We start from the raw sequence: 72,089 nt of genomic DNA, 5'->3' as shown, positions 1-72,089 counted from the left end.
ATCGCACTGTCACATAGCAAATGAGCACATCCCGTGTAGTGTAAGAGTTAGATAAGGGGGAGTAACAGAGTAGGAGATAGGTGACATCACAGGGGGGAATGTTAGAAAGAAATTAAGCTCATTGGAGCAAAGTGGTATGTGAAAGATGTCAGTCACACAGCATAGAAAGAGGAGTGTCAACAGATAAGCATGGGAAAGTCAAGAAATGGAAGGTGTACACTGTGGCCAACACCAAAGTTTCTTGCTGTGCGTGCATGCATGCGTGTGCATGCTGGGAGGCGCGAGTAAGACAGAGTGCTCGCGTGTAAGGCAGAGTAAGCATGTAGGAGCCTGTGTAAAGATCTGTAAACCTGTTTGCACTGGTGTGCACGCGTTTTAACCCAAAGAAGCAGATTCTATTCCATGTAAGCATGTGTGCGCACGTGGTAGCCACTGTGAGCGTGTTTTCGCTGGTATGCTCGCTGCTCCCCCCTGAGGAAACAGAGAGGGAAAAGGAAGCAGAAGAAATAGTAGGAAGCTAACAGGGAATACTGTTAGAGTTAGCAGGTGAAAAAAATTAGAAGCAGGCAATTACACAGGCAGAATACTAGCCAAGCCCAGCACTGAAAACACTACAAACAGCATTGTAGTATGTTTCTCTCAAGAGACACTGCAAGACAGGAGTAAGCTATTAGAAGTGAAAACTGAAAAAGCTGCACTCAGACCAAACATGCTAGGGGCTGCCATAGCTGTTATAAGGAGACATAGGAGTCTTGCTGAGGGTGGTGACAATGCAAATGCTGCCAGACAACCCACAGTGAGGAGACGGAGAAGAGTGTACAGGCCCAGGGTCACCTACCAGGGGTTACATGAGCTGGAGATAGTGGAGCACTGTAGAGTGGACAGAGACCTCCTGCAGCAAATTGTTGAGCTGTGCAGGCCACGCCTCACACACAGAACCAATAGAGGGGAATCCATCCCAGTGGAAACCAAGGTGTGTGTTGGCCTAAGAATACTAGGAACAGGTACTTTCCAGAGACCAACTGGTGATATGATGGGGATATCACAGGCATCAGCTTCCTGGGTACTGCATCAGTTCCTGGATGCCATGTCGGCACATGTCGGTGAGCATGTATATTTCCCCAATACCCATGAGGTATTGGCCAGCAATATGCGTCTCTTCCAGCAAATAGCGGAATACCCTGAGGTAGTGGGTACAATAGACTGCATGCACATATGCATCAAAGCACCAGCCAGTGAGCAGGGTAGAGCCTACATTAACCGCAAGGGCTTCCCCTCCATCAACTGCCAGGTCGTGTGTGATGCCCGGGGCATAATAATGAATGTGTGTGCTGGCTGCCCTGGAAGCTACCATGATTCCCATATCTGGCATCTGACGCAGCTGTACCAGACATTTGCCAATGGGGACATCCCACATGGTCACTTAGTGGGGATGCTGGATATGCACTGGAGCCGTGGCTGATGACACCCATCAGAAACTCACACACACCTGAACAAGAATGCCATAATGAGGCACACGCACAAACACGAAATGTAATAGAGCATGTGTTTGGGCTGCTCAAGTCATGGTTCTGGTGCCAGGCCACATCTGGTGGAGCCTTGCAGTACACACCAACTACATGTACCCAAATTGTCATGGTATGTGCTATGCTACATAATATGATTCTGCGAAAACAGCTGCAGCAGGACCAGCATAGGGCCGGGACAAACAGCTCCCCACCATTGCCAAGGCCATCACAGGCAGAGCATGACTCAGAGGAGGAACAACCTGAGCCTGCCCCAGTAGGCAGAAGGAGGCATGCCCAGTATGCCCTGGCCTTGGCAAAGAGGCAACACATAGCACATACACTGGCTCAGTAGGAACCCTGGGAATGATACCCCTCTCTGACTCACTGATATAGTAACAGGGACGCCTAACATGACACAACCTGCTTTCAAACATGTACAGGGAGTGTAGTATGTGCATCCAACATAGGCAGCCCTGCAGCACCACCTGAGGTATGATTGCCATGTGTTAAGCAATGTAACACCATCTAGTATATGCAAACATGAAGACCCTGCCTAACATCTCACCCTCACCAAGCATGATGCCACACTATGAAGACAACAAGATCAAGTACAATAATTGGCTGAAGTATTGCTGATAGCAAAGGGGAACAAATGGCTGACAGCCTGGGATGACATGCCGAGCAAGATATGATGCTCCACCTGCTAGGGATGGCACCCACCCAGCACACCTGGCTGTGTGGATACTGGCAAAGGCTGTTGTCACCCCCACTGTGCCTTGAATAGGTAAGGCTGGAAACACAAACCCACCACCATAGGTAGCACAAGGGATAACAACCTGGATGTAATGCTACCCAATGCCAGAAGTCTAAACTGCAAGGTGCATGCAGACCAAACCCACCACAGCATGGAGAATGGTAATATCTGTTCTGTAACAGAAACCTGGGTCAAGGCCCAGAAGCGCACCCTAATACTACCAGGTTATGCCTTATACCATGCTCTACAGCTCCAAAACATGGAACACACTACAATAGGAGTGTGGCGATCAGTAATTGTCAAGGATAACCACACCCCCAGATTGGTACCACAGCAAGAAGCAGCATGGACTATCCACGGGCAAGTAACAGTGGCTCAAACTGCGTCCCTGTTTGCAGCCTGCTACAGACCACCCTCACAAACCCAGGAACCCCAGCCAGCCTTCCTGAAGACACTGCAGAGTATGAATGTCTCAACAAATACCAAACAAGGCACACACAAAGTATGACATAGGTGGCAATCCATTATGTACGGAAGAAGTAATCAGGGACCTAGGGACACAAGTGGACGGTAACCTGTCATGTGACACTCACATTGCCAAGGTGGCCAGGAAGACCTGCTATATTGCCCACCTTAATATGAAAGGATGCACATGTAGATCAAGAGAGGTCACTGTGCCCCCACACACTTCCCTTATCAGGCCCATACTTGAGAACAATGCCCCAGTTCGGATGTACCTCACCTGACACCTGCAGCAATTAGAAAGACCCCAAATGTACCTCACCAAGAGGATAAAGGGTCCAAACATTTGTCATCTGCTGCCTGGCTGAAGAAACCACAGCCCAATTCACATGCATACTGCCCAGTCAGAGGTGATGTATGCCTGATGTACAAGGCCATGTCCAATCCAGAATGAATGGACATGCTCCACTGCAGAAACTCCAAATCCAGCAGAGACACCACAGTGAGATATCTGAACCCCCACACATAGATAAATAGGATGTGCTGGAGGGACAGATCCATAACCCAGAGGCTCCTTACACTCTGGAACAGAATCCCAGTCCATGATAGGCTGAGCTCCACACTCATACTCAACAAGAGAAGTCCGGTCAAGTGCATGGGAGATAGTAGGTGTACACTGGGGGCCATCCCTGTGTCACATCTAGTAAAGTAAACCCTAAATGGGCATAATATGCACATTGCAAGGGGTGTCGAAAGCCACACACAGTCTGCCTATGCTCAAACATGGCCAGGGCAGATAGCCTAGTATGAACCTATGAACCTATGACAATACAAATTGTGCAGGACACAAAGGATAATCACACAGCTGTCCTAACAAATGGTAGGAACCATGGTGATAATCCACAGATATGCTCTGCAGTACTCAAATATCACAAACAATACACCAAACCCACACACATTGCCAACATCTAACCTAACAGATTCCTAGCAAAATCCCCACCAGCACCAAACTGCTAAATATCTATCCCAGCAGAGTGCTGGCCACCTGACATTGCAGATGCTGAGGTAACAACCAGCATCTACAAAGCAAACCACACAGCATCAATGGTACCAGATGGTGTCCTGGGTTGTGTCCAACAAGTACTGTAAGAAGAATGGAACACCAAATAGCACTACTGCACACTCACAGTCTTACCATGGGATATGTACCCAAAGAGCAGTGTACAGCAACAGTGGTTCCTCACCACAAAGGTGGTGCCTGAATGGGTACTGCAAACTGTCACCCCTCAACCCCGACTATCTTGGTTGGCAAAGTAATGGAGAGGATGATCATGGATCCCAGGAATAACGAGAGTGGGTACCTACAGACATTGGACACTACCTAGTGTGGCTGTCATAGGGCAGATCCTGCCCCTTACACATGTCTGACTCATGTGAAACATGCACCATGGCCAGTAATGAGGGGAATGTGGTTCACACAGCCTATCTGGACCTTGCTAAACCCTTCCATACAATATCCCAGTTGTTCAGTACAGATAAGCTCACCAGCCTAACTATAAACCCCTATCCAATTAGATGGGTTGCAAACCAGCTCAAGGACAGAAATGACCTGGTCAGACATGCTGCAGCCATGTCAGACTACAAACCAGGTACAACTGGCATCCCACAAGGCATGGTCCTGGGACCTCACTTGTATGCTATATATGTCACATAGGTACAGGCCAACATGGAAGAACTCTGTCTGAACAGGTTCGCAGATGACTACTAACTGCCCACCATATCGGACCCTCCAGCTGACACAAGCATCCTACAAAAGGCACACATAGAAACAGACAAGTGATGCCACATCCATGTCAACAAGCTACATGCAGAATAGTGTATAGTCATCCCCTGTGGAAACACAGTAAGTGGCCACAAATTACCACATAGGTGTTAATCCATGAAGTACATCAGGAGCAATAAGAGACCTGGGGACACAAGGTGATAGATATCCTGCATGTGACAATCATGTGTCTGTAGTGGTTACAGAAACATACCATATACCCACATAATCATGAAGGTAAGCACAGCTAGGTCAGGGTAGGTCATTGTGCCTCTTCAGTCATCCATCAGCAGCCTCACAATTGCGTACAATGGTCCTTGTGGGATGTACCTTAGTAGACACCTGCAGCAACTGGAAAGACCCCTCAAATACCCCACCAGGAGGATCTCAGAGCAGTAACAGATGCCATGTGTTGCCTGATTAAACAAACTGCAGCTCCACACAGTGCCATACCGCCTGGCTGGAGGTGATCTGTGCCTGATGTATAAAGCCATGACCAAGCTGGAATCAATGGACATCTGGCACCATGTAAAATCTGAATGCTGGTGACCTATGCAGATGACAGGCCTGAACCCCAGCACAGACATAAACAGGACATGCTGTACCGATTGGTCCATAACCCAGAAGCTCACTCCACTCATGACTAAACTCCCAGTACAGGTTATCCAAGGAGTCCCTCATTGACTGTCATCCAGAGGAATCATGATGACTGAATGAGAGATGGTAGGTGTACCCTGGATATCACCTGTATGTCATGGGTAGACAGAGGCACAGCACACTAACCTTGACATATGTCATGGCAAACACCAGTAAATATGTGTGTTGAAGGACAAACACTCTCTGACTAGCATTACAAATGGCCTAGGGCACATGGCCATTGTTTGTCACTGTCCACACAAGTTGTGGAATACATTAACAATGTCGGACAATCTTGTTCTATGTTGTCCATATCTGAACAAAATGCAACATGGTCATATCTGCACAACTGGCCCTTAACCAGTCAGGTGTGCTCACTATAAATATTACAAACAGTGATAGGACTGAAACCGATGATACTGTCCACCACAGTGAAAGTACTGAACCAGTACACTATACGACAATACACTGTTTGGTCAGTATGAAAGGATGTTGACAACTGTATGTAAACTATCCCATGGCAACCCTGCAGGCACAGCATAATGCCTGTTAGGTTCAGACACAAAGCAGTTGGGCAGTAAGAACACAACCTGATGGCCAACACTCAACTGTACATGTGAAATATAGATGAAGTCCACACACAAACACAAATGTGGTGGACCACAGATCCCAACATATGGAAAGTTCACACTGGGCATGCTCACACACTTAGATAAATTAGATGTGTCAGTCAAGAAGCCATAGAAACTGTGAACTGGGCATGCTCACACACTTAGGCCATGTCACAGTTCAGCAGCTGCACACACATATCTGGCATTTGTATGTGTTAACACAGGAACCTCCCACAATACAGAAATCTGCCCAGTGCACTCAGTGAAATTTCAACAGAGACATAAGTAAAGTACTGGATCCCACTCATATGCAAACATCCGCCACAGTACACAAGTTGTTCATAGAGACAGGGATAGCTATGGCAATAAAGACCCACAAACAGTATATGAGCAACAGATACTTGCATCTGACAGGTAAACATATGGCCGTAGAGTGCAATACTAGGCTGTTGTCCCTAGGGAATACAGAAGGCTATCCACAGTGTATTTGGCGTCTGCCTCTGCAGTACAGTAGGCCACTGTGCCTCTGCAAAGTTAATGCATATATATGCTCTCCCCCTTACTGATGGATAGTAACAGATGTACATACCTCTTCATAAATAATGATGTCAGCACACTATACATATGTCAGGAGCACAAATGATACCCAGTAAGTTGAATAGCATGCTGAGCTACTGTGTCTCTCACAAGTGTCATAACATAGTTAGGTAGGGGGGTGAGTAGTGTGTGTGCGATTCTATGTATAAGAGATATGTCCCTTTTGACAATTAGTACAACACAACGCATGCTGCATATTCCACTGTCTAAACACTGATGATGTCAGCACCCTATAAGTACAGCAGGAGAAAGCAAGCCTCCCAGTAATGCAAATAGCGCGCTCTGCTACTGCGTCTTTCTGCTTCTCTCACAAGTGTCATAACACAGTTAGGTAGGGAGGGGAGTAGTGTGTGTGCGATTCTATGTATAAGAGATATGTCCCTTTTGGCAATTAGTACAACACAACACATGCTGCATATTCCACTGTCTAAACACTGATGATGTCAGCACCCTATAAGTACAGCAGGAGAAAGCAAGCCTCCCAGTAATGCAAATAGCGTGCTCTGCTACTATGTCTTTCTGCTTCTATCACAAGTGTCATAACACAGTTAGGTAGTGGGGGGGGAGTAGTGTGTGTGCGATTCTATGTATGAGATATGTCCCTTTTGGCAATTAGTACAACACAACACATGCTGCATATTCCACTGTCTAAACACTGATGATGTCAGCACCCTATAAGTACATCAGGAGAAAGCAAGCCTCCCAGTAATGCAAATCGCGTGCTCTGCTACTGTGTCTTTCACAAGTGTCATAGCATAGTTAGGTAGGGGCTTGAATCCTGTAAGTGCTCAGTGTGTGTGAATGTGGAGGGAGGAGTAGTGTGTGTGCAATTCTATGTTTAAGAGATATGTCCCTTTTGGCAATTAGTACAACACAACACATGCTGCATATTCCACTGTCTAAACACTGATGATGTCAGCACCCTATAAGTACAGCAGGAGAAAGCAAGCCTCCCAGTAATGCAAATAGCGCGCTCTGCTACTGCGTCTTTCTGCTTCTCTCACAAGTGTCATAACACAGTTAGGTGGGGGGGGAGTAGTGTGTGTGCGATTCTATGTATAAGAGATATGTCCCTTTTGGCAATTAGTACAACACAACACATGCTGCATATTCCACTGTCTAAACACTGATGATGTCAGCACCCTGTAAGTACAGCAGGAGAAAGCAAGCCTCCCAAAAATGCAAATAGCGTGCTCTGCTACTGCGTCTTTCACAAGTGTCATAACATAGCTAGGTAGGGGTTTGAATCCTGTAAGTGCTTAGTGTGTGTTAATGTGGGGGGAGAAGTAGTGTGTGTGCAATTCTATATGTAAGAGATATATCCCTTTTGGCAACTAGTACAACACAACACATGCTGCATATTCCACTGTCTAAACACTGATGATGTCAGCACCCTATAAGTACAGCAGGAGAAAGTACACCTCCCAGTAATGCAAATAGCATGTTCTGCTAGTGCGTCTCTCACAAGTGTCATAGCACAGTTAGGTAGGGGTTTGTATGCTACAAATACCATGTGTGCTTTTGTCACACAGTTTGTCCATGTGTGGGGGGGGGTGTTCCCAATATTGTACGACATAGATTATATCTGTAATGTCAATGCACACATGATGTTTTTGTGTGCCACATACACATATGTACCTGTGACCTTAAATATTTCCCATGTCTGAAGCCTGCCTCATGTGAATACATGGAATTTGCATTAGACAACTGTATGACTGTGGTGTTCTGTGCAGGGGCTGCATGTGGTATGTGAATATACAGTGTGAGTTGTATATGGTGTCATCCTACCAGCGAGGGATACACGACTGGACTGGAGCATATAGTCCACATGTTGTTGATGAACAGGTGCAGCATGTTTTCACCTCTTGTGGGAGTGGTAACAAGTTGTTCCACAGCAATGCAGTGAATGAATGCTAGGAACCTTTCAGCTAGGGTCTTGGAGCTAGAGTAATGCTCACACTCTATGTTTGGGTAGTTGCAGTCCACCCATATAATGGTGTTTGTAGAGACTGTCATATTCCCAGTGTTGTCAGGAAGGCCAAGTGGGTTTCCTGGGTATGGGAGGGTGGTGTGTGCCAGGTTATGAACCTGAAGGCAGTCTAACCCACTGTTAGTTGCACATGGATAGGCTCTGATGCTTTGTGCTGTGACACCAACCTGGAGGTGTGTGTATCTGTGGTGCCTTTGGATACATCCCCCCCTGTTCTGGTTTGGTGCATGTTTAGGGGACGACAAGCATGGTATGAGGTATGACCTGGCAGTGATGGGGTGCACCTGGGAGCCTTGTACCAGGAGTCTGTTACTGCAGGGATATTGCTGTTCCCCATGCTAAGGACAGTTTCTACTGCATGCATCTTGAGGTTTACACTGCTGGCGTTGAGTAGCATTACTATTAGTGTCCTATCCCGTGTGATACCTGTGTAGGTGGCTATGTAATTTGAGCCTTGCATAAAAAGGCACTATGTGTGTAGCAAGGGCCTCTGCCAATATACAATGGCCCATGGGTGACAGGTGCAAGCTGTCCCTAGCAAAGCAACGTGGCTTGTCTAGCATGTAATCCCACGCTGACAGGCATTGGATCCCCTTTGAATGTCACCGAAACATAAGGTAATTGTAGAAATTGATCATCCTGCCTACATATTGTGGCAGCATTCTTGGTGAGGGTAAGATGCTACTCAAGGTCAGGGTCATACCAGCCTGTGCCACATGCTCAGAGAGCCTCTCTATGTCCCCTATCATGTAGTCCAGGGAGATATGTCATAGGTCATTCACACTGGCACGGACAATGACTGAGTCATATTTGTACATGCCTTGGAGTGACCTGTATGCTTGTGTTATGTGATGGATCACAGTGCCCGACGGGCATCTCACCGTGACCTTCACCTTATTCAGCCTGGAGAGCAGGACCTCAGTGTACCTGACGATAGAGGTACCTATTACAACTGTATCAGGTGTGTTGTTAAGCCGTATGGGCTGTGACTGTTTGGCACACAGGCTTTGTGAGCTATGTGTTGCACGTGCTCTGTTCTGGCGTAACGTTTGCTTGTGTGTCTGCTTCGCAGGTGTCTGCTGCTCAGGCAGGATGCTATTCTGAGACTCCAAGAATGTTCCTGTGTGTTTCTGTGTTTGGATTGCTGTCATGGCAGGTCTATGTGAGACTTGTATTGTATACACTGTAGTATCCCACTCCACTTGACAGGGTATGCCAGTACTGAGTTAAGAGAGCTTAGCCCCCAGTTTGGCTATGTGGTTGCATCTCTCACATGTGTTGTAAGTTTATGGGAAGGGGAGAGGGTTGTCTGTGTACATGAGGCAGCTGTAACATTGCCACATGACTCACAGATTCACCAACTGGACCAGAGAGGAGATTGACAAGTAACCTTTGCACATGCTACCATAGCATTGTGAATCCCATAATAATTAACAACACATAGGGCCAATGGGAAACAAGGTACTCAAGGTGAGTATGTGAGGGTGTAGTGCTCCTGATTTGTTAGTGCTGGCATATATAAATGCTTTCGTGAGCAAATGCGAGGTAAGTCATATGCAATGTGTTACAGGCAACTTACATGCAAACAGGACAAACAGTGACTTTCTGATAAGTGAGACATAGACATCAGTACAGTAAGCAATACAGATGTCACTAGGGATCCACAGAGGCGCTGTAAATCTGCATTACAGATGGAATCAGTGTTTCAGGGACATAACAAGCAAACATGCATACAAACAAAGCTACAGTCAGCAGGTCTGGATCTAGACTATGCTACAACAAACAAGGTGTGCGACTTCCAGTAGGTAACAGTGCATATATGCCGGCACTATAAGCCTGTACCCAGACATTCACAGGTCAGACAGGCTGGGTCCAGCCCTAACCCCCACAAGTGTGCAAACCATGTACCTTCTTAATGTAGAATAACTGGCCTGAAACCCAAGTTCTCATACCTGAACTAATACACATTTCGAATAACAGACACTGAGCCCTCACTCAGCAGTTCCAAACTTAGTAGGATGTATGCTACCTGTCCTGGCACCACACTATCCTTGACATGTATGGAGACTCTCCCTCCTGTCATAGTTAGTTCTGTGTTTCGGGGCTGTCATGCATGGTATGAGGCATGACCTTCTAGTGCTAGGGTGCTCTTGTGAGTCTTGAACCTGTTGTGTATTATTGCACAGATATCAACATCCTCAAACATCCTAATTGCAGAGTCGAGTGTGGACAGCATGCAACTTGCAGTTGACATGTCCATCATTGAGTATCAATACTTACATTTTCTTATCCCCTGTGCTACCTATGTAGGTGGCCATCTGTTGACAGCCACACCACCAGTATGCAAAGAAGTGCAGACATTACACTATGGTAATTACTATGGGTGTACAAAACAATACAATGACATTCATACTGTAACTGCATCAGGCATGCTGGGATATACCCACAATGATATAATTACACTGTACTGTTGACAACATGATACTATTACTACACTTCTATGTAGTCACCCTCTGCATCAGCACCATGTTAACCTGTTCCTGCACCGATATTACAGATTGCAGGAGGTGGCACAGTTTCATCATATGCACAGGGTGTGTACTTGGTATGCCTGAGTCTTCCACTGATACAACCAATTGACATGTCTGTGTGTGTGTGTGTTGGTGAGGGACAGCAGTACAACATGGGGCAATGTTGATCCAGTGTGTGCGTGTATGCAGTAGCCCTAGGTGTTATCAATTTGCATGTGTGTATGCATGCACACAGTTCCACCTCATGGCTGCCATATACAGGTGCTTGTGGACAGCCACAGACTGTACCTGCCAAGTCATACAGATCACTGTCTCTGGCCACGGACATGGTACCTGTGCCTGGCAGGGGTGCTACGGACCGTATTAGGTACTAAGCCAGACTGGGTACTGTCATCAGAAGCAGGTGGTTGGTGACTGGAGACAGTTCCCTGTTGGGACTGTCCAGAGCCACGTGCACGTGGTCTCCTGGGGCGGTCAGATGACAGCACAGACCCAGCATTGCTGGGGCTGCTGCTGGCACTATGGGAGCGGCCATGGGCCTGTTGTCATCCGTGATGGCTGACAGCTGCTGCTGTTGCTGGCATACGGCCACGTCGATGCCTCAACCGTCCACCATTGCCCTGGCTCATGGACATGTAGTTGTGGAACAGATCTAATGTGTCCCCCCAACATCTGTCAATGACCTTGGTGAAGTTACGGATGGCAGCCGCAACATCACACATACTGTCATTCATAGCTGTGCGACATGCTCTCAGCTCCCTCAGACCCTATCTGGTGTACCGTTCCATATGTGACTGTGCCTGCATTACAGCCCGAAACATAGCTGAGGTTGACAGACCTCTGTGGGCACATCTGACAGGGGCAGTACACCCACGGATGCTCCCACGAGAACCCCTGGACATCTGCCTGTGTGGTACCATGTCAGGACCCTGGCCCTGGCTGCTGTGTGGGGAAGCATGCGCCACCGATACCACATTACCCTGGTCAATGCCCACTGTGTCATGTCCATCACCTAGGGACATTGGTGACAAAGGATGTATTGGCAGGATGACTGTGCGCATTGATGGGGTCAACAGCTGTGTACTGTCAAGTGGCTGACCAACGACGGACCCTGGCACACCTCCCTGGGCCATTACACAGGTATCATCATTATCACTATCCACGGCAGCTGATTCAGGTTCCCTGCTGCACAACACCAGAGCAGCACCAGAACCTATGGGAGTAAGACAGGAAACACAGTTTACAATGTGTACACAATGTCACCACTGATACACACATGCACACATGCACACAGGGCACATGCACACATGCACACATGCACACAGGTCACATGCACACATGCACACATGCACACAGGGCACATGCACACATGCTCACATGCACACAGGGCACACGCACACATGCACACATGCACACAGGGCACATGAATACATGCCCACATGCACACATGCACACAGGGCACATGCACACATGCCCACATGCACACATGCACACAGGGCACATGCACACATGCACACAGGGCACATGCACACATGCACACATGCACACAGGGCAGATGCACACAGGGCACATGCACACATGCGCACATGCACACAGGGCACATGCACACATGCACACTCCTCAGTATATGAGATATCAACACACAGACACAAACACACCTGCAATCAAACACACAGCACTACTGCTTCAGCCTATTATTACTATTAGTATCAAGAGTATTGAAGGTATTGTTATTACACACTCACCACCATGGATAGGCTGCCTTGCTGTTACACCAGAAGGACCTGCAGAAATGAGACATTTATTGTCAGTGGGCTCAACTGTGCCATTGATACTGTGAGTATGATACAGTTAAGTAGTGCAACAGTTGGCTTCCACAGGTCTACTGCTGATATTGAGAATATCACTCTTGCACAATAATTACCAAGATAACAGCTACAAACTGAGGACACACCTCACACATGCATAAACGAACAGTGTACAGAACAGTCAACTATACACATGGCATGTTACCTGCATGCTCCATGTCCTGCTGCTGGGTGGCTCCAGCCTCCATCATTACGCATGTATGCTGCTGCTGTTGTTGCTGTTGGGCTGGAGCCACAACACTTAGGAGTAGTCCCTCCAGTCTGGTGAGGGGGGGGGATGTCTAGCCACCCCACCACCTGCGGCAAGCTGTTGCCTGTGGATATCCAACGCACGCTGATGGACATTTCTAATTAAATCACTGCAGTGATGGTGTACCTGCTCATATGTCCAGTTATGTGTGCCTATGTCATTTACCCAAAGGACCAGGTCTTGCCACAGTGCAGCCCTCTCCTGCTGGTTCTGGCTGGTGCTGGAAAAGAGTATTGTGAAATCCCACACCAGGCTCTGGTGTATCTCTTCCTCCTCCGCAGTGGAGTACACAGGGTTTTGCTGGTGAACCATAGCCCTGAAAAGGAGAAGAAAAATATGTCAGCAATATATGTCAGCAAAATATGGCACACATAATACACATAATACTCGACTGTAGTGATATAACCTAACCCCTATATATAGCATCTGTCTGTCTATTGGGGGATACACATGTAAATGACCAGATATCAGTGCTCAGCCGACAACTGTGCAACAGTACCTGGCACACTCCATATGACAGACTAGTATACTCCAGCAGTCAGCACACTGGTTCAGGTCCAATGCACAACCTCACACTGGGGGTTTGTATCAAGGTACTGTATGGGGAACATTATCAACCCATGCACTGCATGCAATGCATGTTACATATTTCACTGGTAATGCACACTACTCTTACTTGCCATAACCCTACCTACACCACAGTCACATACAGGGTAATACAGCACAACATATGGCAATGTAGTATGTTTTGATCACAATACCTCACACATCAGTCTCTGGCCTCACACCAAGGACACACACTACCATGACAGACAGACAGTTATGGTGAGCAATCACACCAGCACATAACATGTACCCAGTCACTGGCACACTCATTCCACCTCACATATTTGGTTTGCAATGGGTTCGTGAGTGTGCATTGTGTCTTAGGTAGGTAGTATGCTATTGGCCCTGGGCCTACAGCAGCATACTGTTATGCTACCCTGCCCCTTGTGACACATGTGATGTGATCATACCTGCTCCTGTCACACAGTTACACAGGGTGACTCATATGGCATATTACCTATCTGCATAACATTCAGCAGGGGTATGTCTGACATCTACTCATGAGGAGCCTTGCTTCTTAATGCTGTGTGGTTTACTCCAGGGTATGTCTTATCTGTGGGTAGGGACCTGTACCTCCACCATGTGCTCTTTACTGCAGTGACAAGGACAACAGACATAGGTAATTTGGGTTGTGGATTTTGGAGGTGTTACCATGGTTGTTGGACAACTGTCATGGGTGTGACTTAACTATGTATATCTGGCAGTGGTAACCTCTATGTAGATAGTCTGGGTGTGCTCTGTGGTCTTGTCATTCACTCTGCATAGGTAATGTGTTTGAGTGCATTGACACAGTTACTTACGTATGTCTCTGTCCTTCTCCATATCTGTAGCTGTCATGGGAGGTACATACTGTGTAGGACATTGTGGGGTGTAGAGGGGTACAGTGACCTACATGTCCATAGCTGACACGCCATGTCTGCTGACACATTCCATGTACAGGTATTACAGGACTAGTGTGCCACTGTGTATATCAATGGGGAGCCTATTGTACACTTGTTGCCCCTGTTCCCCCCTGACACATGCAGTGGTGGGCAGGCATGCACATATGTTGTGGTTACTGGTGTCAGTGTTTTGGAATGGGGTATGGTACTTCAGTATCCACACTGGTGTTTACTCCATGCCTTTGTCACCCGGCACCTGTTGCAATACATCTGCGCACATGTGCCTCACTCAGTATATAAATATATATATATATATATATATATATATATATATATATATATATATATATATATATATATATATATATATATATATATATATCTTCTGAATGTCAAAAAATGTGAACACAAGACCAAGAATCACCAAAATCCATGGCCACAGTACCCAAATCTCCAAAAAATGTGGTTAGAAGCAGTAAGTTAAGAACAGCACATTTATTGGTACGTAATCTGAATCACACCAAACAGCAGCAAACAATAAACCAAGTGCTTTCGCTCGGTTATTACCGAGCTTCTTCAAGGTTAAAAAATCAGTTGTGTAGTCAGCCATGTTAAATACTAAATGCAACATCACATGACATACCCCCCCATGTGAATCATCCCTAATCAGTTTCTTAAAAATACAGTGTGTATAAACTTTCCTTAAATATTAAATATATATTCCAATCCAAGAATCAAACTCAACTTTAAATTCAGTAATGCCAAAAATGAAAATATATAATATATTACAACACATGTAAAAACACATAAAAATAATAAAATAAATGGTAATGAACATGACAATAATAAATATTAAACTAAACCATGAAAGTAAATAAATGTAACATCTTCATTACCAATACAGCACATGGTAACCAAACTAAGGCATTAGGCTGAACTGCAAGTACATCCAATACCAGTGTGTTTAATGGGGAAATTTAAGCAGTCTACAAGTACCCCTGTTATAATCGTGCCCTTCTTAATTTGAGCACACTGTTTATATTCAAGGCGTCATTCATGCCCGGTGGTCTAATTGCGTCCAGTCTAAGCTGCCAAAACAGTTCCCGATACTCCAACCTAGCTTCCCAGTTCCCTCTCCATGGGTCGGGTGTCACTTGTTCTAGAATTGTAAACTTAATTTGCATATTTTCACATAGTTGTGAATGCTTAAAAAAGGCATTGGTCATTTTACCCTTACTAATATCATATTGATGTTCATAGACTCTTTTTCTAAAAAGCCTTTCTGTCTTGCCTACATAAAAACTGTGACAATGTAGGCAGATTCCCAGGTATACCACTCCTTTGGTGGCACAATTAAAGTATTGTTTAAACTTATATCTAAAATTTCTGGAAGGGATGGAAATAGCATCTTTATTCAACATGAAGGCACATTGGTTACATGAACCACATCTATGGGTACCCTTCTTCATTCTAGTGGACTCATTCTTAACAGCCTTATTTTTCTCAAAAAATTCTTTCAAATTCATTCCTCTTTTTCTAACGAAACCTGACACTGAAGGGATGAGATGTTTTATATCTTCATTCACTGAAATAATGGGCCAATACTTTAAGATGACCTGTTCTATTACCTGAGAGTCTGAAGAATATGTATATGCAAAACTGTTCTTAAATTTGGAGGTGTTGTTGTCTATCACCAACTCTGTACAGGCTATCCCGGTACCTAATAAAGGGTAATACCTAGATTCCCTGTTATCAGTAACTTCCTGGACCAATCCATCAATGAAGTTGACTGGATATCCTTTTTCTATAAATAAGCCACGGAGTGTGCTGGCTTCCTCCAAAAAATATTAAAAAGTGCTACACATTCTCGAGGCTCTAATCATTTGGCACTTAACTATAATTTTTTTCTGGTAAAAAGGGTGTCTGCTACAAAAATGAAGGTACGCATTAGAAAAGGTAGTCTTCCTAAAAAGTTTGGAATGAAAACAGCTGTTTGCATAGTCCTTAATTAATGTTACATCCAAATAATGTAAAACATCCTGGTCGATGTTGTGAGTGAATCTAAGAAAATCAGTACATCCATTGATGTGTTCCAAAAACCCATTCAGGCCATTAATAGAACCATTCCATAGTAAGCAAATATCGTCTAAATATCTGGTATAATGTGTATTGAACTTTTTCCATGGTGTATTGAACACAAATTCCTGCTCCCAATGGTAGAGTACACAATTGGCGTATAGCGAAGCACAGCATGCTCCCATCGCCACGCCTTTCTTTTGGCAAAAAAACTCTCCATTAAAGTAAATAAAATTGTTTGTCAAAACTGTGTCCATTAAGTCCACCACTAAATTGATGACATTGCTAGCCAACGTGCCGTCAAGCGTAAGGGTTTGCCTAAACCATTCAAGTCCTACTATGTGAGGGATACTTGGAAATAGGTCTATAATATCAGTGGTTACCATGTATAGCTATGGACTAAACATCTGTCGGTTAATAACTTTTAAGAAATGCCAGAAGTCTTTGCAAATATGTGTAATTGGTGTTAAGACTCTTTTGGCTATATGATCTATAAATTTTGCTAAGGGCTCCATAATACTGCCTGCCCCAGAAACAATGGGCCTAAATCTTAGAGGGGCTAGGCCTTTATGTGTTTTCGGAATACCAAATATTGTTGGTAACCTTGGCTTCATAACATGAAAATAGTTGTATAGCTGCTCATTAATAGTGCCTTGCAAGAGGTGGTCGTATAAATAATAACTAATTTTGGCATAAGCTAAATTAATTTCATTAAGGGACACCAGTTCATATTGTTCAACATCCTGCAACATTCCCTGTAGAATGAAATCGTAATCTAACTGATACATTAGCACCACACCCCCTCCTTTGTCAGGTTTCATAACCCGGCATTTTTCCTGCTTTAAATTCTCAATCAACTGGAATTCTTCGTTACTGAGGTTCAATGGACACTTGTTTTTCTTGTTTTTACCAGCTGTTCTAATTTCTCTCTCTAAATATCTTAAGAGATGGGTGTGTGTGTGTGTGTGGGGGGGGGGTTAAAGGTGCTAGTTCTGGTGAGATCTGAATGAGTACTGGGTTGACCCTTAAAAAATATTGAAAGGTTTAGCTGCCTAATGAAAAATTTAAAATCTATCAATGTGTTAGTGGTGTCAAAGGGACTAGATGGGACAAAGGTAAAACCTTTTGAAAATAAAGTAAAATGCTCATCTGTGAGCAAGCAATCAGTAAAGTTATAAATTGCAAAATTATCTTTTCTGAAAATAATTTTCTTGGTAGGGGCCTCATCCATTGTTAATGATAAAACATTAACCAGTGGTTCTATTTCTGTATACAATTCCACCCTTGTTTCTGATGTCCCATCCCCCTCACTCCCCTGTTGGGAGGGTGCTGAAAATCCTGGTAGGACTGTTTCCTGCCCCTCTCAGCAATTCTTTCACTCCTCCTGGGTGGCTCATTGTCAACCCTAACACCCTTATTGTTACATTCCACCATGTTATCCCCTTTCACAAACACAGTGTCATAGTTATTTCTCCAACCACCATTTCTGTAAATAGGGTAGGCTGAGCCTTCCTGGTATTCGTGCATATCCCTGTCAAGTTTCTTAATTTTCCTATTTAAAACTTTTAAACAGTGTTGGTCAACCTCATAAAAAACATTGTCATAGCTTCTTTTAACACTTCCAAAATTCACATCATTAGTAACATTTTGGTTAAGAGCGTCAGCTCCTTCAATAAGAGTTCAGCCTTGATTGGTACTCCACAATCATTAGTTTCATCATTTCTATACCAGCGTTGTTAAAATGTCACATAACTTGTCATACAATTCAGTCCCTGGTGCACACAGTTAGGAAATTTAAATAAACGAAGACCTTTGGGAACCCTGTTAACCTGTATGCATTCATTTAAGTAGTCTATCTCCAACTGGTTGTTTTTAAGCGCATATAACTTGTCTCTAAACAAGTTAAAGTTATTCTCAATGTTTCTGTTAAAATTGGAGTCTACAGTACCTTGCTGAAAATGGAACTGCTTTTCAGTCCATGCTCCAAAGTTAAAATCCTTGTTTGTGTCCCTTGTATTGTCGTCTCTTCTCGGTTTACCACTAGCAACATTTTTAGTGGAAGACGTACCACGTTGTGAATTGTCTCGCAAATGGTTACCGGAACTGATGTCATCCGCCCTGCCGTTCGTAGCAGTTGGTGAAGAGGAAGTGACCCTATTGCGCTTGTCAGAAAACTGCAACTGGTTGTCAGGCAACCCAAAACTCTGTTCAGCATTTTTTTTCTTTCAGTTGTTTAGTAAGTTCAGTTAACAGGTTCAAAACCTGTGTAAATTCAGCGCGGGTCACCGGAGCATTGTCAGTGTCTTCTCTCAGTATCGCTGGGGTCTCCATAAAGTTGGTAGAATTGGTTCCTTCAGCCATGGAAAAAAATAAACTCTGAATGTCAAAAAATGTGAACACAAGACCAAGAATCACCAAAATCCACGGCCACAGTACCCAAATCTCCAAAAAATGTGGTTAGAAGCAGTAATATATATATAGATATAGATATATAGATATAGATATGGGGAGAGAGGGGGAGAGAGAGAGAGAGAGACAGAGGGAGAGAGAGAGTGAGAGAGGGTGGGACAGAGAGAGAGAGATAGTCATATACAGACATATCTGTAGACAGTCTGATCTGTCTGTATATGTATATGTATCTACATATATCTATATATATATATGTGTGTATTACATATATCTGTATGTACATATTCATCAATCTCCATGTCTGTGCAGTAACTGAAACCTGGTTCAAGGCTCCTGAGAGAACCCCAGCATTACCAGGCTATACCTCGTATCATGCTTCTTGGCCCCAAAACTCGGGCCAAAACAAAAAGGGAGGGGGAGTGTCCATATTCATCAAGGACACCCACACCTCCAGGTTAGTGGCAACACATGAAGCATCAGAGACCATCCAGGTGCAACTAACCATAGGCAAAACTGCTATACAACTGGTAGCGTGTTACAGACCACCCTCCCAATCTCAGGAACCCCATTCAGCCTTCCTGAAGACATTGGAGGATATGAATGTTTCACCAAACACCATCATATTGGGAGACTTCAACTACCCTAACATAGACTGGGTGCATTATTCTAGCCCAAACACCCTAGCCTAAAGGTTCCTGGAATTCATAAATTCAAATGCAATGGAACAGCTAGTCACCTCTCCCACAAGGGGAGATAATATACTAGACCTGATCATCACAAACATCAACAAACAAGCTACACACAGGAAGTATACCCCTCACTAGTGACATCTGACCACAAACTAATCACCCTGGATATACATATCCCACCTCCACCCCCAACACAAAAGACTACAGTGAAAAACTTCTCAAAGGCCGACTTTACACTTCTTAAAACTGAGATGGTATCCTTTAAGCCCACTGGGCCAGTGGAAACCACATCCCACAATACAGAATCCTTCACAAATGCTTTCTACGGACATCTCCAAGAATGCATGGATCATGCAATCCCAAATAAAACCAAGACCCTCTCCACCAACGGCAGGCGTCCTGTCTGGTGGACCCCAGCCATGAACAAATTGTATAACAAAAGAAGGAAGCTACTGCACGACAAAGCAAAATCCCATAAAGAGAAGGCATCTCTGATCAGCACTAGTAGAAAGCTACATTCTCTCATAAAAATATCCAAGGCCAACTTTAAGAGAAAAATCGCTATGGACACTAAAGATAACCACAAGACCTTCTTCTGCTATGTTAGAAACCTGGGCGAAAACCCTCAGATATGTTCAGAGTTAGTTCACAATGACAAAAAATACACTGAACACACAGATATTGCCAACATTCTGGCAGACAGGTTCAGTGCAAATTTCTCACCTCCCTCACCCCCAACAGAAGAAATACTTATCCCAGCAGAATGTGACCTCCCTGTCATCTCAGATGTCCAGGTGAGAACCGCCCTCAGCAAAGCTAAAAACACAGTATCAATGGGACCTGACGGTATCCTGGGTTGTGTGCTACGTGAACTCTGAGAGGAGCTAAACCCACACATAAAATGCTATTTAACCGAAGCCTTACTACAGGATATGTACCTGAACACTGGCATACAGCAACAGTAGTCCCACTCCACAAAGGAGGCACCTCTACAGACCCTGGAAACTACTGCCCCATAAGCTTAACCAGCCTGGTCTGCAAAGCTATGGAAAGACTCATTATGGAACTCATAAACAGAGACATTGGGGACTTACAGACACTTGATCCCACCCAGTTCGGCTTTGTAAAGGGCAGATCCTGCTTTTTGAACCTGGTTGACTTTTTCAAAACAGTCGCTAGAGCCATTGATGAGGGCAAAGCAGTCCATACAGCCTACCTGCACTTGGCTAAAGCTTTCGACACAATACCCCACTCTGGCATCATAGACAAGCTCAACAGCTGAAATGTAAATCCATATTTCACAAGGTTTATTGCAAACCGGCTAAAGGATAGAACCCATAAAGTCAAAATCACTGGAGCCATGTCAGACTCACAGCCAGTCACAAGTGGTGTCCCATAGGGCTCTGTCCTGGAACCCCTCATGTTCAGCATTTATTTCTCAGATGTGGAAACAAACATGGGAGGGTAGTGGCTGACAAAGTTCGCAGATGACTGCATACTAGGCGCCATAGTCGATACACCAGCTGACACATACATCCTACAGAAAGGCCTCACTGAAACGGACAACTGGTGCTGGAGTAATGGCCTTAAACTGAATGCCAAATGATGTATAGTCATCCCCTTTGGGAATAACAAAGTACCCACATATCAGTAACCTACTGAGTACGGAAAAAGTAATCAGAGACCTGGGGACACAAGTCGATAGTGACCTCTCATTTGACACCCACATTGCCAAAGTGGTTAGAAAGACTTTCTACCTTGCCCACCTTATCATGAAGGGATTCACATCCAGATCAAAGGAGGTCATTGTACCCCTATACTCCTCCCTTATCAGGCCCATGAATGAGTGCTATGCCCCATTTGGTATGTACCTCACCCGGCACTTGCAACAGCTAGGGAGACCTCAAAAGTACCTCACCAAGAGGATCAAGGGTCTCCAACATATGTCATATGCTGCCAGACTAAAGAAACTCCAGCTCTATTCAGTAGCATACCGCCTACTTAGAGGTGATCTGTGCCTGACGTACAAGGCCATGTCCAATCAGGAATCAATGGACATGCTCCACCTCATAAAATCCATATCCATCAGAACCACAAGAGTTAAAGATTTAAACCTCAGCACAAATATGAATAGGACATGCTGGAGGGACAGCTTCATAACTCAGAGGCTTCCCATACTCTGGAACAGAATCCCAGTTCATGTTAGGCAGAGCCCCTCACTGACTCTCTTCATGTGAAATCTTGACGAGTGGATGGGAGATCATACGTTTACCCCAGGGGTCATCTCTGTGTCACTACTAGACAGAGGCACAGTAAACTAATTCTATTATGTAAGCGGGTCTTCACTGTGTCACTACTAGACAGAGGCACAATATTCTAAATCTATTCTGTACACTTTTGTACCATTACATGGGGTGTCGAAAGCCACATCACTATGGCTAGGCTTATAAATGCCCCAGGGCAGATAGCCTAGTACAAAACTATGACACTGTGAAACTGTATATGTCTATGTATTTCTACATCCCTCTCTATCTATGTATACATATATGCATATTATATATATATATATATATATATATATATATATATATATATATATATACATATCTCGATATACATACGTATACACATGATATATATATATATATATATATATATATATATATATATATATATATATAAAATCCGTTTTAGTTCCACATATGTATACACACAGTAACGTACTAATGAACATCCATTACTCTACAACCTACATTGTACATTGCACTACAACCTACATTGCTATGTGCACATAGCTACCTTCACATACATATGTATGTACAGCCTTCAGTGACAGTTGCAGTATGTCCCCGGCCCTATGCACATCTTCATATACATAGATACAGACCAATAACACATATAGAGGGTTCACAGTATGTAGACTATTATATTAGTACTTTACATTACCTGTGTTTGTTGCAGCTGTTTGCGTAGGCTTTCAGATACTTGGCCTGCTGTCAACTTGTTTGTTTTGTTGTTACTTTTTATTTTTATTTCTCTTTCTTTCTCTTTCTCTTTCTCTTTCTCTTTCTCTTTCTCTATCTCTCTGTCTCTACCTCCAGAGGGTGCAATGAAAGTATTGCATGTGTGGACTGGGAGAACAGGATGCTTTTGTAGGTATCTGCACATGTCCATGTGATGGCCTCTGCACCAATTGTTAGCCAGCATTTACTAATTGCATACAGCCTGTTGTGTAGTGATTGCAGTTCTCACTGTGATTTCAGGACAGTGCTATAAAAAGGTTTGTTAGGTAGGCATAGCCCTTTCAGATTATCAGGGTGGGGACCATGCTGGTTTGCTGTGGACACTGTTTTGTGAGTGTAAGGGTTGGTATGTCTCTCATATTTCAGGCTGTGTTGTAGACACTGCAATGCATGTTGTACTGTAACCTGAGTATTCCTTCCTCCAGTTTCCTCTTCTCCGTGTGTATGTAAACTGACACCTATGACTAGTAATACTGTGTATATGGGTGTGTATGCTTTCCTGTGGGAATTGTGGTGTAACTGGTATATAGCAGTGGCTCTTGCAATCTGTTGCTAAGGCTTCAATATTTGCCCTTTACATTCACTCCTTGTATGCCTGCTAGGTGTCTTTCCTGTAATGTGTTGCTATGGCTTTCCTATTTTCCATTTACATTCACAACTTGTAATGCTTGCTATATCTGTTTGGGCATCAATTCCCTATGTGTTTGTTGTGGTAGGATGGTACTGCATGCAGTGTGGTCTGGCCATGGTGTGAGCCTTGACACTTACAAGGGTATTTGATCATGCTGCTGAGCAGGCCTCAGATACTCTCAGGTGCATCTTTTATCAGCCTCATGGAATGGTACATATCAGTGGGATACTCCCATGAAATATTCTGATATTCTGCAGTTGTGACTGTGGGTTATGTTGAGCATATGTATTACTACACCATTTGTGATGTGCAAGTGGTGCATACTTTCAGTAATTCATAGTTACCATTGCATGTGTTGTAACACCTTTCTGCCTACTGTTAGTACATTTCACAGGGAGTCAGTGGGACACAGCTGACATTTGTTTTCACATCAGGGACATCCCTGTAACTCAGTCACAGTTGCTATGTCTGGGCTCTTAACTATTCATCTATGGCAGTGTTTATCCTGCTCTGAGTATGTGTGTGGCTTGCCAGGTGCTACTGTGACATTATTACCTACTAGCTACCAACTAGCATGGCTGTTTCTCATCACGCAGTACTATTTTACAAATCCACTAGATTTGACAGTAAATATACATGACATGCTTTGTGTACTAGACTTGCTATATTCCCTTTACATTAATTCCTACTATTTCATGATATATTTCTTTCAGCACAATGTTTTTGTATAGCAGTCGTGGCTTAGTGGTAAGTAATGCAGACTAGTGTTTCCAAGGTCCTGGGTTCGAGACTATCAGAGGTATTTTATTTTGCTGCTGAGCAAACTACAGGCCTTGTCATTCAGAGTGACTAAGGCACTTTTAAGCAGCTGTAAGTGGGTTAGCGCTGGTTTGCACGGAGCTCACGCATGCGCACTGTCGCTTAGCTTTGCACACACATGCTTAGCTAAGTGCACAGAAGCGCACTCCCGCTTACTACTGCTTAAAAGTGCTTACTCTCGTGCACACCCGCACTAATTTCTTTTAAAGAAAAGAAAATGGGGAGATAGGAAAGTGGTGAAAAAGGGGGCACAAAGAGGGTAGAACAGTAGGAAAACAAGCTCAGGTTTTGCAGGAGGGATGTAGGAAAGGCCCATAGCTGCCCATTTCTTCATCAGCAACAGCTGTGCATATGTTTGTAATTTGATGTGAAATTTGAAACCTTCCACCACTGAGAGAGGGGTGAGGACAATATTTGTTGTACAGCCAATTGTAATTGCCAGTTTACATGTCCAGCAGACATATGTGCAAAATGGGCAGCTATGTATGGGGCGTAATTTTTTTGTGGGTACAGAGTGCCCTTTTTTTTTTTCAGGTGAGAGTGGTATGTTAGGTACAGGAAGTCGGTATAGCTGGGGAGGTAGGCAGGGGAGGTTAACAGACAAGACAAACAAGACGCATACAGGGGTGGTGTATGACACATGTGGGGGGATACACAATTGACGGGGACGGATGTTTGGATATCTCGAGCCTATGAGCCCACAGATGGCAACAGTGGAACTGAGATTCCCCACCCATGGGCAGTTGCCACTGTGCCTTCACTGCCCAGGACGGGGCTGTGCTGGGAGCTGTGTAGGACGGGCACCAGGCATGCCCATGAGTTGTGCCAGCCATGCGTCAAGCTGGCGTAGGGGCCCAAGCACAGCATGCCTGATCTCCCTACGCACTACAGTCCAGACACTACGGAGGGTGAGTGGATGTTCTCCTCCGGCCACGCTTACAGAGCGGGGACGAGCCCCATCCCCTGCAGCGCTTCCACCCGCAGGTGGCACAGGGCCACCGGAGGAGGGTCCAGCCTGGGTACTACTGCCAGGTGCACACGCCAGCTGAGGTGGGAGAGGTGGGTCCGCTGGAACCCGCCTTACCTGTTGTCCTATGTTTTGCATTATTTTATGACAGTTTGGGTTAGTAACGTACAATACCATTCACAATTAGTTGTAACAGCATGCATTAGTATTCCCATTCACCAAACACCCATAAATTCAAGCCATTGAACAGTAACATAACACATGCATAATTTGAACAACAATACACAATCCAACAACATGCAGGGTTGATTGATGGCAACAGGCCATCAGGTTTGGATGTATGAACAGGGCACATGCATCAACATACATGCAAATATGTATGAACCAACAAGAAAAATGTCCAGGGGAGTTAATTGTGAATACACATACCCATTTCATGTGGAATGGATTATTTGTGGTTATAGGGTGGGGTGAAGAAATATTTCATTAACAACTTCATATACCTATACATATGCTGTACATTTCTACTAGCTGCAGATATATACACACTACAGTAGAAAAACCACAAACAGCAATCCAGCAACTCCGTAGAAGGAATTTATTTCAAGCACCGGTAATAGAAAATCTCTAGTGCCTCGGCCAAAAGCCTTTAACAGAGTACACTCAATAAAAAACTCAAGGTCTATATATACCAGAACATAATTGAATAATAGAGTAATTGATTAATTTCTTATATCACAAACTTTTAAACAATTCTTCTTAAAACTACACATTCATATTTACATATTTACACAAAACTTTTCCAAAAGCATTCTTGATTTAAACCCACAGGGAACATAGTATTACATTTTAAAATCAAAAATGCTTCTTTCTTCCTCAATAATTGTTTAACTTGTTCATCACTCATAAACTTATTACATATAACACTATCTAAAATTGTAGCCTGAAAACCATCTAAACTGCCCTTATGTATTTCATTAAAATGTACAGCTACTGGACTACTTAGTTTATAATTCCTGACATCCCTTATATGTTCTTTTATTCTACAGGAGAATCGTCTTTTTGTTTCACCTATATAGAATTTGCTACATGTACATTTAATCGCATATATAACTCTCTGGCTGTTACAAGTAAAGCATTCATTTGTCTCAAAATTCTTATTATTAATTTTATCAAACCTTCGAGTCACATATCTACAAATCGTACATTTCCCACATACTACTGTACCCTTTTCTTTTATTCCTTCTAATATCTCCAATTTCGGTCTTTGAAACCTACTATGTACTATAAAATCTTTAATATTTCTTCCCCTATTAAAAGAGAACAAAAGTTTCTTCTGTTGTAAACAATCTACTTCTTTTCTTATAATATTCCAACTGGATTTAATTATATCTATAATTTCTTCAGATATTACTGAATATGTAGTGGTAATGTATATATTTTTATCTTGCTCCCTTCTATTACTATTTTTATAAGATGTCCAACTACATTTTTCATTCTTACTATATAGCACTTTATTTAAACTTTCTTTCAAATTCATTTCATCATATCCCCTTTTTTTGAATCTCTGAAGACTATCTTCTAATTCAACATTTCTGTCTTTATTCAGCCAATTCTATATAGGTGAAACAAAAAGACGATTCTCTTGTAGAATAAAAGAACATATAAGGGATGTCAGGAATTATAAACTAAGTAGTCCAGTAGCTGTACATTTTAATGAAATACATAAGGGCAGTTTAGATGGTTTTCAGGCTACAATTTTAGATAGTGTTATATGTAATAAGTTTATGAGTGATGAACAAGTTAAACAATTATTGAGGAAGAAAGAAGCATTTTTGATTTTAAAATTTAATACTATGTTCCCTGTGGGTTTAAATCAAGAATGCTTTTGGAAAAGTTTTGTGTAAATATGTAAATATGAATGTGTAGTTTTAAGAAGAATTGTTTAAAAGTTTGTGATATAAGTAATTAATCAATTACTCTATTATTCAATTATGTTCTGGTATATATAGACCTTGAGTTTTTTATTAAGTGTACTCTGTTAAAGGCTTTTGGCCGAGGAGCTAGAGATTTTCTATTACTGGTGTTTGAAATAAATTCCTTCTACGGAGTTGCTGGATTGCTGTTTGTGGTTTTTCTACTATATTTGTCTGCTGTGGTTAATCTACTATGACCAGTGATTCCCTAGTGGGTCTACCTAGGATTTTCCTAGATACTCCGTTGGAGATTTTACCTAAACCTATGGACAGTGCACCGAAAAGTGTAGATGTTGCAGCTGGTTCGAACTCTACATGTACTGCTTTTGTTCGTCATGATGGTGGCAGTGGAAATGAAATAGATAATGGGGTGTTGAATAAATGGACTAAAGATAGGAAGTTATGGAATCAGAACCCCTTTTCAAGAATTGGTAAGAAAGTAGATATGTTTCATAACCCTGAAGTATCAGAGATGCTGTCGCGTATGGAGAAGTTACTGTTTAAAGAAACTGCTACCTTTTTAAGTTCTCAAAGCATGCAGAGATACGAGGAGTTAGAAATTACTCCTCGGGGGTTAAGAGCTACCAAAAACCCATCCACGCCGTTTGATTTGACTGTACCGGAAGAACGTGTGTTTCATGAGAAGTGGATAGCTGCGGCACATAATTGCAGCTTGGAGTGGGTTCATATATTGGTTGAACGTGATCTCTTTAAAAAACAGAAACTAAAAGAAGAGATCAAAGGGTTGTGCCAAGATATTACTAACATCATTTCACAGGAAGAACTGCAATGCTTTTTAGTAAAAACCAATGAGCAGTTAGTGAGCTACGAAAAAGAACTGATTGACAGGAAGAAGAGCAAATTGATTCGCGATATACGCGATTACGAAAATAAAAGGGTTTTCCTGGTGGCGACCAATCCTAACGGGCGAAAACAACACGTGCAGTTTGATCAGCAGAAGAAGTCGGTTTACAACACGGCGAAAAGGGCGTTTACATCAGGTGAAAGCAATGCTTCAGCTACGGAATGTGATACGGATGAGGATTTTCCGTATTTACCGCCTGCGGGGAATAATACGTATTTAAATTCGTTTTGTGGAGGTAACAAAGGTAGAAAACGAAGCTGGAATGGGACAGCACAGGGCTACTATCAAGAGCAACGTACGTTTCAACGGACTAATAAACGAGGGAAATGGGACTAGTAGGGCTAATTATTATCCAACATGTGAGTATGTAGTGAACTTATCTGGGTCGGAGCTGTCTGAAGCTCATATGTCTGTATTAATTAAAGGGTTAAAGTATATACCTACGGTTCTCCCTAGACTACATGAATTAAAAAGTGATATCTTTCGTTTCATACGAAAGTTAAAGTTAGCACAATTTTTTGCTTCGGAAAGTGTGATTAACAAGGAAGATTTTGAAGCGGATGAATATACTAGTAGTTCTAATGATAGTTTTTATTCTTGCTGTTCTATGGAAGATGAAATGATTTGCAATAATGCGTACTGTAAGTTAAATACTGACAATATTAAAGTCAAAAGTGTTTTTGTTCCCTATTGTAATAATGAGAGTATACAGTGCTTAGACAAGTCATTAAATCATAATGTACAAATAGCTTATGATAAGTTCATAAGTCAAGGTAAAAAATGTGTTGAGTATAATTTGAACAAAATTGAATGGCAAGCATTAATTAATTTAAGTAGAAATGCACAAATGGTATTTAAATCTGCGGACAAAGGCGGGAAGTTAGTTGTGATGAATTATACTCAATACTTATCAATGTGTTATAAACATTTGAATGACAATACTATTTATCAGTGTATAGATATATCTGATTATGAGAAAGCTCAAACAATGTATATAGAGTTATTGGAAAAAGGCAAAAGATTACATTATTTTTCTGTTAAAGATGTGAAAGACAAATTTGCTATAAAAAATCCAAGAATGCCATGTTTTTACTGTTTGCCAAAGATTCATTAGGATCTGGTGAATCCACCAGGACGGCCTATTGTTTCGGCGAGTGGGAGCTTTTTGAATAATATCTCATGTTTATTACATGAATTTTTAGTGCCAATAGTTAAAAAATTACCATCTTATGTTAAAGATGTTTTTGAGTTTTTGACAAAAGTATACCAAGTGAAATGGGATGAGGAAATGTTCTTTATAGTAATAGATGTAGTAAGTCTTTATACAAATATCAAACATATAGATGGTATTAGAGCTATGAAACATTTTTTTAGGTGATAGTCCTATGGTGGAATACATTATAGAATTAATGATGATGTGTCTACAAAATAATATATTTGAATTTGATGGTCACTTATACAGGCAAAAACAGGGAACAGCAATGGGGGCTCCATTTGCCCCATGTTATGCCAATATATTTATGGGCTTGTTTGAGCAACAGTATATCTATACTAATCAGTTTTTTCGTACACATGTAATTAATTATTATAGATACATTGATGATCTCATTTTTATTTGTAAAGGGGGCATTGAGTTAGTTGATCAATTTATAAATCAAATACAAGTTAATAATATGGGAATAAAATTTGATGGATTACAGAAAGGCAAAAGGGTACACTTTCTGGATGTTGAATTAATAGGGGATAGTTACCATAAAAAGGTAATCTCCAAAATATATAGGAAATTTCCAGGAAGTAATAATATATTACACGGTGAAAGCTTCCATCCTTGGCACACTATTAAATCTATCCCTTATACTGAGTTTAATAGAATAAAAAGATTATGTAGTGAGAATAAAGACAGAAATGTTGAATTAGAAGATAGTCTTCAGAGATTCAAAAAAAGGGGATATGATGAAATGAATTTGAAAGAAAGTTTAAATAAAGTGCTATATAGTAAGAATGAAAAATGTAGTTGGACATCTTATAAAAATAGTAATAGAAGGGAGCAAGATAAAAATATATACTTTACCACTACATATTCAGTAATATCTGAAGAAATTATAGATATAATTAAATCCATTTGGAATATTATAAGAAAAGAAGTAGATTGTTTACAACAGAAGAAACTTTTGTTCTCTTTTAATAGGGGAAGAAATATTAAAGATTTTATAGTACATAGTAGGTTTCAAAGACCGAAATTGGAGATATTAGAAGGAATAAAAGAAAAGGGTACAGTAGTATGTGGGAAATGTACGATTTGTAGATATGTGACTCGAAGGTTTGATAAAATTAATAATAAGAATTTTGAGACAAATGAATGTTTTACTTGTAACAGCCAGAGAGTTATATATGCGATTAAATGTACATGTAGCAAATTCTATATAGGTGAAACAAAAAGACGATTCTCCTGTAGAATAAAAGAACATATAAGGGATGTCAGGAATTATAAACTAAGTAGTCCAGTAGCTGTACATTTTAATGAAATACATAAGGGCAGTTTAGATGGTTTTCAGGCTACAATTTTAGATAGTGTTATATGTAATAAGTTTATGAGTGATGAACAAGTTAAACAATTATTGAGGAAGAAAGAAGCATTTTTGATTTTAAAATTTAATACTATGTTCCCTGTGGGTTTAAATCAAGAATGCTTTTGGAAAAGTTTTGTGTAAATATGTAAATATGAATGTGTAGTTTTAAGAAGAATTGTTTAAAAGTTTGTGATATAAGTAATTAATCAATTACTCTATTATTCAATTATGTTCTGGTATATATAGACCTTGAGTTTTTTATTGAGTGTACTCTGTTAAAGGCTTTTGGCCGAGGTGCTAGAGATTTTCTATTACTGGTGTTTGAAATAAATTCTTTCTACGGAGTTGCTGGATTGCTGTTTGTGGTTTTTCTACTATATTTGTCTGCTGTGGTTAATATACACACTATAGGTCTGACTACAGTTTCCTATGTGTAAACTTACCATGTTAGTGATGGGAATGTTACTGCTACATTAATATACATTGCATTTTTATTCATACAGATTCATATCTGGCTCTGTTCAGCTACAGCATCCTGCTACATTTGCTTTATATGGCTCTAGACAACTGTGGATGTTTGGTATTTCATACAACCATACTATCTGCATATTGCAAACATACAGCAACATATCCAAATTGTGGGACACACATTCCAGCTTCAGTACTTTATTCCACACATTTCACTGTTTGGTTGTGCCTGTCACATTAATTTCATTCTGTACTGACTGCAGTATACTTTATTCAGGAGTTATTACATCTTTATTGGTGGATTCATACCTCTTTCTCACACTCTCACTTGTTTTATTTTTGCAATTCAGGTTGGTACTTAATTCTAGGCTTTATTGACATGTTTTACTTGGTTACAACAATCCTTTCCAACAGTCTCACTTGTGTCATGTTTCAGATTTTAAACAGGGATATATTTCACACATGTGTTTTACTCAGCTTGTGTAGCTGTAATTTACAGCCTGCTGCAGGTTATGTACTATTACATTACAGGTGGAACATCTTTACTTCAGACTTGTTTCATTTTATTTTTGGATTACAGGCTGCATCACACTTATGTAATCACATAGTACTAGCAGAATCTCTCTTACACTGTTACTTGCACTTTTTATTAATAAGTGACTACACTGCACTCTTTTGCAAGCTGTCATACTTATATTTTTTAACAGTTACAGGGAGGGAATTACTAACCTGCCTGGTGACGCAACCGCACAAGCCTATCAGCATAGGCTCGATGATTCATGGAAAGGACACCTGCAGCTGTAATATAAATGTAGTAATATTGGAATACACATCTCCATAATATCAGCTAGGTAAATTTCTTAAATAAATAATTACATGTAACTTACTCAGTAGTGGGGCATTGGGCATTTGCTGGGCCTCCTGGATCCAATGGTTCAGTTGGTCCTGCTTCCGTCTCTTCAGGTACGCATGGTGGTGACGGACCTGTTCACCAGTCCTTGGTATTCCTGTGGCACTGGTGAGATCATGTGCCAACCGGTCCCACGCCTCAGCCTTGTATGCTCCCCACAGGACCTGGCCCTGCATGAGTTGGGCCTCATGATCATGGACAAGGAGCCAAACCATATATTTGGACTCCTCAATGCCCCACCTCTGTGCTCGGAAGCAACTACCCTCTCCTACACCTGCCATCCTGACTGCAAATCGATTCCACAATCAGTTATGCTGTGTATTCCCGCCTATGGGGCTTATATATGCCGTTTTTCCAGCACTTATCTGTGATTGGCCATTTTGGAAATGTATCAGCTTCACAAAACCTGCTTTGTCATGCTTCTCTTTCCATTCATTCCTATATATATATGCTATTACTGCATTCCTAAGAGCAGCTGTTATGGCTTAGTGGTTCAGTACTTTGACTATGGTGCATGGTATCCTGAGTTCGAGCCTGGCCATTGCTTTTTTTATTTTATGACTGTCTACACAGGCTAGGAGGTGTGTCTGTGTAAAGGCAGTTTTGATACAGCTTGCTCAACGTTGCCCGGCGGTTAGCTTGTTGGCGCGGTGCGCAGCTCCGCGCAAATGGGTTACGCTGGTTTACACGTCATTTGGCTGTCAGCACGCATATTACGCTCAGCTCAGCTACAGGCACATAGTTTCAGCATGTTAAAATGCTGCTCAACCCCGGGAACTCATTTTACACCTGTTAAACCACTGCTCACCTACGGGCAGATATACTCAGCTTGTTAGAGTGTAGCTCAGCTATAGGCACTTCGGACATTTTTTTTTTTATTATCACACATTTCTTCAAAATATATGGCCCATTTCATTACATTTTACATAAAATATGATTTTATATATGTACATATATGTCAGGGAATTGTTTCATGCTTATTTCACTAAAAATAAAAATTGATGTTGTCGGGGCTCGAACCATGACTGCCTCCTCTTCAGCCGACGTCTCTGCCGCTACGCTATTTCTTCTTGGCTTACTTTACATATTTAGATCTTATATGCTTTTCCACTGACTGCTAACTGTGGCTAAGCGACGGGCACGCCCACGCAAACGAGCGCAATCACGGGCAAACATCTTTAAAACTTATAAAAAAAATATAACGTTCAATTTTACATTTTATGTTTATAGTCTGTGGGGGCATATGTTGAGTTGTGTTTGTTGACATTTACGAGGACTCTGTCATGGGGGTTTACTTTCGGGACTGTTCCTCTTCTGGGGGCATGTCCGTTTGCGGGATTCGTTCTGCGGACATGCCCCGTACTTTCTTACACGGACCGTGTTAGCCTTGGGTGTGAGTCAGCATGCCCTCATGAATATGCATGGCATGCTGACATCACATAATTTAACTGCAGCCTCCTTGTAAGACTTGTAACTCTTACATGGAGGCTTTGTGAATCCTGCCCTATGTCTTCCTCAAAAATAAAAGAAGACTGAAATTCTTTTCTTACCCATGATTTGTTTAGGCCAATACTGGATTAAAAGGTTGGGAAACTGAGCTAAAATGCATCCCAGAGCATCTATAACACTATGGGTTCTTGGGCCTTGGCTTATTTATTTATTTTATTTATTTATTTATTTCCAGTTTGATTACCGGGGAAGTCCACTGGGCCCAGAGAGCCTGTTTTCAGTGGAGGCCTGGGGAGAAAAGCTCCATAATACAGATTACAGTACAGATAGCAGCCAAGTAGAATAAAAGTTACAAGTACAAATACATATCAAATTCAATACAAGCATGAGCAATTTTGCCCATAGCAAAAAATATCATATGGATTATAAAGTCAGTTTGACAAAATATTAATACAGTGAGTCAAAGGCTATTTACAATATTAACATAGTGCAACAGATCATTTGGGAATTAGCTATAGAAAGATATAGCCCGCTATAAGGAGCTTAGGAATGCAGGAGGATACCCTCCTGAGGGCTTTTGGTTATAAGAGATCTAGGTAGGGAGAATGCAGTTACAATTCCATTTGGAGGACAGGTAAGTGTAAAGCTGAGTTTTGAAGTTGTCTGTGTTTGATATTGTCCTTAGTGTGGAAGGGAGAGAATTCCATTTTTGCCTAAGGAGAAAGAGAGAAGTTGTCCAGCAGGATGCTTAGGTTTGTGGACAGTAATTAAATTTTGGGTTCAGATCTGAGAGTTCTATTTGGGGTATAAGGTGGAAGGATGTTTGTCAGTGCAGGACATTTGGTTGGATTAAATATTAGCCTGTGTGCTGTGGTACTTTGCAGGTAGTTCAGGTAATTTGAGAGTTCTAACCACTTTCGAGATTGGAGGATAACACAGTGATGAGTGGAATGTTTGGCTTTGGTGACAAATTTGGAAATTTTGTTATAACAGTTTTCGAGTTTGAAAGTGATGGAAGAGGACAGGTTGGCTAGTAGAGGGGCACCGTACAATAGGGAAGGAAGGAGGTAAGTAGAGGCCAGAGTATGCCTAGTAGAGGAGTAGGAGAAGCGGTTGTTCCTGTATAGCATACACAGTTTTTGGTGTGTTTTTTTTCAAATTTTGCTGAATGTGGATGTCGAACTTGAGGTGTTTGTCTATAGTTATGCCAAGTAGTTTGGTGAAGGGAACAAATTTGATAGGAGAGTTATTTTGGCTGGGGATTTTGAAGGAAATTTTATCATAAGAGGATTTTGAGGGTGGAAATAGTAGTATTTTAGATTTGTTTGCAATAAGAAAAAGGTGATTTTGTTGCATCCAGATCTCAGTACTTGAGAAGGTGGTCTGGGTCATAGTTAGAAGTTCAGGGAGGTTAGAGGCAGAGCAGACTAAAGTTGAGTTGTCTGCATATTGAATGACTTTAGCATTTGGAATAGCAGAGTGAAAATTATTGATAAAGATATTAAATAGCATTGGTCCGAGGATGGATCCCTGTGGTATTCCAGTAGGATTGGATAAGAAAGGTGAGGTGCCTTTTTTCCATTTCACAGCCTGAGATCTGCTTGCCAGGTAAATGTTTATTACTGCTTTGTCTTGATCAGGGAAGGTGTGTCAAAAGGATGCAAGGAAAACTAAAGCTGAGCAGAAACACTGAATTTTTTCCTTAATCATAATTTCTGTTTAAGCCATCATTGGATGAAAAGATTGTGTAAAAAGAAAAAAAAAGACATTTTTAATGTACACTTCAGAGCATATTGAAAGATATGGCTTCTTGAAAAAGCTGAAAAGTAAGGCAAAATGTGAGAAACGGAAGTAAAATGAATTTGCATAGTCTGGGGATCCCAAGATGGGGGAACACTGAGGAGGACTGGACAGTGTGTTTGTGGGGGGGGGGGGGCTGAAACAGTAGGCCTATAGTACCATTTGATCTTAGTCCAAATCTGTACATAGAGCTAGTGTAATGTATCATTACTGCAACTAAATGACAATAACTGTAAATGTCCCTCTGAGATGGGCCACCTTAGTATGATATACAGGCCTGTTATAATCTAAGAGCACTGTAGCTACAGATCAGTCTGTGCATGCTATTTCTAAAAGTTTTCAACATAAACTAAAAGTGGCTTAGTGGGAAATTACTGTGGCTATGGTGTGCAGGGTACTGGGTTCAAGAATTGCAAGGGATGATTATTTAGGTGGGAGGATGGTGTAATGGTTAAGGTGTTTGCCTTACAAAAAGAAGGTGCAGGGTTTGATTCTCACATGGGGTAAGTGGCTAGGCTTAGCATGGCCTGCAAAGGCAGTTAGCCTAGTACCAGCCTATGAACCTATAAAAGGTTGTTTAGGAGTGGTGGCTGTGACAAGGTGATACTTAGACTGGAAGTGCCTACTGGGGCCCCAAGTTGACATTTTCTGGGGCACCCAAAATGCTAACGCTGGCCCTGCATACAGTAGCTCTCATGTAAAGTCATTATTATTTGTAACATTGCAGTGAGATGTATGTCATGTCTTTGATGCTATCCATCATGTGATGTAAACACATTGTCCTGATCTGTGTCTTCTATATCTTCTTTTAGCACATCAGCTATCTATATTGCCATTAGTCCATCCAGGGATCATGATGTGGTATCAGGTGTGTCTCAACATGGTATTATGACCCCATGGCACACAGCAGCTTGATGTGTTGAGAGATTCCGTCCAAGATGTTGGCAGTGATGTTGCTGCAGCTGTAGCCTCACATGTGAAGAGGAACTTGTCTGGCCATTTGGAGGACAACCAGACACTGGATGTTGAGCAGGATGAGGCCATTGAAAGACAGACCCCAGCTGATAGCACTGCTAATGACAGTTCCCCACAATGACTTGCAGTAGATGTAGGCATACAGATGGTGTGCATGGCCAGGTGTCAGAGGGTGTCCACCTCCTTTGCAGACTAATGAACATTTCCAATAATGTCATTAATCAGACATCTGTGCACTCGCATGTGCCACAGATCAGTTGGCACACCAGCTACATGTAATGCATGGAGGACAGAAGTGCACACAAAGTGAGATAATGGAGGCACTGGCCACTCAAAATGATAGTATTCTAGCTGTGGCACAGGAGGTAGAAACCCTGGTCTCTATGGTACTGCAGCAGTGCTATCCTACAAGCAGGGTTTTGCATGTACTGACTGCTCTCAGCAGACTACAACATGGGATAGGCAGGCCACCTCTCCACAGAACCACCATTGCCCATTAAATATCAGTGTCTATGGTCCAACATGCACACAGTTCCACTGCTGGTCCAAGTGCTGTGATTATGCCAGTCACAACAAGGCCTTCAACTCACAGTCATGCTACTTCACCTCAACATAGTGTTGTCACCCAATCAATCTCTGTTGTGGAGCAACTTGGGCCACATGTTTCTGTACATGGTAAGGACAGAGAAGACCATAGTATGAGATCCTATATTGTGTTAGTGTGTGTCCAACAGTGTCATAAACATAGCTCACCCCTTGAACTAAATGACTATCTTACTGTGATATATTTTCCTGAGGCTATTAAATGTTCTGCCTTATGTCCTGTGTTCTTTCTCTTTTGTATCTCTACAATATAATAACATTAAAAATGTATTGCACTGATGTGTGTCCCTTATTTTTTCCTATACAGTGATACAACAATTTGAGTGCGTATACTTACCTGTTTCATTTGTGCCCCGAGTTGATGATGCCTGTTGTGACACACTTGCATATGTTTATACTGTATTATATTATGATTATGATGTTGTGTCTGATGCTCTGTGTGTACATCTAGTGGGTACTTGCCATTAGATACAATCTGTGCTGCTGTGGTGGGGAAACACCTGTACATCAATGTTTAATCTGTGTAGTCATGTGTATGTGGTTTGTCATAACTCAATTTGTGGGTCAGACACCGCTATGTTGCCTAAACCTGCACTTGTGGTCATACCCTATGTTGCCTATGCCTGTGAATTCTTTCCCATGCATCCTCTTGCTCCTTCTCTGACACCTGTGGTTTGTCCTCTTCAGTCATCTGGGATCTTGGGGTAGTTCAAATACACCTGCAGCTGAAAGACCACCATGTGCTTTAGTTGGCATGTTGTGCAAAATGGCTTACACCATTATTATCTGTGCTGCCTTCTCAAGTGCATATTGCAGTTCACTCCCGGATGTGTCAAGACATCTGAATCTAGGTTTCAGTACATGGAGCCCATGTTCTGCAATGTTTCTGGTTGATGCATGTGCTCTATTGTAGGCCTCCTCTGCAGGGTTTGATGGTTCATGGTACAATTTTATTAACCACAGCTGAAGTATAACCACAGTCACCTATTGTTGGGAATGAAAACATATTAGGTCAGAATGGATATTGCTGTGAGGGGTATCCTTAGCTTACATCCAAGCTGTGCTCATGTACTTACCTAGTAGTAGTCCCTCAGGTATTTTGACTTGCTGGATTACAGCCTCAGTTCACTTTCTGCCCAAATTACAGCATCATGGACACTTCCAGGGTGTGTTGCCATGAAGGTTGTCATGCTGCCATCTGCTACACACACAACTTGGCAGTTGATGGATGGCCATCCCTTTCTGTTTATGTACCAGTCTGCTTCAGTATGTAGTTGTGTCTTGATAGGTATGGAGAAGTTTGCAATACTATAAAACTAGTGTGTTACAGTTTTCTGCTCCATGGGGGTAGATGAAAAGTGGATGTAGTCATCCACACTGCTTCACATGGCTTCCAGGAATTTTGCCAGGATACAGCAGGCATCTTTCTATGACACAAATGCAAGTATACCCAGACTGCGATACACTTTAGTTTCGAGGGGGATGAGATTTCCTTGCAGCATGTGCACAGACATGTGTGAGGCACATGTTGTAGACAGCCTACACCAGTAGTCTGTCTAGCCAGTTTTAATGTATAGTTGCCGTCTTGCTCTGACTCTAGCTGGCTGCTTCTAGACTGCACCATCACATCCTCATTTATGGCCTGTATTACTGCAGCCTGTTGCATTTTTATGGGGTATTTTTGTTCTTTTGCTATGGAATTCAGCAAGCTCCATAGTATTGCCTTTTATTCCTTGAGGTACATAAATCATATGCAGAGGATTTCAGAAACAGTCAGCATAGCAGTTTGTCACATTTAAGTTACATTGTGTGCCATAGCTCTCAACCTTCCATCTCCAAAATGAGGAACACTAGCCCTCATAATGTGGAAGAAATGGGCAAAATGTGGAACACATACTAATGGCTTACTAACAATTTCAACTAGGAAGGCCATAGGATGTTTAAAATATGCTGTTTTTACTTATAAAGAAGATCTTTTAATGAATTAATGTGATTGATTTCTATTTACCATGGATTTCACTTAATTCCCAACACTGAATATGGGACACAGTCTTTCAATGTAGAAGTTCAAGGAACTTTGAGGAACATGAACTTTTTAAGACCCCAAATGAGGTATGTTCCTCGTAATGAGGTACACTTGAGAGGTATGTTCTGTGCACAGAATGTGTTTTGGAATCAGACAGGCATGTGCAGAATCCATAATTATCCTACTCTGAATAGCTAAGTACTCACACTGCCTTCTGAGATCGTGTAAGCAGCACGTGTGCTGAAGTCTTTCCTCAGCGTGCTGCACTGTCCTTAAGTAGCTTCAACAGAATTCAATTCTGGGGATAGAAATTCCAACTTTGAGCATTTAGGAGCTCACCCAAAACTACTGGGACTTACTATAGACATAAAAATAAAAATAACAAAAGGAATCCGTAGTAAAAAAACTTCAAAGGGAAGAAAGACACCAGGAAGAGGAGCATTTATCAAAGCAAGTAAATAAACCAGGACTTGTAGAACAGATTTATTGCCTCAGTGATTGGCTTTCATTCCACCATGGGTTTTTTTGATGAACAAACCTCTGTAAATCATTGTGTGTTTTCTACTGGCAAAACGACCAGTAACAATGATTCACTGTGTAACGGTAATGCTTGCAGCCAAGAAATTCCTGGTTGTGAGAATAACTGTGGTATGAAGCATGTCGATTGTCCTATTTTGAATGAGACATCCCCAGGTCTTATGTTTGGTAATAATAATACTGCTGAGTACACTGAAATTTGCCTTATAGAAAATGCTAATAACAATAATGTAAATTAGTCAGAATGTTTTTTTTTTTTTTTACAAACAATATGTATACTGGTAACTTTAGTACCAAAAAGGATGGGAATGATTTTTGAATGACGACTCTGTCAAAGACTTTTTTGATTCAGCAGATACTAACGCAGCAAACATGGGATTTGAAAGAGTTTGCACTGACCTAAACAGTACAATTGGTTTTGATTGCTTTAAAACTAATGGTAACGATTTTACTGATGTAAATAATTGTTCTGATGGGTTAATATCAGATTTGCACAATGATTCACAACAAATGTTCGTTACTTCTTCATGTTTGGTATACTCTATTTGGAATGATTCAGTTACATAATTTTTTAATAAGGAAGTTACCATTAAGTGTAATAACTTCAGTCATCCTGGTGAGTCAGAGAATTCTGGAACTGACATTAACTGCCCAATTATTAAATGCACCCCAAATCATGAAAACAACTGTATGATGTATGCTGTTATACCTGACAGTGGAGGTAGTGTATTAGAGGGGTTGGAAGATATTACTACACAAATTTTAGAGAGGTTTGATAATTCTTGTACTTTTAATGACAGAAGAGCCAGCATTGAAGGGACTGGAACTGTGTCTCCTTATAATCAGCCTACTCTCTCTTCTTCCTTTTCTACCTCCCACACCAGCACAGATGGAGGGGATCCTAACGTGGTACCCATATCATTTAGTCATTCACCTACCTTAGATGATAATTCACATTTTAGTGAATCCAGTGATGGAAATTTACTTTTGAATTGTTTCAGGCCTCTTAGTGAGACTAAGGGGAACATCAGTCATCAAAATACAAATACATTAACCTTGAACTACCTGCTGGTGAATCATGAGTGAATCATGGTGTTTGGTAGTTGGGGATACAAATAGCAGCATGGTGGAAGATGACATAGGACCTAGTTGCATCCAAAATTATACTAAAAATTTTACATGATATAACGTTTCCAGTGTCAACATCTCAACAGAGCATGCTGATGTTCTGAGCAAGGGTTTGAGTTTTGTACCAGCCAGGAAATTCAATCTAACTGAAACACTTATAGATTTAAAATTATTTACCTGTAAATTAAATTTAGCCCTCTGATTAAAGTGGGCAGGTACTAATACTTGGGCCGACTTGAATACAGGTCTCTTTCAACCCGCTCTTGAATAATGGGTTAGTATTGTTCTTTGTGAAAGGAAAATTCAAAAACTTTGTTTAAGGCCCCAAAACTCTAATGTAAATGAAAAAGTTAACCTTTCAGAGAATGAAGCAACATGTTTTAATGATCTTTGTAACAACAAAATAATCAGAATAATGAAACCCGATAAAAGAGGGAGCATTGTCATAATGGATGTTGAGGATTATAACAATAAGATGTTCAAGCTCCTTTTTTTCTGACAGATGCACACAGGTATCAAAAAACGAACTTAATATTGCTTATTCTAAAATTGATGGTTGTTTATATGACATGGTCAGGCAGGGGCAAATTGACAAAAGTGCCTTTGAATACCTATCCAATGAACACCTGGTGGTGGCAGGTATATTCGGAATACCGAAAATTCATAAAAACATCTGAAACCCACCCCTGAGACCGATTGTTGATGCAGGCAGGAGCAAAGCTTTTTACTTAGCTAACTATGTGGATAATTTACTTCAGCCATCCACCAGTTGCATTACCCATATCTGTAAAGATTCATGGGATCTTTTATCCAGATTAGCAAATTTACAATTCGTACCAGATTGTATACTTGTCACAATAGGTGTACAAGTTCTTTATTCGGTCATTCCACACAAGGAGGGACTTGATTTGGTGAAAAGTATGCTCTTTTACATAGAGCTATTGAACAACAAGGATGCCAACATGGCTATCACATTCACTGAATTAGTCCTGAGCAACAACATTTTGTATTTTGAAGGACAACTATTCAAGCAAATGAGTGGAGCGGCATTGGGTGCCTCATGTGCCCCGAGCTTTGTCAACCTATTCATGGCGTATTGGAAGAAGCAATTTGTGTTCAATAGTACATTTACTGACAGTTGATCATTTTATATTAGGTACCTGGGTGACATCTATATCATTTGGACAGATTCTTTGATGACATTGAGCGATTTTTTAATGTACATCAACAATAGCACCCCCTTTCTTAAATTTATCCACAACTTTGACAAGGACAAGATGGCATTTCATGATGTCCTAGTTTCAAAAGATTATTCATAGGGTTGCTTTAGCTCCAACATTTTTTGTAAGAAAAAATTTTCCCATTCTTATTTTCACTTCGACAGTTGGTACCCCAAATTTCAAAAAAGAGCATTTGTCAAGGGAGAACTAGTCCGACTCGCTTGGATGATATATGATGATGCAGTATTTTTGGTGTAGATTGAAAAACTTTTGGATATGTTTATCTGCATAGGTTATCCACAGTCTTCTTGGTTTCCATCAAAGATGAAGTATGCAACTAAAAGAGTAAGGGTCTGTACCATCCCCTATTACCAGTCTTTGATAACTCCTGTCATTTCTTATCTTCAGTAGGGCCATTGACCTCTGGTGATTATAATTTGGATAGGTTGTACGAACGAGCCTTGGTTGTTACTTTTTCTTTAAACATTTACCACATTGTTGATGTGGTTAATCAATTTTGGCCTATTGTTACTTCCATCAGTGATGGTAATATACTGTTTGGTTCCAAACCTAAGATAATATTTAGGAAAGACAAATGTTTTAAAAGTTTACTGGAAAGGAATTCAGGCAAATTTAGTACCAATAGACCAAAAGGTATGTATAAATGCAACCACTGTAACTACTGTCAACATATACTCTGTTGTCAGTCTTTTTCATTAAAGACAAGAAATCTGATGTGAAAAATATTTTAATTGTCGATCCAGGGGAGTGGTTTATGGTGCACGTTGCCAACAGTGTAAAGTGTTTTACATTGGCAAGACTGGTCGAACTTTGAAAGAGACAATATATGAACATCTCTATGAAATCAAGAAAGGGAAGACAATTAATGCACTGTACAGACATATTTCTGCCTATCCTGGTCACCTTTTTAAATTTGTGGTGATTGATTTCTTAGAACCAGACCCAAGGGGCTTTTACACTGATGAACATGTTCTCAAGAAAGAGCTCATATGGATTCTTGTGTGTGATGTCCTTACACCCCTGGTCTGAATGAATGTTGCTCTATTACACCTATATTAAAGCTAAGAAGTCTTGAGGGCTGATTATGTCATGTTACTCATACATTTGCTGCTGTAACACTGATTTTTTTACCATTTTTGTTTTTAACTTTATTTTTATTTTTAATTTTTATTGTTATACTTATGTTCATTTTTCATGCAATTTAAATTGATATTCACAACAATTCTTGTTGAAGTTTTATAATCAATGTATTTACTAAACTAAAGTTGAGTCATGTGAATATCTGATCACATAGTGATCACATGATGTATTAGGATTATTTAAGGTTGGAGATAACCATGTCAAGTAGTTCTGAAGATGTCTTTGCTAAAGACAAAACTGCTTGACTGCATTTGATCTATTTTTGCTGTCAATAAATTGGATTTGTAGTTTGGACTTTGGTTTGTATGGTCCCTGGGCCTCTAGTTTCACTACTTGTGGTTCTTGTTTTTTTTTTCTTTTGGAGATCTTTGCACAGATATTGTATGGGTAACATGATTTGCCAGTACTGTTTACTTGTCCTATGTGAATTTGGAGAAGGCATGTGATCATATATCCAGTTGTCTGTATTTGAGAAATTAGAGCTGTGTCTAAAATCTCAGCATTAGGTGTTTCTAATTTACAACAGAATAAGCATTACTAATAAATACTTATGGGGCTGCAGGAGTATCAATGGTGTGTAGCATGAGAATAAATTAAATCTATCTATAAACATATGCAGATTTTCACCAAAGTGATCCTTAAACCACACAATATTCATTGTTTTCTGCGTAGTGTCATAAATGAACAGTGTATAAGAAAGTCTGTATGGAAAAGTTTCTTTTCGAAATTACTTAATTGTTCAGATTTCATAAAGACAGCATATTGAGAGAAAATAGCATCCAGCATCCAGCTCTTGCTACACTGACAAATGAAGTCAGCTGAGCTCTGCTCTGGTATGACATCATCCTAGGGTGGGGAGTTCACCAAAATGAAAATGTTGCAAAGTCAAGGTATTGAATTGAATGGGGGCCCATTATGTCCAGACAAGGTAATGATATTCACTAACATTCTGTGATAATGAATCTTATTACCTACTCTCTCTCTCTCTCTCTGTCTCTGAGCATAGTGCCATAACTGCCACAGGACTAGACAGAGGCTCTGAGTTCAGATGAAGTTATTGGACATAGCTGCTCCATCTTTATGGCAGAACTAGAATTGCAGGTGGAGCTGCATAGCCAGCAGGTGCACATGTAGGATAGAATAGTGAAGGCAGGCAGGATGGCTAGCAGGGTTTCCTGCATTTGCGCTGTCCAAGAAGAGGGATTGATATTCAAAGCCATTAGCCCTCCAAGCACATCAACCTATTTCAACTATAAAGTAGACAAGCTGTCTCAAAGGAGTCATATATATAGTATCATAGAAAAAAAAAGAACAGGTAAATGAATAATAGCTAGGGTACTAAACTATACTATGCTAGTCAATTGCTAAAGTAAGTATATTATTATATTACCATAAAACAAAAATGGAGAAGATTAAATGCCATATACCAGCCTTTGTCAACTGCTAAAATTAACCCTCTGAGAAGGCCTAAGATTTTCTAAAGGGAAGCTCAAGTTATTATGAAAATCTGAGTGTTTTAAAATCTTGACTTTTAAGTATTAATTACTGTTTCATGAAGAATCACGCTAAAAAAATAATATTATACTACTGACTGATTGCAAAATAGTGACAAAGAATAAAATATGAAGTTATTCTTATGTCACTATTGTGTTGCATGGTATGCTTCTAGACACTAAGGTATATATATATACATATATATATATATATATATATATATATATATATATATATATATATATATATATATACATATACGGATCTACTTTACAAGGTTGACTTTTCACAAAGTCAACTTTCATATGGCCGAGACCATATGATCAACTTTCAGAAAGCCAACCATGTAAAATAAACACAAAAAACACAACACACACTTACCTTAAAACTGTTTGCACCCCCTGTAACTTAAAACTGGAAAGGCAGCAGAAATGCCTCACAAAGTGGATTAATGGCCTCAAACAGATGCCCTACACAGACCGTCTCAAAAAACTCCAGCTTTACTCCATCGCATATCGCCTACTTAGAGGCCATCTCTGCCTAACCTTCAAAGCTGTGTCAAACCCAGAGCTGTTGGACATGCTCCACTTAAAGAAATCCCAATCCCTCCGAGCTACACACTCTGGGGACCTAAACCTTATCACCACAATAAACAGAACATGCTGGAGGGATAGATTCCTGTCCCAGAGACTTCCCATACTCTGGAACAAACTACCTATCTATATCAAACAAAGCTCCTCATTAGCACTCTTCAACAAAAATCTTGATGATTGGATAGAAAATAGGAAATTCACCCTGGAGATCACCTCTGTGGCTCTGCTCGACAGGGGCACAGGAAAATAATTTTCTTGGGTGGCGAAAGCCAGGGTACCTTTTTGGCTAGGCTTATATAAACCCTAGGGCCAATAGCCTAATACCTACCCATGAACCTATGAACCTGAGGTGCAGGCCAAAACCAGTGGGCTATGGCTGACTAAGATTGCAGATGACTGCAAGCTGGGCACAGTCATCAGTTCCTCAAGTGATGTGGACATCCTCTAAGAGGGTCCCAAACAAATGACTGATGCCAGAAACATGACCTCAAGCTGAATGCCAAAAAATGCATCATCATTCCCTTTGGGGAGAGTGACATCCCCACATATTATCACATTAATTACAGCATCCTAAGTACACAGCATGTAGTGAGGGATTTGGGCACCCGGGTTGATCGCAACCTGACTTTTGACCACTATGCTAATTCCATTGTACAGAAAGCTTTCTACATGGCCCACCTCATAAATAAGGGTATCTCATCCAGAGACAAAGAGGTCATAAAATCCCTGTATTCTTCCCTTATAAGGCCAATTATTGAGTATAACGCCCCCTTCGGCATGTACCTCGAAAAGCACATGCAGCAGCTGGAGAGACCACATAAGTTCCTCACCAGGAGACTCCAGGGCCTCAAACATCTACCCTACACAGATAGGCTAAAAGCCCTGTCCTTCTACTCAGTTTCATACAAACTCCTCAAAGGTGACCTCTGTCTGGCATACAAAGCAATCTTAGACCCCGCCTTGATGGGATTGCTGCATATTTGCAAGTCAAGTTCTACTCAAGCAACCAGTATGTGTGACCTCAACCTGGTCTGTGATATCAATAGGACTTGTTGGTGGGGCAGATTTGTGTCCCAGAGACTCCCCTATCTGTGGAATAGACTCCCTCTTCATGTCAGGCAGAGTACCTCATTATCCCTTTTTACACACAACCTGGATAACTGGATGGGAAATAGAAAATACACTCCTGGGATTCCACCTATGTCCCTGCTGGACAAGGGCTCTGGGTGCTGACTTGTCTAAACATGGGCTAAACTCTTAGTTAGACTTATAAGGGCCTCAGGGCCAATAGCCTAGTAACCTATGATCCTATGATTCTATGGATAAAATAGTAATAATCTGCACAAATGAGTGTCTAGAAATGACAGGGACGGCTTTAAATAAAGAGAAAAGTAAAGGTTTAGGTGACATAGTAAATATTAGGGGCATATATTCTACAGTGAATGAAATTTCTGTGTTAGGTATAAAATATGAGAATAAAGATGTAAACAGAATTCAGTGAGAAAAAAAAAAACAAAATGAAAGAAGAAATAAAGCAAGCATGTCTCTTCTGGAGAATGTATAAATTATTCAGAAAAAATAGGCTTATTTGATAAATTCACTACTGATGGGAAAGTAGCATACTTAGCAAGTGTATTTATGTTGCCAACCATATTTGAAAAGGAATTTTTGCAGATTTTTTTTTTTTATTTGTATGGCTTCTTGATTAAACCCAGTAAAAAGAGAAGTTCTATATGTAAATAAAGAAGAAAAAGGAGGTTTAGGGTTAATTAACACAGTGATATATGCTGATGCGTTAAATTTGTACAAAGTGTTAAAGTGGATAAATAAAAAAAGATGAAAGATTAGTAGTAAAACAGTAAAAATATAGGTATGGTAAATTTGGGGGTATTGTAAAAAGAGTAAAATAGAAAAAGAGTGTATAAATGAAGAAATAGAATGTTAGCAAGAAAAAATATTTTTGTGGAAAATAAAAATTGATGATATATAAAGAGATAAAAAAATATGGTATATAAAAATGTAATGATAAAACATTACTATGTAAAACCATGGCAAAATTTAATAGATGAAAACATAAAAGCTATAAAAATAAGAAGCAAATGGTGTAATCAGAAAGCAGAATGTCATTTTTTTGTGTGGAGACTGGTAACAGATAAGTTGCAAGTAAAAGGAAATATACCATATAAAAAGAAAAGTGTTAGAATATGTTTACATTATCAAGAAAAAAAAAACTGCAGAACACATGCTTTTGAAATATAAAAGAGTAAAAAAAGTTATGGGGAAAACTATGTAAAGAAGGTTTTTTTGAAGTTATAAAAGGAGTGGACACAATAAATAAGTATATGATTAAATATGGATATTATAAGAAGACAAATAATATGTAAAAAGACAGATACAAAGTTGTTTATGTTATATGAGCTATATGGAATGAAAACAAATGAAATTATGTCTAATGATAAATGGATTCCAACAATATTGTTAAGTAAAATCAGATAATGGTTATGAAAAAAGGAGAGGAGTCTAATAGGAATGAAAATTTAACATAATTGTAAAGGTAATTGTGAATATACTTAAACAGATTTGTATATTTATATATTTGTATATATGTAAATATTTGTAAATATGTAAAATGTTTGTAAATAAGAATTTTTTATATAAATAAAGGACCCTACTCTTTTTATAGGTTTTTGTGAGTCTTTTACATCTACCTGCGCTACCACAAACTCAACCAGATGAGACGTCAGTTTAACATCTCATCTAAGGGACATGCCCAAGATAAAGGTTAAATCCTAATGTGGAAATATATGCCTTCACTGTGGAGTTAATGGAAAAAAGTTTAAAGGATGACTTAAAAGGATGGTGAGTTGCTATCTGTGAAATGGCTGTAAGACAAACAGACAATGCAGAAGCATGAGCATGATTGAAGAATATTCTGCATTTTAATAAAATAAGTAATTTCTGTAATTTAGCTGCTCATCAAATAACTTATCATATGATAGCTTACAGCACTGGACTTTTGACAAAGTCCTTTAGTCAACTCACTTCTTTAGGTAAGATGTTTTTACATTCTGTCTTTTAACTTCCTTTAAAATGTTTTGTTTTATTTTAATTTTATATTATTTAATTTAAAATTTATTCTGAACAAGAGCTACTATTTGAAGTCATAATTTCTATCCTCCTTTGTGATAGTTTCAAAATCTGAGAGACTGGGTTGCAGTGATGTGTACTCTTGCTGAATAAGTAAGACCTGTGCAGATGTAATTGTTGCAATGTAAGAGCTCAGCTTCATTAGCAGAAGATACCAATATAAAAGGTCAAGTTCAGTAGCAGAGGATACCATGGTTCCTGTGACCAATAATCAGTTATTACTATTAGCCAGATCTTGTCTTGCTTGAACTGAGAATAACATTCTAAATTTAAAAGAAGGAGGAAAGGCATAAATCCACTTTTGACTCCAGAGAAAGAAAAAAAATCTGTCTTCTAAACTCTGTCGTAAGACACAAATGAGTTAAAAAAGTTTGAACTGGTTCTTGTAGCAAAAAGTATACAGACTAACTTCTAGGAGACCTCATATCTGTGTAATTTGCTGATACACCCTTGTCCAATATTCTACTAATGAATGAAAAACATTGTTGTGGTATTTATATCAGAGAACTAACTTTGTATACTTAGCACATGAGCTGCTAGTAGTCATGGATTGTACTGTACAGTCCATTTCCAAATCCAAACTGTCACTTAGCAAAGATGAAAAGATGTGGCTTCTTCTTTCTTGTTTATGCACAGTATTACTTTAGCATGTCATTTCTGATTTGATAGTAACTTGGCTGAATGTTGTCTTGGAAGCCTGGCAGGGCCCTTTAAACTGCTTTAATCTCCATCAAGTTGAAGTGAAGTGACATCTGATCTTGATGTCAGTGTCACAGAGTGATAGCTATTGAAGTGGGCTCCACAGGCATAATCCAAAGAATCAGAAGTCAGAATGTGAAATTCAGGTGATAGAGCTAATGTTATTCCTATGGATAAGTTTTCCACATCTGTGCACCATAAGAATTCCCTTCTCATAGCACAAAGCACATGGGGCAGGAAAAGTCACATACTGTGGATCTGGCAATTGTTTCTAAATATTTCTGAAATGCTGATATATGTCTTTCTTATATTTAACCATGCCTAGGGAACTAAGAGAATGCTAGCAGAGGTGTAACCCAGAGCCCTTAGAAACTGCCTTGCTATGATGGGTTGTGAGTGGCAGTACTGTGATAGAAGTGACTGAATCTTTGATTACCTGTTTTGAGTTAGAAAGATTTTCATTAGACTTCCAATGAGGAATTCAGAAAATGGTTACTGTTAATTTACTGTTATAGCATGGGACAGGAATAATGCAGTGGTTTCACTCATAGCCGGCCTTAGGCATAGGCCAAATATGTGGCTGCCTAGGGTGCCGTTCTAGCAGGGGCACTTTTCCAGTATTTATATGATGTAGGTAGACCAGGATGGGGGAGCCATGGAGACTTGTTGCCTTGGGGACCAGTTGACCTAAGGCCGCTCCTGGCTTGACTAATATGCTATGTCAGTGGTTGATTTGCTTTGCTTTGTCACTATCATGCAATCATCCAAAAACAAAAGAAAATTACATTTAACTTTCTGTATGGTGCAAACACTGGACTGAAACATTTGGTAAATAGTTAAGGTAGCAAGCAGCTCAAATAATAGAGCTGAAAATTTAAAATAATGAGCAGACTGGAATTAGAGGTATTTTCTCTCCAAGTATCTCACTGGGATATCATTTCGTGCATATCCTATAGCTAGTGTAGCAGTGTATAGGTCCTAATCTTTGAAAGTAAGAAAACTGGCCAGAGTCACAGTCCTGAACAACTTTGTATGTATTGACTTGTTCAGATCTAGGTCTATAAACAGTTATGAGGTGCTATCTTTTTTTTTTTTTTTTTTTTTTTTTTTGGAGCCAGGAACAGATTCATATAAAAACCATGACATTGTTTTAAACAAGTTTTTTTATTTTAAAAGGCTACTGGATTAAAGCTCTTGTGGATTTTATCTACAGCAGGTTGCTTTCTTGGGCCTTCCATTTATGTTTCACATGTATTTCTTCAGTTTGTTTTCTGCCTGGGCCATTTTTAAGCCTAACCAGTTTCCCTCAAAGGTGAAAAGCAAACCCTGTACCTTTTCTGAAAAGTAAACACCTTAACCATTCTGCCTACCATTCCGATAATCTCATAACTTCTCTCAGAAACTTTCCTCCTCTGTGTACGGATGAAATAGTAAAATACAGCAGCAGTAATTGTGACTATCTTTGGCTGCATATATCCTTTCTAGCCTATACCTGGGCTTATAATCCAATTACTTTTCTTTGTAATGTTTCTGTTGATGAAAAACAAGACAATGGGCAGGATTCACGAAGGCTTGCATGAAGTGTAAGAGACGTGTAAGACTCCAAGCAAGCCTCGCGATCCAGGAACAGCCCAAAACTTCATGTAAGAGACCAGCTAAAACGTCTCTTACACGGACTGGGCATGGATATGCTAAATACATCACTTGTAGCCGAAAGGCATGCAAATGAGGTAGAGTAGCGATCCATGAAGCAGAAAGCAGCCCGTGTAAGAGCCGTTTTAGCTGCAGAAATGTACTCAGTTGACAACTGAGTAAGTTTCTGCAAAAATCACAATGGAGCCATGTCAGCTCCAAATAAAGGGTGCATATGTGTCAGGCAGCATGCCAATGGCCAAATATGTGGCCACTGGCAAGGTACCCTGATGCAAATATGAAAAATAATTCGATGTTTAAACGCAGCGCAACCCCGCGCAAACGGGTTGTGCTGTATAACACACAAAAATGAAGGTTATAAACCCACAAATGTGGGTTTTATGCACTACATAGATTTACAATACAGGGACCAGCAGACCAAAAACAACATGGCCACCGTGTAGTGGTTGCTCAGGGGGGAAGCTGAGTCTAAGAGATGTAACTAAGCATTAGTAGGCAATCTGATGTAAATGAGTGTTAGGATACTGAATTCCACTGTCACATAGCAAATGAGCACATTCTGAGTAGTGTAAGAGATACATAAGGGGGAGGAATAGAGTAGGAGGTGACATCACAGGGGGGAATGGTAGAGAGAAATGCAGTTCATTGGAGGTCAGTGTTACATGACAGATATCAGACACATATCATGGAAAGAGGAGTGCCACAAGATAAGCATGGGAAAGTCAAGAAATGGAAGGTGTACACTGTTACTTACACCAAAGTTTCTTGTTGGGTGTGCATGTGCACGTGCACGCACCATGAGGCGCAGGTAGGACAGTGTGCGCGTGTGTAAGGCAGACTGAGCATGTGGGAACCTGTTGGCAGACTTGTAAGACTGTTTGCGCTGGTGTGCGCGTGTTTTAACCCGAATAAGCAGATTCTGAACCATGTAAGCATGTGTCTGCGCGTGTAAGCCACTGTGAGCGTGTTTCTGCTGGTATGCACATTGCTCCCCCCTGAGGAAACAGAAAGGAAAAAGGAAGCAACAGAATTAGTAGGAAGCTAGCAGGGAATACTGCTGGAGCTAGCAGGTGAAAACAATTAGAAGCAGGCAATTACACAGGCAGAATAGTAGCTCAGCCAAGCACTTAAAACTCTGCAAACAGCAGTGCAGGATGTTTCTCTCAAGAGACACTGCAAGACAGGAGTAAGCTATTAGAAGTGAAAACTGAAAAAGCTGAACTCAGAGCAGAAATGCTAAGGGCTGCCATAGCTGTCATAAGGAGACATAGGTGACTTGCTGAGGGTGGTGACAATGCAGATGGTGCCAGACAACCCACAGGGAGGAGACGGAGAAGAGTGTACAGGCCCAGGGTCACCTACCACGGGTTACATGAGCTGGAGATAGTAGAGCACTATAGAGTGGACAGAGACCTCCTGCAGCAAATTGTCGAGCTGTGCAGGCCACGCCTCACACACAGAACCAACAGAGGGGAACCCATCCCAGTGGAAACCAAGGTATGTGTTGGCCTAAGAATACTAGCAACAGGTACCTTCCAGAGACCAACTGGTGATATGATGGGGATATCACAGGCATCAGCCTCTAGGGTACTGCACCAGTTCCTGGATGCCATGTCAGCACATGTCGGTGATCATGTATATTTCCCTAATGCCCGTGAGGTATTGGCCAGCAATATGCATCTCTTCCAGCAAATAGCGGAATACCCTGAGGTAGTGGGTGCAATAGACTGCACGCACATATGCATCAAAGCAAAGCACCAGCCGGTGAGCGGGGTAGGGCTTCCCCTCCATCAACTGCCAGGTCATGTGTGATGCTCAGGGCATAATAATGAATGTGTGTGCTGGCTGCCCTGGGAGCTACCATGATTCCCATATCTGGCATTTGATGCAGCTGTTACCAGACATTTGCCAATGGGGACATCCCACACGGACACCTAGTGGGGGATGCAGGTTATGCACTGGAGCCGTGGCTGATGACACCCATCAGAAACACACACACACCTGAACAGGAACGCCATAATGAGGCACACGCAAAAACACGTAATGTAATAGAGCGTGTGTTTGGGCTGCTCAAGTCACGGTTCCGGTGTCTGGACACATCTGGTGGAGCCTTGCAGTACTCACCAACTGCATGTACCCAAATTGTCATGGTATGTGCTATGCTACATAATATGATCTTGCGAAAACAGCTGCAGCAGGACCAGCATAGGGCCGGGCCAAACAGCCCCCCACCATTGCCAAGGCCATCACAGGCAGAGCGTGACTCAGAGGAGGAACAACCTGAGCCTTCCCCAGTAGGCAGAAGGAGGCGTGCCCAGTATGCCCTGGCCTTGGCAAAGAGGCAATGCATAGCACATACACTTGCTCAGTAGGAACCCTGGGAATGATACCCCTCTCTGACTCACTCATATAATAACATGGATGCCTAAAATGACATAACCTGCTCTCAAACATGTACAGGGAGTGTAATATGTGCATCCGACAGAGGCAGCCCTGCAGCACCACCTGAGGCATGAATGCCATGTGTTAAGTAATGTAACACCATGTAGTATATGCACACTTGAGAACCCTGACTAACATCCTACCCTCACCAAGCATGATGCCACAATATGACGATGGGATGATCAATTGCAATAATTGGCTGAAGTATTGCAGTTAGTCAAAGGGGATCCAATGTGTGCCAGCCTGGGATGACATGCTGAGCATGACATGATGCTCCACCTGCTAGGGGTGGCGTGCACCTATCAGTCCAGGCCTCACGGATACTGGCAAAGTCTGTCATTACCCACAGCGTGCCCTGAATAGGTAAGGCTCAAAACACAAACCCACCTCCATAGGTACCACAAGGGATAAGAACCTAGATGTAATGCTACCCAATGCCAGAAGTCTAAACAGCAAGATGTGTGCAGTGTAAACTCAACCAGTATGGAGAATGTTGATATTTGTCCTGTAACAGAAAACTGGGTCAAGCCTCACAACAGCACCCTAACACTACCAGGTTACACCTCATACTGTGCTGTACAGCCTCAAAACATGGAACAAGCTACAAAAGGAGGGTGACTAGCAATAATTGTCAAAGATAACCACACCCCCATGTTGGTAACACAACAAGAAGCAGCATGGACTAGCCATGGTCAAGTAACAGTGGCTAAAACTGCTTCCAGTTTATAGCCTGCTACAGATTACCATTCTAACACCAGGAACTGCACCTGGCCTATGTTGGAATACATGAATATATCAAGACCCCCAAACCACATTATATTGGTTGACTGAAAATACCCAGACATAGACTGGGAGCATTATACTAGCTCCAACACTGTAGGAGAAAAGTTCCTAGAATCCATAAACCAAAATGCCCAGGAACAACGTACCACTCCCGCAAGAGGGGTAAGCATACTGGATGTGATAATCAGCAACATGGGTACTGGATGGCAAGATGAGAAGTATATCCCTCACTGGTAAGACCAGACCATAGAGTAATCACACTGGATATACACATCCTGACCATAATCCCTGGCCAGAAAACCACAGTGAAAAACATGTGTAAAGCATAAGTTACACCCCTCCAAACTGATGTGGAATCCATTAAAGGCCCCGTGCAGGTGTAAAATATGGGCCACACCTCAGAACCTGTTATGCAGGCATTCCATGAACACAGCCAGGAATGCTTGGATTATGCAATCACAAATAACAGCAAGACACAATGCCATACACGCAGGCATCTGGCATGATGGACTCCAGCCATTACCAAACCATGCAAGAGAATGAGGAAGCTACTACATGATAGAGCAAACATAAAAAGGGAAGTAATCACTGATCAGTAGTATGGCAATAAAATATGTCCACACATACAATCCACTAAGGCCAGCTACAACAAGTTGAATCTGTGAATCCTGAGGCAATGTTACACCTGGCCCAAGTACACAGACAACCCTCAACTCCCCCCAAGAAATACAAATATATGTGAGAGATGCAACCATTTATCCAAACCGGAGGCTGAGCTCCCTCAACTCAGTACTGTCAAAACTAGTCAGAAGGAGAAGGTAACCACGCACACCACAAACCCAGTCCCACATAGACCTATCACAACTGCAAACCAAACACATAAACACAGAACAACATTCCTGGAGGCCCTAAATACAAACACACCACACCAACAGAGGCCTCCAAAGCAGACCCCCAAGCAACCACAACCTCCAAACATAGCACATGCAACACATAGTACACAAAGCTGGTGTGCCAAACAGTCACAGGCCAGAAGGAGAAACAACATGCCTGATGCAGTTGTAATAGGTGACTCTATAGGCAGACACACTGCTGTCCCACTCACCAGACTGAACAAGGGAAAGGGTACAGTAAGCTGCCTGTAGGCTGCTACAATACGCCACATAACACAAGTACGCAGGTCACCCCAAAGCAAGTAGAAATATGATGTAGTCATTGTCCATGCTGGTGTGAATGACCTGAGATGTACCTCCTTGGACTACATGAAAAGAGACATAGATGAGCTCTCTGAGTATGTACTCCAGGCCGGTATGACACTGCCCGTTTGCAGCATCCTACCCTCACCAAGAATGATGCCACAGTACAAACACAGAAAGATCAGCTTTAACAGGTGGCACAATTACTGCTGTCATTCCAAGAGGATCTAATGTCTGTCTGCTTGGGATGTCATGCATGACAAGCCATGCTGCTGTTCCAGGGATGGCTTGCACCTGTTACCCCTGGGCGTCTGGATATTGGATAAGGCTTTTGCCACCTCCATAGAGCCTTACATAGGCAAGGCTGAAAAGACTAACCCACCACCCTAGAAAACATAAGTGGTAAGAAACATAAGGGTAATGCTGACCAATGCCAGACATGTAAACCGCAATATGCATGCTCCTGAGGCCCTCCCCAGTATGGAGAACATTGATGTCTGCGCAGTGACAGAAACCTGCTGCAAGCCTACTGACAGCACACCAGCACTACCAGGTTATACCTCATATCATGCGTTATGGCCCCAAAACCTGGAACAAAACATAAAAGGAGGGGGAGTATCCATATTCAGCAGAGACACCCATACGTCCAGGTAAATGACAGTGCACGAAGCATCGGAGACCACCCATGTGCACCTAACCATAGGCAAAACTGCTGTACAGTCTGTAGCATGCTACAGACCACACTCTCACACACAGGAACCCCACCCAGACATCCTGAGACACTGGACAGTATGAATGTCCCACCAAATACCAAACAAGGTACTCGCAAATTACCACATAGGTGGTAAACCATTATGTATGGAAGGAGTAATCAGGGACCTAGGGTCACAAGTGGACAGTAACCTGTTATGTGACACTCACATTGCCAATGTGGCTAGGAAGACTGTCTATATTGGACACCGTATCATGAAAGGATTCACATCTACGTCAACAGAGGTCATTGTGCCCCTGTACTGTTCTCTTATCAGACCCATAATCTAGTACAATGCCTCATATGGGATGTACCTTACCTGACACCTGCAGCAGTTAGAAAGACCTCGAAGGTACCTCACCAAGAGGATAAAGGGTCTCAAATATATGTCATATGCTGCCTGGCTGTAGACACCCTAGCTGAATGCAGTCACATACTGCCTACACAGAGGCATTGTATGTCTGTTATACAAGGCCATGTCCAACACAGGAGTAATGGACATGTTCCACCCCAGAAAACTCAAAGCCATTGGAGCTGTGAGAGTGAGAGATGTCATCCTCAATGCATAATAAAATAGGATGTGCTGGAGGGACAGATACATAACCCAGAGGCTCCCCACACCCTGGAACTGAATCCCACTCCATGTTAGGCAGAGCCCCTCACTGACACTCTTCAACAGGAATATTGCCAAGTGGATGGATGATTGTAGATGTACACTGGGGGTCTTCACTGTGGCACGTCCAGACAGAGGCACAGTAAAGTAAATCATAAATGGCCATAATATTCACATAGCAAGGGGCGGTGAAAGACACACACACTCTGGCTAGGCTTACAAATGCCCTAGGGTGGATAGCCTAGTACGAACCTATGAACCTATGAAGATACAAATTGTACAGGACACTAAGGATAATCCCAAGGCTTACTCAACTGATGATAGGACCCGTGTTGGGAATTCACAGATATGCTCTGAATCACACAAATATTACAAACAACATACCAAACACACACACATATTGCCAACATACAACCTGACAGGTGCAGTGCAACCCCCCCCCCCCCCCCCCCACAGAATGCAAAATATTTATCCCGGCAGACTGCTGGCCCACTGATATTGCAGATGCTGAGGTAACAGCCAGCATCTACAAAGCAAAACACACAGCAGCAATGGTATGAGATGGTGTCCTGGGCTGAGTCCAACATGGACTCCCAAGAAGAATGGAATGCCAAATCACACTACTGCTCAATGTCAGCCTTACCACAGGATATGTACCCAAAGAGCAGTGTACAACAACAGTGGTCCTTCTCAACAAAGGTGTTGCCTGAATGGATACTGCAAACTACCACCCCAGAATCCTGACAAGCTTGCACAGCTATGGAAAGGATCAGCATGTACCGCAGACATAAAGATATTGGGGACCTACTGACACTGGACCCTACCCAGTGTGGCTTTCTTAAGTGCAGATCCTGACCCTAAACATGTTTGACTCATTTGAAACAGTCATTAAGGTCATTGATGAAGGCAATGTGATCCACACAGCGTAGCTGGACCCTGCAAATGCTTCCATACAATACCCTATGTGTTCATTATAGATATGCTCACCAGCTAAATATAAACCCCTATGTCAGTAGAGGGGTTGCAAACCAGACCAAGGACAGAACTGACATGGTCAGACATGCTGCAGCCATGTCAGACTACAAACCAGATATAAGTGGCATCCCACAAGGCTTGGTCCTGGGACCTCCCTCGTTTGGTATATATGTCCCATAGGTACAGGCCAACATGGAAGGACTGTATCTGAACATGTATGCAGAGGACTACAAACTGCCCACCATATCTGACCCTCCAGCTGACACAAGCATCCTACAAAAGGGCCACATAGAAACAGACAACTGGTGCCATAGCCATGTCAGCAAGCTAATTGCAGAAAAGTGTATAGTCAACCCCCGTGGATATACAGTAAGTGCCCACCAATTACCACATAGGTGTTAACCCATTACGTACCTAACATGTAATGAGAGACCTGGGGACACAAGGTGACAGATATCCTGCATTGGACAAACATGTGGCTGTAGTGTTCACAGAAACATACCATATACCCACCTAATCATGAAGGTTGTCAGATCTAGATAAGGGGAGGTCATTGTGGTTGTGCAGTCATCCTTCATCAGCGTTACAATTGACTACAATAGCCCCTGTGGGATGTACCTCAGCAGACACCTCCATCAACTGTAAAGTCCCCAACAGTACCTCACCAGGAGTATCAAAGAGCTTGAACAGATGCCATGTGTTGCCTGATTAAACAAACTGCAGCTCCACACACTGCCATACTGCCCACCCAGAGGCAAGCTGTGCCTGATGTATAAAGCCATGTCCAAGCTGGAATCAATGAACATGCTGCACCTTGTACAATCTGAATGGCAGTGAGCTATGCACATGAGAGACCTGAACCCCAGCACTGACATACATAGGACAAGCTGTACTGCATGATCCATAACACAGAAGCCACCCCCACTCATGAGTAAACTCCCAGTACAGGTTATCCATAGAGTCACTCATCGATTCTCCTCAATAGGAATCGTGATGAGTGGATGGGAGATAGTAGGTTTACCCTGGGTATCACTGTTATGTCACAGGTAGATGGAGGCACAGTATACTAACCATGACATATGTTATGGCAAACTCCACTTACAATGTGTGTCAGAGGACAAACACACTCTCCGACTAGCATTAGAATTGGCCTAGGACACATCGCTACTGTTTGCCAATGTACACCTATGTTGTGGAATACACTTCCAATGTTGGACAAGCCTGGTATAAGTAGTTCATATCTGAACATAATGCAACATGGTTAGATGTGCACAACTGGCCCCTAACCAGACTGTTGTGCTCACTATGGAAATGTAAAGCAGTGATAGGACTAAAGCCCAGTATACTGTCCACCACAGTGAAAGTACTGAACCAGTACACTATACGGTACTACAGTGTTAGGTCAGTATGAAAGGATGTTGACAACTGTATGCAAAGTATCCCATGCAAACCCTGTAGGCACAGTATAATCCCTGTTGTGTTCACACACAAAGCAGTTGGACAGTAACTAGACAACATGACACACAACACACAACCATAAACGGGAGATATTGTTGAAGTTCACACTCATCCACAAATGTGGTGGGCTGCAGAGTTCAACATATGGAAAACACACACTGGGCATGCTCGCACACTTTGATAAATGAGACATATGTCAGACAACATGCCATGGGAAGGCCGAACTGGGCATGCTCACACACTTAGGCCAAATCACAGTTTAGCAGTTGGCCACACATATCTGGTATGTGTACGTATTATTCCAGGAACCAACCACATTACAGCAATCTGCCCAGTGCACACAGTTAAATGACTACAGAGACATACGTGATATAGTGGATCCCTCCCATATGCAAACATCTTCCACAGATACACACGTTGTTCATACAAACAGGGAATGCTATGGCAATAAAGACCTGCAAACAGTCTATCAGCAACAAATAATGTGCATCTGACAATTAAACATATGGGTGTAGAGGTCAACACTAGCCTGTTTGCCCTAGGGAATGACAGCTTAGCCAGAGTGTGCTTGGCGTCTGCCTCCCCAGTACAGTAGGCTACTGTGCCACTGTAAAGTAGGTCACATAAGGCACCGTGTGAGGCTAGTGTGCTGTGCCTCTGTCAAGCAGGGACACAGTGGAGATCCCAGGGTTTGAATGTGCTAAGCCACATCCATGTTGGTGGTGTGTGCTGGAAGAGGGTTGCTGAGGACCTCTAACAGTAAGTGGGCATCAATAACAGACTGAGGGGAGTCTTATCTGCATTGTCTGGACAATTTCACTGTCAACACTGTGTCGTGATGATTATGTGGGATTGAAGTGTCGTGCCGGTACTGTTCAGAGATGTCCTCCCACTGTGGGCTACTACTCTCCAATGTATTAGCTCACTCTGTCTGTTGGACAGCTCATATATGGCTGGTGTCCTGTTGTGGAGCAGTCATGGGTATATTTGGGATAACATGATCAATGCAAACCTTCCACATGCTCATAGAATGCAATTGTCAAGGATTATGCAGAGTGGCCAGTATACTCCCCCAGCATGGGTCCTTTGAAGTCTTCCACCCCAGTCTTCACAAGTGTAAAGTCTGCTTGTGATAAATACAGTTTGTTTGCAGTGACAACCTTGCCTGGGGGTGGGGATGGCATATGGATGTCCAGGGAAAGGTGGGTATGGTCAGATATCAACAATGGTGGTCTACCTCTGGTGTGGAACAGTGAGTACCCATGTTGGAGATGGTCAGGTGAAATATGTATTCCCCCATGTGGCTGTGGTGAGTGGTTCTGCCATAGCACATGGACTCACAAATTGTAGTGACTGTAGGGTAATGTTGTAGAGGCCTGAGTAGTTCCCACACACAATATGCCTGTACCTGACGTTAACAACTGGAATGGTGTATGTGAACACCTGCATATCCTGGCACTGTTCCCAGGGAAGCAAAGTGTGTGTCCTGGATGTGGGAGGGGTGTTCTGGACTGGTTGTGTTGTGTGTTACAGGTCCTGTGGTCACGAAGCATGGTATGGAACATAACCTGCCAGTGCGATGTGCATATCTGACCCTGAAGTAGGTGGCTGCAAATGCATATATATGCTATCCCCCACCTGACAGGTAGTACTAGATGTACATACCTCTATAGAAATAATGATGTCAGCACCCTATAAATACTGCAGGTGCAGAACACATGCCCAGTAATTCGGGTAGTGTGCTCCGCTAATGCGTCTCCCTCAAGTGTCATAATATAGTTAAGTAGGGGTTTGAACCCTGCAAATGCTCTGTGTGTGGGTGAGCGGGGTTGCTGTGTGTGCGCAAGTCTGTGTGAGGGAAATGTCCCTTTTGGCAACTGGGAAAACACACTACAGTATGCACATTCCCCTTTCTAAATACTGATGATGTCAGCACCCTATAAGTACAGCAGGAGAAGAAAAACCTCCCAGTAATGTGAATAGCGCGCTCCGCTAATGCGTCCGTCTCGAGTGTCATAATATAGCTAGGTAGGAGTTTGAATCCTGAAAATGCCCAGTGTGTGTGGAGGGGGGTTAGTGTGTGTGCAGGTCTGTATGAAAAAAATGTCCCTTTTGGCAAATAGGAGAACACACTACAGGATGCACATTCCCCTGTCTAAACACTGATGATGTCAGCACCCTATAAGTACAGCAGGAGAAGGGAAATCTCCCAGTAATGTGAATAGCGCGCTCTACCAATGCGTCCATCTCGAGTGTCATAACATAGTTAGGTAGGGGTTTGAATCCTGAAAATGCCCAGTGTGTGTGGAGGGGGATTAGTGTGTGTGCAGGTATGTATGAAAAAAATGTCCCTTTTGGCAAATAGGAGAACACACTACAGGATGCACATTCCCCTGTCTAAACACTGATGATGTCAGCATCCTATAAGTACAGCAGGAGAAGAGAAACCTCCCCAAAATGCGAATAGCACATTCTGCTAATGCGTCCGTCTCGAGTGTCATAACATAATTAAATAGGGGTTTGAATCCTGCAACTGCCCAGTGTGTGTGGAGGGGGGTTAGTGTGTGTGCAAGTCTGTATGAAAGAAACGTCCCTTTTGACAACTAGGAGAACACACTACAGGATGCACATTCCCCTTTCTAAACACTGATGATGTCAGCTCCCTACAAGTACAGCCGGAGAAGGAAAACCTCTCAGTAATTCAAATAGCGTGCTCTGCAAATGTATCTCTTTCACGTGTCATAACATAGTTAGGTAGAGGTTTGAATCCTGCAAGTGTGTCTGTTTGCAAGTCTGTATGAAAGATATGTGCTTTTTGGCAATTAGGAGAACACACTACATGATGAACATTACCCTTTCCAAACACTGATGATGTCAGCACCCTATAAGTACAGCTGGAGAAAAGAAACCTTCCAGTAATTCAAATAGCACGCTCTGCTAATGCATCTCTCTCAAGTGTCATAACATAGCTAGTTAGGTAGAGGTTTGAATCTGGCAAGTGTGTGTGTTTGGATGAAGAAAGATCGTTTGTGTGCAATTCCGTATGAAAGATATGTGCTTTTTGGCAATCAGGAGACCACACTACATGATGCACATTACCCTTTCCAAACACTGATGATGTCAGCACCCTATAAGTACAGCCGGAGAAGAGGAACCTCCCAGTAATTCAAATAGTGTGCATCACTAATGCGTCTCTTTCAAATGTCATAACATAGTTAGGTAGGGGTATGAATCCTGCAAGTGTGTGGGGGGGGGGGGTAGTAGGGTGTGTGTAATTGCAAGTATGAGAGAACAGTTCCTTTTGGCAACTACTACAATACACCAGATGCTGCATACTCCCCCAATAAACACAGGTGATGTCACCACACTATCAGTACAGCCAAACAGGGCTAATCGCCCAGTAATGCAAATAGTGCGCTCTGCTACTGGGTCTATTACTACTGTCAGAGCACAGATAGGTATGTTTTGGAAACCCACACCTGCCACATGTGTTTGTGTCACACAAAATGCCCATGTGTGGGTTGTTGTTCATAACAATGCATGACATTGCTTAAACCAGCAATGGCAATGCACACATGATGTATGTGTGTGACACATACACATATATACCTGTGACCTTCAATAGTTACCATGTCTGACACGTGCCTCAAGTGAATAAATGGTATTTGCACTGCATAACATTATGACTGTGTCTTACTGTGCAGGGGCTGCATGCGGTATGTGTATATACAGTGTGAGTTGTATATGGTATCATTCTAACAGCGGGGGATACACATCTGGTCTGGGCCATATAGTCTACATGTAGTCGATGAACAGGTGCTGCATGTTCCCACCTGTTGTGGAAGTGGTAACATGTTGTTCCACTACAATTCAGTGACTACATGCTGGGAACCTTTCAGCTAGTGTGTTGTAGCTACAGTAATGCTCACACACAATGTTCGGCTGGATGCAGTCCAGCCATATAAAGACATATATAGAGACCATCATATTCCCAGTGTTGTTACGGAGGACAGGTGGGTTTCATGTATATGGGAGGGTTGTGTCTGCCAGGCTATGAACCAGAAGGCAGTCCAACACACTGTTAGCTGCACATGGATAGGCCCTGATGCTTTGTGCTGTGCCAACAACCTGGAGGTGTGTGTATCTGTGGTGCCTTGAGATACCTCCCCCCTGTTCATGTGTGGTACATGTATAGGGGACGACAGGCATGGTATGAGGTATAACCTGGCAGTGATGGGTTGCACCTGTAAGCCGTGAATCAGGAATCTGTTACTGCACAGATATTGCAGTTTACCGTGCTGAGGACAGTGTCCAGTGCATGCATCTTGCGGTGTACACTGCTAGTGTTGTGTAGCATTACTGTTAGTGTCCTATCCCGTGTGATACCTACGGAGGTGGCTATGTAATCTGTGCCCTGCAGCAAAAGGCACTATGTGTGTATCAAGAGGCTTTGCCAATATACATTGGCCCATGGGTGACACGTGCAAGCTGCCCCTCGCAATCATTGTGGCTTCCCTAGCATGTAAGCACACGCTGACAGCCACTGGATACCCTATGAATGACATTGGAGATTGAGCAGAATGTAGACATAGAACACCCTTCCTACATATTGTGATAGCATACCTGGTGAGGGTATGATGGCAACCAAGGTCAGGCTCATACCAGCCCATGCCACATGCTGAGACAGCCCTTCTATGTTCCCTATCATGTAGTCCAGGGAGGTAGATCTCAGGTCATCCATAGTGGCATGGACAATGACTGAGTCATATGTGTCCATGCCTCTGACTGACCTGTATGCATGTGTTATGTGGCGAACCATAGTGCCCCACGGGCATATCACTGTGACCTTCACCATGTACAGCCTGTTGAGCGGGACCCCACTGCACCGGCCAAGAGAGGTACCTGACACATCTGTAGCTGGTGTGTTGTGTAGCTCTACAGGCTGTGAGTGTTTGGCACATGGGATGTGTGTGCCATGTGTGGCATGTGCTCTGTTCTGACTTAACGTATGCCTGTGTGCCAGCTGCGGAGGTGTGTGATGCTCAGGCAGGATGCTATTCTGAGGCTCCAAGTATGCCCCAGTGTGTTCATGTGTTTGGATTGTTGTCAGTGCAGGTCTATGTCAGACTGGTATTGTAGTCACTGTACTATGTCATGCCACCTGACAGGGTATGGCAGTACTGGGCTCAGAGTGCTCACTCCCCATATTGGCTATGTGGTTGCATCTCACACATGTGTTGTACGTTCCTGGCCAGGGGAGAGGGTTGACTGCATACATGTGGCAGCTGTGACATTGCCACATGACTCACATATACCACAACTGGACCATAGAGGTGATTCACAGGTTACCTTTGCACATGCTGCCATAGTAGTCTGATTGCCATGGTGATTAGCAACACATAGGGCCAATGGGGAACAACATACTGAAGGTGAGTATGTGTGGGTGTACTGCTACTGATTTCATAGCGCTGGCATTTATGACTGCACACGTGGGCAAATGCCAGGTAAGTCATATGCAATGTGTCACAGGCAACGTACATGCAAACAGGACATTTAGTGATGTTCTGTCAAGTGAGACATTGACATACGTATAGTACACTATGCAGATGTCACTAGGAATCCACAGAAGCTCTGTAAATCTGCATTGCAGGTGGAATCAGTGTTCCAGGGAACCTCAAGCAAACATGCATGCAAACAAAGCTACAGTAAGCAGGGCTGGAAGTAGTCCATTGTACAACAAAGAAGGGGTACCACTTCCAGTAGGTAACAGTGCAAATATGCAGGCACTATAAACATGTACCCAGGAATGCACAGCCCAGATGTCCATGGTAAAACTGATATTATTTAATATTTAATTTAATTCAAATTAAATTGGTACTGCACACATATCAACATGCGCAAGCATCCACATTGCATAGTCGTTGTGGGCAACATGCCACCATTAGTGTACATGTCCATCATTGCGTATCACTACTTGCATTACCTTCTCCCCTGTGCTACCTATGTATGTGGCTATCTGTTGACATCCTTACCACCGGTATGCAATAATGTGCAGCTGTTACACTATGGTACTTACTATGGGTGTGGATAACAATTCAGGACAGTCATACAGTTACTGCATCAGGCATGCTGGGATATACACACAATCATATCAGCACACTGTACTGTTACCAACATGATACTAGTAATACACTTCTATGTAGTCACCCTGTGCATCAGCGACATGTTAACCTGTTCCTGCACTGATGTTGGAGATTGCAGGAGGTGGCACAGTTTCATCATATGCACAGGGTGTGAACTAGGTATGCCTGAGTCTGCCACTGATACCACCAATTGACATGTATGTGTATGTGTGTTGGTGAGGGACAGCAGTACAGGGTGGGGCACTGTTGGTGCAGTGTGTGCGTGTATGTGGTAGCCCTAGGTGTTAACATTTCACATATGTGTATGCATGCACACAGTTCCACCTCATGGCTGCCATATACTGGAGTTTGTGGACAGCCACAGATTGCACCTGGCAGGTCATACAGATCAGTGTCTGTGGCCATGGACATGGTACCTGTGCCTGGCAGGGGTGCTACGGACCATATCCGGTACTAAGCCAGACTGGGTACTGTCATCAGAAGTGGATGTTCGTTGACTGGACACAGGTCCCTGTTGGGACTGTCCAGAGACACGTGCACATGGTCTCCTGGGGCGTTCTGATGACAGCACAGACCCAGGATTGCTGGGGCTGCTGCTGGCACTATGGGGGCATCCGCGGGCCTGTTGTCGTCCACGCCGACTGCCAGCTGCTGCTGTTGCTGACATATGGCCACGTCGACGCCACAACCGTCCACCATTGCCCTGGCACATGGACATGTAGTTGTGGAACTGCTGTAATATGTCCCCACAACTTCTGTCTATGACATCGGTGAAATTACGGATAGCATCCGCGATGTCACACATACTGTCAGTCGTGGATGTGTGACATGCTCTCAGCTCCCTCAGACCCTGTCTGGTGTACCTTTGCATACGTGACTGTGCCTGCATGACAGCCCGAAACATAGCTGAGGTTGACAGACCTCTTTGGGCATGTCTGCCAGAGGCAGTACGCCCACGGATGCTCCCACAAGAACCCATGGGCAACTGTCTGTGTGGTACCATCTCAGGACCCTGCCCATGGCTGCTGTGTGACGAAGCATGTGCCACAGATACCACATTACCCTGGTCAATGCCCACTGTATCCTGTCCATCACCTAGGGACAATGGTGACATAGGATGTACTGGCAGGATGACTGTGCAATGATGGGGTTGACAGCTGTGTACTGTCAATTGGCTGACCAATGATGGACCCTGACACACCTTCCTGTGCCATTACACAGATATCATCATTATCAGTACCTGTGGCACCAGATTCAGGTTCCCTGCTTCAGGACACCAGAGCAGCACCAGAACCTGTGGAAGGAAGACAGGAAACACAGTTTACAATGTCTACACAATGTTACCAGTGATGCACACATGCACACATGCACACATGCACACGTGGACACATGCACACATGCACACATGCACATGTGGACACAGGCACACGTGGACACAGGCACACATGCACACATGCACACCCCGCAGTATACACACAGAGCACTACTGAGTTACACTATTATTACTAGCACTATCAGGACTATTATAGGTATTGTTAAAACACACTCACCAGCATGGATGGGCTGCCTTGCTGTAACACCGGAGGGACCTGCAGAAATGAGGGGATTAGTGTCAGTGGGCACAACTGTGCCATTGATACTGCGTATGATACAGTTCAGTAGTACAACAGTTGCCTTTCACATGTCAGCTGCTGATATTGGCAATATCACACCTGCACAATTACATACTATGTTGACAGCTACATACCAAGGACACACCTTACACATGCATAAACTAACAGTGTACAGAACAGTCAAGTGTACATATGGCATATTACCTGCACGCTCCATGTCATGTTGCTGTGTGGCTCCAGCCTCCATCATAATGCAGGTGTGTTGCTGTTGATGTTCCTGGGCTGGAGCCACAAAACTTAGGAGTAGCCCCTCCAGTCTGATGAGAGGGGATGTGTGGCCACCCCACCTCCTGTGGTGACCTGTTGCCTGTGGATATCTGATGCACGCTGATGGACATTTCTGATTAAATCACTGCAGTGATGTCGTACCTGCTCATATGTCCTATTATGTGTGCCAATGTCATTTACCCTACAGACAAGGTCTTGCCACAGTGTAGCCCTCTCCTGCTGATTCTGGCTGGGGCGGGAAAACAGAATGTCATAATCCCGCACCAGGCCCTGGTGTATCTCTTCATCTTCTGCAGCAGAGTAGGCAGGATTTCGCTGACGCACCATGTCCCTGAAAGAGAACACAAACAGGATATCAGCAAACTATGTCAGCAAAATATGGCACACATACTATATATGATACTCAACTGTAGTGATATACTACTACTCTCATATGTAGCACGTGTGTGTCTCTTGGTGGATACACATGTACATGGCCAGATATCAGTGCTCAGCCGACACCTGTGCAACAATACCTGCCACATTCCATACAACATAGTACCAAGCCCCATCAGTCAGCACACTGAGACAGGTCCAACGCACCACCTCAATCTGGGGGTTCATAACAAGGTACTGTATGTGGAACGTCATCCACTAGTGTGATCTGGACACAAAATAATCGGCCTGGATATACATATCCCACCACCACCACCAGCACAGTAGACTACTTTAAAATATATGTGAATAGACAGATTTCCACTTGTTAGGACTGAGATGGTATCCATGCAGCCCACTGGGCCAGTGCAAGCCACAACCCACAATGCTGACCCCTTTGCAAATGCTTCTCACGGACATCCCCAAGAATGCATGGAACATGCACACACAATTCTAACCCAGACCCTATGCACAAAGGTTAAGCATCCTGTCTGGTGGACCCCAGCCAAAGACAAATTGTATAACGATAGAAGGAGGCTACTGCAGGACAGAGCAGAATCACATAAAGGGAAGCCATCTGTGGTCGGCACTAGTAATAAGCTAAGTTCTCTCATAAGAACATCCAAGGCCAACTCTGAGAGAGAAATGGCCAAGGACACTAAAGATAACCACAAGGCCTTCTTTGGTTTTGTTAGAAACATGGTCCAAAAGCCTCAGATATGCTCAGAGTTAGTACACAACTACATAAAATTCACTGAACCCACAGATATTGGTCACATTCTGGCAGACAGGTTCAGTGCAAATATCCCCCCTCCCTCTTCCCCAAAAGAAGAAATACTTATCACAGATGAATGTAACCTCCCTGTCATCTCAGATGTCCAGGTGAGGGCCGCCCTCAGCAAAGCTGAACACACAGCATCAATGTGACCTGATGGTATCCCTGGATGTTTGCTACGTGAACTCCAAGAGGAGCTACAACCGCATATAAAACTGATATTTAACCTTAGCCTTACTACGGGATATGTACCTGAACCCTGGCATACAGCAACAGTGGTCCCACTCCACAAAGGAGGCACCTATACTGACACTGGGAACTACCGCCCCATAAGCTTAACCAGCCTGGTCTGCAAAGCTATGGAAAGATTCATTATGGAACTCATATACAGCGATATTGGGGACCTACAGACACTTGATCCCACCCAGTTTGGCTTTGTGAAGGTCTGATCCTGCCTTTTGAACCTGGTTGACTTTTACAAAATAGTCAGTACAGCCATTGATGAGGGCAAAGCAGTCCATACAGCCTACCTGGACTTGACTAAGGCCTTCAACACAATACTCCACTCAGGCATCATAGACAAGCTCATCAGCTTAAATGTTAATACATATGTCACATGATGGGTTGCAAATTGGTTGAACAACAGAATCCATAAAGTCAAAATTGCGAGAGCCATGTCAGACTCAAAGCCAGTCACAAGTGGTATCCCACAGGGCTCTGTCCTAGGACCCCTCTTGTTTGGCATTTACTTCTCAGATGTGAAAGCAAACATGGGCGGGTTGTGGATGACAAAGTTCCCAGATGACTGCAAACTATGCACCATAGTCGATACACCAGCTGACACACACATCCTACAGACAGGCCTCACTGAAACGGACAACTGGTGCCAGAATCATGGCCTAACACTGAATGGCATGAAATGTATAGTCATCCCCTTTGGGTAAAACAACATACACACAACTTATCACATAGACATACATATAGATACAGACCAATAACACATATGGAGGGTTCACAGTATGTAGACTATTAAATTGTTACTTTACATTACCTGTGTTTGTCACAGCTGGTTGCGTTACCATTAGTATAGGTTCCTGCTGCTGCTAGCCCAGCTTGATACTGTCACTGATGACAGCTTCAACTTAGTTTTTCTTAAGTGTAGTTTTTGTTTGTGTTTTTATTTCCTTTCTTCTTTCTTTCTTTCTCTCTCTCTCTCTCTCTCTGCCTCCAGACGGTGCAATGAAAGTATTGCATGCGTGGACTGGGAGTACAGGATGTTTTTGTATGTATCTGCATATGTCCATGTGATGGCCTCTGCACCAGTTGTTAGCCAACATTTGCTGATTGCATGCAGCCAGTTGTGTACTGATTGCAGTTCTCACTGTGATTTCAGGACAGTGCTATAAAAGGGTATGTGAGATAGGTGTTGCCCTTTCAGATTGTAAGGGCGGAGACCATGCTGGTATGCTGTGGACACTGTTCTGTGAGTGTAAAGGTTAGTATCTCTCTCATAATTCAGGCTGTGTTGTAGATTAACATTTCTCCATTCATCTCTCCTGTTTCCTGTACTAAGTGTGTATGTACACTGACACCTACAACTATATATATATATATATATATATATATATATATATATATATATATATATATATATATAGACATATATTTATATATATATATAATAACTGACATTATTACCTACTAGCTACCAACTAGCATGGCTGTTTCTGTTCACACACTACTATTATAGAAATCCACTAGACTTGACAGTAAATATACATGACATGCTTTGTGTACTACACATCCTATATTCCCTTTACATTCATTCCTACTATTACATGATATATTTATTCTAGCACAATGTTCTTATATGACAGTCATGGCTTAGTGGTAAGTCATGCAGACTACTGTTTCCAAGGTCTTGTGTTCGGGACTGACAGTGGAATTTTATTTTGCTTTTGAAATGACTACAGGACCTGTCATTCAGAGTGACTAAGGCACTTTTAAGCAGTTGTAACTGGGTTAGCGCTGGTTTGCGTGGAGCTCACGCATGCGCACTGGCGTTCAGCTCCGTGCACACCCGCTTACAACTGCTTAAAAGTGCTTACTCTTGTGCACACCCGCGCTATTTTCTTTGAAAGAAATGAAAATGGGGAGAAAAGAAAGTGGTGAAAAAGGGGTCACAAAGAGGGTAAGACAGTAGGGAAACAAGCTTGGGTTTTGCAGAAGGGATGTAGGCAAGGCTCATAGCTGCCCATTTCTTCATCAGCAACAGCTGTGCATATGTTTGTAATTTGGTGTGACATTTGAAACCTTCCACCCCTGAGAGAGGTGTAAGGACAACAATAATACTTGTACAGCCAATTGTAATTGACAGTTTCCATGTCCAGCAGACATGTGTGCGAAATGGGCAGCTATGTATGGGGCGTAATTTTTTTGTGGGTACAGAGTGCCCTTTTTTTTTCATGTGAGAGTGGTATGTCAGGTAAAGGAAGTTGGTATAGCTGGGGAGGTAGGTTGGGTAGGTCAACAGACAAGACAAACAAGATGCATACAGGGGCAGTGTATGACACATGTGGGGGGGTTACACAATTGACGGGGACGGATGTTTGGAAATCCAGAGCCCATGAGCCCACAGATGGCAACAGTGGAACTGATATCCCCACCCATGGGCAGTTGCCACTGTACCTTCGCTGCCCACGATGGGGCTGTGCTGGGAGCTGTGTAGGCCGGGCAACAGGCACGCCCATTAGTTGTGCCACCTGTACCTCAAGCTGGCGTAGGGGCCCAAGAACAGATTCCTGGATCTCCCTACGCACCACAGTCCAGACGCTACGGAGGGTGAGTGGTGGTTCTCCTCCAGCCACACTTACAGAGGGGGTCGAAGCCCATCCCCTGCAGCGCTTCCACCCGCAGGTGGCACAGGGCCACCGGAGGATGGTCCGGACTGGGCACTACTGCCAGGTGCACTCGCCAGCTGAGGTGGGAGAGGTGGGTCCGCTGGAACCCGCCTTCCCTGTCGTCCTATGTTTTGCATTATGTCATGACAGTTTGGGTTAGTAACATACAATACCATTCGCAATTAGTTGTAACAGCATGCATTAGTATTCCCATTAACCAAACACCCAGATATTCACACCATTGAACAGCGAGCATAACACATGCATAATTTGAACAGCAATACACAGTCCAACAACATGCAGGGTTGATTGATGGCAACAGGCCATCAGGTTTGGATCTATGAACAGGGCAGATGCATCAACATACATGCAAATATGTATGACCCAACAGGACAAATGTCCAGGGGTGTTAATTGTGATTGCACATACCAATTTCACGTGGAATGGATTATATGTGGTTATAGGGTAGGGTGAAGAAATTTTAATTAACACCTTCAAATACAAATACATATGCTGTACATTTCTAATAGCTGCAGATATATACACACTACAGTTCTACCTACATTTTCCTATGTGATAACTACTTCAAGTTGGTGATAGGAATGTTACTGCTACATCAATATACATTTTCATTTTTATTCATACACGTTCATATCTGGCTTTGTTCAGCTACATCATCCTGCTACATTTGCTTTATATAGCTATAGCAACCGTGGATGTTTGGTATTTCAGACAATCATACTATCTGCATATTGCAGACTGTGAGCAACATATCCAGATTTTGGGATACACATTCCAGCTGCAGGAACATTTTGAACACATTTCACAGTTTTGGTTCTGCTTGTCACATTCATTTCATTCTGTACTAACTGCAGTATACTTTATTCAGGAGTTATTACTACTTTATTGGTGGATTCATGACTCTTTCTCACACTCTCTCACTTTTTTTAATTTTACAATTCAGGATGGTACTTACTTCTAGGCTTTATTGACATGTTTTACCTGTAGTTATTATAATCCTTTCCAACAGTCTCACTTCTGTCATGTTTCAGTATTTCAACAGGGATATATTTCACACATGTGATTTGCTCATCTTCTGCAGCTGTACTTTTCAGCCTGCTGCAGGTTGTGTAGCAGGCTGAAAAGTACAGCTGGTCCCGGCTGTGTACTATTGTATTACTGGTGGGGCATCTTTATTTCAGACATTTTCATTTTTCTGTTTGGATTACAGACTGCAACACACTTTTGTAATCAAATAATACTTGCAAACACTCTTACACTGTTACTTGCACATTTTATTACTTAGTGACTACACTGCACTCTTTTGCTAACTG

Source organism: Protopterus annectens, chromosome 1.part0, assembly GCF_019279795.1.
Source record: "Protopterus annectens isolate FY-2018-M chromosome 1.part0, PAN1.0, whole genome shotgun sequence".
Taxonomy (NCBI): domain Eukaryota; kingdom Metazoa; phylum Chordata; order Ceratodontiformes; family Protopteridae; genus Protopterus; species Protopterus annectens.
This window is presented reverse-complemented; position numbering follows the sequence as displayed.